Raw genomic sequence first — 72,089 nt, forward strand, 5'->3', positions numbered from 1 at the left:
TGTCATCATTTCTAGATAAAGTCATATAATCATGCTGAAGGCCAAAACATGCATGTACATAATATATACTATAACTTAATTTGAGAAAGACGTCTAGAGGATAAGACTACTCACACTTGATCAAAAGATGCAAACTATATATCCCTCACATCCGCCAATCAATCGAGTGACACTCATCGCTAGCAAGGTCCACGAGGTCTCAAATAAGGGGGTTAGGATCTGAAAATGTTTAAGTAATATAAAGTTAGTTATTTATCCAATTGGGATCTATTTGTGTAACATATGATGATCTATTAGGTTTAAAATTTCTTATTTTGTTTTTATTAAATAATTTGATCTATATCATATATTTAATTATAATAATATTAATATGTTATTATTCTAATTATAGATTTATTTATAAAATCATAGTTTGCTAATTATATATATTAAGTATATAATAGTCAATCTCTTTTGATGAAAAACAAAACGTAAAAGAGCTATATGTACAATAATATAATTTAAAATACAAGCACCTATATTATATAATATTATATAATTATACTCTAATTATTTTGTCACTACTACCCTTACTAAACAAATTAAGAGTTGCATATAAAATAATCTTTACTTAATCATGTAATATAAACATTAAGTAAGCCTAATATTATATTACATACATAATAATGTATAATAAGTTGTACGTATATATATATACCTAATTATAAAGACATATATTAATCTAATAAAAATATATGAAGTTAAAAATATATTTATGTACAAATATTTATAATTATAATTAACTAAAATTACACTAATTACACTTATCTAATAATCATATTACTAAATATATCTATTCTTGAAAAATTAAACTAAAAATCTAATTTAGATTAACTAAATAACATAATGATTTAGACATGTCTTTTATTGCTAGAGAAGGTAAAATGAAGAGAAGAAGAAGAAGAAGAAGGAAGAGAGGGAGGCTCACCTCGGTGGTAGCGGCGGCGGTGGCGATGGTGACGACGGCGACAGCGGCAAGCTGGCGTCGATAAGAGAAGGAGAGAAAGAGAGAGCTCGAGAGAGAGAAGTGGTTGAGAGAGCTCGAGAGTTGTGATTGAGAGAGAGAGGCGGTGAAGGGGGTGCGGCGGCGGTAGGCCGATGTTGACGAGAGAGAGAGAGAGAGAGACCGAAAGAGAGGGAGAGAGAGAGGCAGTGAAGGAGGGGGAAGGGCGGCGACTACGACAGTGGTGGGGCTCGCCGCAGCCAGCTATCCCAGCCCGATTGGCCGGGCCAGCGGTTGTGGGCGCATGTGGCGCCCTCAACATGGGCCCACAAGTTGCATGGCACGAGCTCATGCCATGCAACACCAATTTTTTTTTATTTTTTATTTTATATATTTTTTTATTTCTTTCTTTTTGTCTCTTTTTTTATATTTAATTTATACATTATTATTATTTATTTATTTCTGGTTATTATTATTATTATTATTATTATTTTTTTTTTTTTGAGTTATTACAACAATACTCCAATTAACTAAATGCAAAGCTTTAGCTTGCTTAGATTTCTCCCAGAGAAAGTTTTTAGACCGCATGGTACTATCATCAATAAACTAATCGGCATAACAACATTACGCAATTTGAAAGTAGGAATACCACTAATAGTAGAATTTATGAGCACAACTCTTCCTCTTCCAAGAGATAAATTATCTCGACGCAACCCAACAAGCCTACTGCCAACTTTTGGCAGTAGTATCTTCCTTAGTCTGTAACTCTGAACCTCTTAGGAGAGAGCTCCACCCCCAAATATCTGAATATTTAAACACATTTTCATATCTCTAACTAAATCAGAATTACACCAAGAAGGTAAATAAAAAGTAGACTTATCTCTATTTATCTTCTGATTAGTAAGGCTATTATATATCTCAAATGCCTCATTAATGCACTCACAATTTTTCTTAGTAGCTTTAGTGACAACAATAACATCATCGGCTTACATAAGATGACAGATTTTAAGATCTTTATCGACATTAAAATCATCTAACTTACTCTGCAGAATTCTATCATTAAGAAGATTAGATAAAATTTGCAAAATTAAAATGAACAGATAAAGCGACAAAGAATCCCTTCCCTAATACCAGACTTACCCTTGATCCATTTAGAAGTTGAGTCATTAATAATAAAGATCATTCTTGTTTGCTTCAAGAGAATGGGTTATCTCTTGAGCAAGTAAGATGTTATCCTCAATATGTCTCCCTACCATAAAGACAAATTGCTCAGGAGACATGAGCTGCGACAACATATGTTTTATACTGTTAGCAAGCAATTTAGCAAGAAACATATAAGCCACATTACATAAAGATATAGCTCTATAATCCAAAACTCTAGTAGGATTTGATATTTTAGGAATCAAAGTAATGTAAGTATGGTTCCATGTTGCTGGGAGGCTACCAGCAATCTGAAATGGCCGCAAAGCTCTACACATCTCCAACCCCATATAGTCCTAGTACTTACAATAAAACTCAACATGAAAACCATCAAGGCCAAGGGTTTAGCTAAAGGCATACTCTACAGTGTACCACCTTAAATAATAAATAACAATATCATTTTTTTTAATCAAAACAATTATTAAAAATGTTTATACAATTTAACCTAAGAATAATTAATTTGGGCTAAAATAAGCCCAAATCAATTGGGCTGGGCTGCTGGCCCGACCCAATCCAAAAGAAATCAACTAAATCGGATTGGGCCGAGGCCCAGCCGAATTAATTGAATTGGGCTCGGGCTAACCCGCAGCCCACCAACTTAAGTGATTTGGTTCGGGTTTGTGGATCCGAAATCCAAACCCGAACCGAACCCGACTTAAAAGGAAAAGGTGGTTGGCTCGGGTGAAACCCGAGCCCAGCCAACCCTTTTCTCCCCCCCTCGCGACCGACGCGAGAAGATGGCTGAGGGAGAGGGTGACCGCCGGCGACCTCTCGCCGGCGACCCCTTCACGACCACCTTCAACCTCTCCTCTCCCTCTCACCCTTCCTCTGTCGTCCTCACGAGGTGGAGGAAGACTTAGCACCGATGGCCGACGCGAAATCCAGCGCCGATCAGAGCCACGAGGGCCTCGTAGAAGACATCTCCGACACCTGGCTTGAAGCACGAAGCCTCCGGTGACGATGCGGTTGCGACTCGAAGCCGCCGGCCGGCCAGATTTGCCGACGAGGCCGAATTCCGCAAATTAGGTATTTCGGATTTACCTATTTAATCTTTAATTAAATTAGAGGGGTGGAAGAGGGCTTACGGGGGAGTCGTGTGGTGGTCTCTGCTGGCTCCGGCGATGCTCCGGCTAGCCGATTCCACGGTGACGACTCCGTCGGTGAAGGAGGAAGAAAAGAGGGAGAGAGAGAGAGAGAAAAGAGGGCTTCGGGTTCCAGAGAGAGAGGATTAGGGCTAAATATAGATTAGGAGAGGATTAAATCTAATCCACTTCGGATTAGATGAAATCCCCCCCAAATCAGCTGCGTGCTGGAGAGGGAGAGGGGAGGGGCTGCACGTGCAGAGCATGTGCACCCACCTCTATTTTGTTTTTTGGTTTTGACAACTATTCCCAACAAAAAGAAATTTCGTCCTCGAAATTAAGATTAGTGTAATATAAGAATAAGGTAATACCGTAATAGTCGCTATGAAGATTGAGGAAATAGCTCCGGATGCTTTTCCCTCATCTCATCTTCACGTTCCCAAGTTGCTTCTTCCGGCTTATGGTTTTGCCATAAAATCTTCACGAATGAAATTACCCTATTGCGAAGAGTTCTTTGCTGAGTCTCTAGAATTTCCACAGGTTGCTCCTCATAAGATAGATTTTCTCGGATCTCCAAAGGCTCGAAGTCGATCACATGATCTGCACTGGGCACATACTTTCTCAACATAGATACATGGAAGACATTATGCACTTTAGATAACCTAGGTGGTAGTGCTATCTGGTATGCCACCTCTCCAATGCGCCCTAACACCTCAAAAGGTCCAATAAAGCGAGGACTTAACTTGCCTTTCTTACCAAACCTGATCAATCCTTTCCAAGGTGACACCTTTAGGAAAACCATGTCACCCACCTGAAACTCAAGGTTTCTTCTCCGGTTATCAGCATAGCTCTTTTGACGGCTTTGAGCTGCAAGAAGCTTTTCCTTGATTTTAACAATTTTCTGCGTGGCATCTTGTACCATATCAGGTCCCAATAACTGTTTTTCACCAACCTCAAACCAACAAAGTGGAGATCTACATTTTCTACCATACAACGCCTCGTAAGGTGCTAACCCCAAACTCGAATGGTAGCTATTATTATATGAGAACTCCATGAGTGGAAGATGATCATCCCAATTTCCTTTCCATTCCAAAGAACATGCTCGCAACATATCCTCAAGGGTTTGAATAGTCCTTTCGGATTGTCCATCGGTTTGCGGGTGATATCTTTGAACCGAATCTCAATCGTGTGCCCATAGCTGAATGAAGGCTCCGCCAGAATTTAGAAACAAAACGAGGATCTCGATCAGATACGATAGACAAAGGTGTGCCATGGAGTCGAATAATCTCTCTAATATAAAGCTGTGCAAGACGATCTAAAGAGTAAGTCATACGAATGGCCAAAAAGTGAGCAGACTTAGTAAGTCTGTCCACGATCACCCAAATTGCATCATGATTCGATCTAGTGCGGGGGAGTCCCGAGACAAAGTCCATAGTCACATCCTCCCACTTCCATTCCGTTAAAGGCAAAGGCTGTAACATCCCTGCAGGCTTTTGGTGCTCAACCTTGACTTGCTGACAATTGAGACATCTGGCCACAAAGTTTGCTATGTCCTTTTTCATGCCATTCCACCAGAAGTTTTCTCGCAAATCTCTATACATTTTTGTACTGCCTGGGTGGATACTGAATCCTGAACTATGAGCCTCTAACATAATTTCATTCTTTAACTCCTCACTAGCTGGGACGCAGATTCGATTATGGTACTTGACTAGTCCTTCATCTGATCTCGAATAGCCAGGAACTTCTCCCTTTTCTAATCCTTCCAAGATCTTCTTGAGGTTGGCATCCTCTAATTGAGTAGCCTGGATGCGATCTAAAAGTGTAGGTTTGACCACTAGCCGGTTGCAAATAGCTACTCTCTCTGGGTTTGATGTTACTTCAATCTTCAGGCGTCTAAATTTTTCAATAATACACTGCTGACAAGTAAGTGCTGATAAGTGCCCCTCTGATGATTTCCTGCTCAAAGCATCGGCTACCACATTTGCCTTCCCAGGATGGTAATTAATACTAAGATCATAATCCTTGATTAACTCTAGCCACCTGCGCTGCCTCAAATTAAGTTCTTTCTGAGTGAAAATATACTTGAGGCTTTTGTGATCAGTGAAAATTTCACAAGATTCTCCATAGAGATAGTGACGCCAAATCTTTAGTGCAAAAACCACTGCAGCCAACTCGAGATCATGAGTAGGATAATTCTTCTCATGAATCTTAAGTTGTCTAGATGCATAAGCTATTACCTTTCCATGCTGCATCAAAACACAATCGAGACCCTGTCGGGATGCATCACTGTAAATCACAAAATTGCCACCCTCTGACGGAAGTGAAAGGATAGGAGCTGAAATCAATCTCTGCTTGAGCACTTGGAAACTATTTTCACAATCAATTGACCACTCAAATTTCACCCCCTTTTTGGTGAGGTGAGTAAGTGGCAAGGCAATCCGTGAAAATCCCTCCACAAATCTTCTATAGTAGCCTGCCAATCCAAGGAAACTGCGTACTTCAGATACTGTAGTAGGCCTTGGCCATTTGCTAACAGCCTCGATCTTCTTTTGATCCACCTTGATTCCATCCTTGCTGATTATATGTCCTAAGAATGCAACCTCATCCAACCAAAACTCACACTTCTTAAACTTGGCATAAAGTTTCTCCTCACGAAGAGTTTGAAGTATTGTCCTCAGATGTTCCTCATGCTTTTCTTTGCTCTTGGAATAGATCAAAATATCATCAATGAATATCACAACAAACTAGTCTAAGAAGGTTTTGAAGATCCGGTTCATTAAGTCCATAAAAGCTGCAGGTGCATTTGTAAGACCGAAAGGCATCACTAAAAACTCATAATGGCCATAGCGAGTCCTAAATGCTGTCTTTGCAATATCTTCATTGTTGATCTTTAATTGGTGATAACCAGACCTCAAGTCGATTTTTGAGAAGACCTGAGAGCCTTGCAGTTGGTCAAAAAGATCATCAATCCGGGGTAATGGATACCTGTTTTTCACAGTGACTTTATTTAATTCCCGATAATCAATGCAAAGACGCATCGATCCATCTTTCTTCTTTACAAATAAAACTGGTGCTCCCCAAGGTGATACACTCGGACGAATAAAACCCAAATCCAGCAACTCTTGAAGTTGGGTCTGCAACTCTCTAAGTTCTGCTGGTGCCATCCTATAGGGTGCTTTTGATATTGGTTCAGTGCCAGGGAGCAGATCTATTGTGAGGTCTATTTCTCTATCGGGTGGAAGACCAGGTAGATCTTCAGGAAAAACATCTGGAAATTCACTTACCACTTGAAGTTCATGAATCTCCTGCTCTGCACGCTCCATGCCCACTACTGATGCTAAAAAGCCTGGGCATCCTTTCTTCATAAATCGATTTGCTTGAAGTGCTGAGATAATGCTGGTCGTAGGAATCTTTCGCTCACCCTGGAAGAAAAATTCTGGCTTCTCCGGAATAGAAAATGTAACCCTTTTTATTCTACAATCCACTATAGCATGATGTGCAGATAACCAATCCATACCCAGTATAACATCAAAATCATGCATGTCTAGACAAATAAGATCTCCTGGGAAGTTTCGACTGCCTATCTCTACTAAACAAGATCTGCAGATAAGATTTAAAAGTATAGTCCTCCCTATGGGTGTAGTCACTGCTAAACATGATTCCATAATCTCAGGTGCAAAAGGTAATAAGGAAAGAAAATCAGGTGAACCAAAAGAATGAGAGGCTCCAGAGTCAAAAAGGACTTTTGCTGGTATGGAAGAAATAGATAATGTACCTTGCACTACGGATGGTGAGTGCTCAGCTTCTTCCTGGGTCAAGGTATAAATTCTTCCTTTATTCTCTGGCCTCGCTCCTGGGTTTCCGCTACTTGCTGGAGGCCTATTATTCGCTGTGCCAAACTGGGACGGTCGATGTTGTTGATCCTGCTGAGAAGTCGGACGCCATCCCCTACGTGGTGCTCTGCAATCTCTCGCTAAGTGGCCCGGTCTCCCACAGTTGTAGCAGCTTCGTGGTACTCCATTGCACCCAACACTAGACGAATGTGAGCGTCCACACCTCGTACAATTTTTAGGCTGACTCTGTTTGGGACCTCCCCCAGAAGGGTTTGGTCCACTCCCGACCCTCAAGGGCTGTCCAAACGACTGACCACCTCCTCTGTTTTGCTCCTGGAACCTCCTCGGCTTATTCTGCGGATGCTGCTGTTCTCGTTCTTGGCGAAGCTCCCCAATGTTTCTTTCGGCAAGGAGTGCCTTAGACACCATTTCTGGAAGTGTCTGACACTGAAATAATGATATCCTATCTCTGATGGCTGGCCGCAACTTACCCTCGAAGAAGCTAACTTTCTCTTCCTCGCTCGCTGCTATATGTGGAACGAAACGCAACAGCTCGGTGAACCTCGCCTCAAAGTCCACCACAGACATGCCTCCTGTCTCGGCTCAAAGAATTCATCATGCTTCTTTTTCTTTAAAGCCCGAGGGTAGTACTTCTCGAAGAAAATCTTCTTAAAATTTCCCCAAGTCAGCTCCTTCTCTCGTCCAATGAACTGGCGCTCAATCATCTGCCACCAATGCTCTGCCCGATCCTCAAACATATAGGTCGTCAAAGCAACCTTTTGATCCTCTGAACAATCCAATACTCGCAATATCTTCTCGATTCGCAGCAGCCATGCCTCTGCTTCGATTGGATCAGTAGTCCCTCTAAAGGCAGGCGGAGATGCCTTTAAAAATTTTTCAAACACTGTACCCCTATCTAGACTAAGGGGCCTTGACTCTGATGGAGCCGGAGTCTGCGATGACTGTCCTCCAACGGCCTGAAGAAGGGTCTGTAGCACCGATACCACAGTATGAGTAGCAGGAACTGGGGCAGGAGTGGGGATCTGGGCAGGGGTAGGAGCGGTCTCCGATCCCAAACTAGGAATAGCAGTAGGTGCAAGAGCTGGCGCTTGAGTAGGAGCCGGCTCTTGCTCCCTACTCCGGTCAGGAGATAAACTCTGGGCCGCAGCTCCCTGTCGACGACGTCGCGTATACATATTGTCCCTTCAAGATTTATAATGAGATAAGAATAATTTTACTGAATATAATAAAAAATTTCATAACGAACCTGAGCTGATGCCACCGGACCTCCACACAAACTCTAAGGGTGATTTAGGATAACACAAATTTTAGGCTCTGATACCAACATTGTCACGACCCAAATTAGGAATCATGACCGGCCATGCATCTCAATATGCTTGAGATGCACGAAGCCTTAACAATACTCTCTACGTATACGATGATAAGATAAATAATTAAAATGAGAAATTGCTTATTAAAAAAATATATATATATACTTTATTACTAAAATGCAATAAAAAAAAACAATGTTAATGTTTTTAAGTCTCTGAACTAAAAGAAACTAAAATAAAACTTCTATATCTAAAGCACAAAATCTAAAAGAGCGGAAAGGTAAATGGGTGGATCCTAAGTGGAGGTGGAATCCGGGTACATCACGCTCAGGCGCCCCGCTGACTATTACCTGAAATAAATAAACAAATACAAAAAAACAATAGAACTCGTGAGCCAACAACTATAGCTCAGTGAGTGGAATCCACTCGAACCAAATAAATTTTTACTGCATATTAATGCTGAGTAAATTAAACAAAAAGTAACAATATCATAATATGCAATATGCATGCTCTCTAAATAATAACAAGATAACAATAGAGAAATGTCACAATTTGTAACCTTGCATGTTTTCCACATATCAACATCATTTTGATATTTAAAATGTCATATGTCTCAATGGGTTTAAACCCTGTGGATCCACATCAACTAGAAGTCACCTCGAGATGACACTCGGGACTTTTCTTCGTAGCTGATCCGGTTAGGGTCATCAGAGGGTATCACCCTGTGATCAACACACTCTGTCTTTTCCTCTAGCCGTTGAGAGAAGTTAGAGTCACCTAGGAAATTTTCTCATTTTTCCTAGGGCTGTTCCCTAACCCCGCCAGAGTCACCTAAGAAAGTCACCACAGTGATCTAATTTAGGACTTTCCCCTGGACTTCCAAATAGACTTGAGTCACCACGGAAAAACCGGGACTGTTATCTAAGTCATATCAATACTAGTCTCATTTTCTTTTCAAAATTCTCAATATTAGCACGAAGTATGGTGATGCATTGAATATAATAATTAAATGCACACAGAAAATAAAGCAATTAAATTTTTACACATGAGGGTGAAATAAATAATTTGCGCGCAGAAGATTTACATGGTCTGGCAAAAATACAAAATACAATAAAATAAACACGTGAGTGAACCCACTCACCTGAGTCTAGGCAAGACAACCAAAATCTCAAATCTCTAGCCCACGTACTAAAAATCACCACCTTAAATAATAAATAACAATATCATTTTTTTTAATCAAAACAATTATTAAAAATATTTATACAATTTAACCTAAGAATAATTAATTTGGGCTAAAATAAGCCCAAATCAATTGGGCTGGGCTGCTGGCCCGACCCAATCCAAAAGAAATCAACTAAATCGGATTGGGCCGAGGCCCAGCCGAATTAATTGAATTGGGCTCGGGCTAACCCATGACCCACCAACTTAAGTGGTTCGGTTCGGGTTTGTGGATCCGAAATCCAAACCCGAACCGAACCCGACTTAAAAGGAAAAGGTGGTTGGCTCGGGTGAAACCCGAGCCCAGCCAACCCTTTTCTCCCCCCCTCGCGACCGACGCGAGAAGATGGCTGAGGGAGAGGGTGACCGCCGGCGACCCCTTCACGACCACCTTCAACCTCTCCTCTCCCTCTCACCCTTCCTCTGTCGTCCTCACGAGGTGGAGGAAGACTCAGCACCGATGGCCGATGCGAAATCCGGCGCCGATCGAGCCACGAGGGCCTCGTAGAAGACATCTCCAACACCTGGCTTGAAGCACGAAGCCTCCGGTGACGATGCGGTTGCGACTCGAAGCCGCCGGCCGGCCAGATTTGCCGACGAGGCCGAATTCCGCAAATTAGGTATTTCGGATTTACCTATTTAATCTTTAATTAAATTAGAGGGGTGGAAGAGGGCTTACGGGGGAGTCGTGTGGTGGTCTCTGCTGGCTCCGGCGATGCTCCGGCTAGCCGATTCCACGGTGACGACTCCGTCGGTGAAGGAGGAAGAAAAGAGGGAGAGAGAGAGAGAGAGAGAGAGAGAAAAGAGGGCTTCGGGTTCCAGAGAGAGGATTAGGGCTAAATATAGATTAGGAGAGGATTAAATCTAATCCACTTCGGATTAGATGAAATCCCCCCAAATCAGCTGCGTGCTGGAGAGGGAGAGGGGAGGGGCTGCACGTGTAGAGCACGTGCACCCACCTCTATTTTTTTTTGTTGGTTTTGACAACTATCCTTACTAAACAAATTAAGAGTTGCATATAAAATAATCTTTACTTAATCATGTAATGTAAACATTAAGTAAGCCTAATATTATATTACATACATAATAATGTATAATAAGTTGTACGTGTATATATATATACCTAATTATAAAGACATATATTAATCTAATAAAAATATATGAAGTTAAAAATATATTTATGTACAAATATTTATAATTATAATTAACTAAAATTACACTAATTACACTTATCTAATAATCATGTTACTAAATATCTCTATTCTTGAAAAATTAAACTAAAAATCTAATTTAGATTAACTAAATAACATAATGATTTAGACATGTCTTTTATTGCGAGAGAAGGTAAAATGAAGAGAAGAAGAAGAAGAAGAAGGAAGAGAGGGAGGCTCACCTCGGCGGTAGCGGCGGCGGCGAATGATGGTGAGACGACGGCGGCGACGGCGCAGTCAAGGCGTCGATAAGAGAAGGAGAGAAAGAGAGAGTTCGAGAGAGAGAAGTGGTTGAGAGAGCTCGAGAGTTGTGATTGAGAGAGAGAGGCGGTGAAGGGGGTGCGGCGGCGGTAGGCCGATGTTGACGAGAGAGAGAGAGAGAGACCGAAAGAGAGAGAGAGAGAGAGAGGCGGTGAAGGAGGGGAAGGGCGGCGACTACGACAGTGGTGGGGCTCGCCACAGCCAGCTATCCCAGCCCGATTGGCCGGGCCAGCGGTTGTGGGCGCATGTGGCGCCCTCAATGTGGGCCCACAAGTTGCATGGCACGAGCTCATGCCATGCAACACCAATTTTTTTATTTTATATTTTATATATTTTTTTATTTCTTTCTTTTTGTCTCTTTTTTTATATTTAATTTATACATTATTATTATTTATTTATTTCTGGTTATTATTATTATTATTTTTTTTTTTTGAGTTATTACAACAATACTCCAATTAACTAAATGCAAAGCTTTAGCTTGCTTAGATTTCTCCCAGAGAAAGTTTTTAGACCGCATGGTACTATCATCAATAAACTAATCGGCATAACAACATTACGCAATTTGAAAGTAGGAATAACACTAATAGTAGAATTTATGAGCACAACTCTTCCTCTTCCAAGAGATAAATTATCTCGACGCAACCCAACAAGCCTACTGCCAACTTTTGGCAGTAGTATCTTCCTTAGTCTGTAACTCTGAACCTCTTAGGAGAGAGCTCCACCCCCAAATATCTGAATATTTAAACACATTTTCATATCTCTAACTAAATCAGAATTACACCAAGAAGGTAAATAAAAAGTAGACTTATCTCTATTTATCTTCTGATTAGTAAGGCTATTATATATCTCAAATGCCTCATTAATGCACTCACAATTTTTCTTAGTAGCTTTAGTGACAACAATAACATCATCGGCTTACATAAGATGACAGATTTTAAGATCTTTATCGACATTAAAATCATCTAACTTACTCTGCAGAATTCTATCATTAAGAAGATTAGATAAAATTTGCAAAATTAAAATGAACAGATAAAGCGACAAAGAATCTCCTTCCCTAATACCAGACTTACCCTTGATCCATTTAGAAGTTGAGTCATTAATAATAAAGATCATTCTTGTTTGCTTCAAGAGAATGGGTTATCTCTTGAGCAAGTAAGATGTTATCCTCAATATGTCTCCCTACCATAAAGACAAATTGCTCAGGAGACATGAGCTGCGACAACATATGTTTTATACTGTTAGCAAGCAATTTAGCAAGAAACATATAAGCCACATTACATAAAGATATAGCTCTATAATCCAAAACTCTAGTAGGATTTGATATTTTAGGAATCAAAGTAATGTAAGTATGGTTCCATGTTGCTGGGAGGCTACCAGCAATCTGAAATGGCCGCAAAGCTCTACACATCTCCAACCCCATATAGTCCTAGTACTTACAATAAAACTCAACATGAAAACCATCAAGGCCAAGGGTTTAGCTAAAGGCATACTCTACAGTGTATCACTGATTTTCTTATCATACACAAGGCAAAAATATAGGGTAATTCAAGCCAGTGCATACCCACATCACTAACATCCACATGTTTCCAAAGATTTCATAAAATGTAATAAAAGCATTTTGAATAGCATGCATATTCTCACTACGCATATTCTCATCTAAAAGCAAAGATTTAATTTGATTTTGCCTTTTTCTAATCAGAGTGGTAGTGTGAAAATACTTGGTATTTCTATCTCCAGCATTACCTAGTTATCCCAGGATTTAACTTTCCATTGAGTTTCCAATTGTTTTATCAATGCTTCATGCTTGTTATACAAGGATCTTAATTCCAAATGACAAGTGGGGGGCAGCGGACCTCAAGGAATCCACAGCCTCAAGATCAGCTATATTCCTCTTAACCTCTTCAAGGGTATTTTCTAATCTACCTAGGTCTCTTTGGTTCCACATCTTAACCTTTCTTTGAACCTCGCCTAATTTGGACATGAATTCTTTAGAGATATCCATATTGCTAAAAGCATCCTTGACTTAATTCTCCACAGCAGGATAATCCAACCTAAGATGTTCAAATCTAAAAGGCTTCAGTCCCTTCATGAACCCTAGGACAAGGAATTAACAGTAAGGGAGCATGGTCTGAAGCAGTTTTTACAATGTGTTTAACCTTAGAGTTTGGAAAAATGTGCAATCAATTAGGATTTACAAGGACTCAATCAATCCTACACCAAACTCTACCCTCATGCTCACGGTTATTAGACCAAGTAAATGGAGGCCCAGAAAAACCTAGATCAACAAGGTTAGATTGGGAAATGAAATTAGCAAAGCATTTATTACCATGATCCTTAGTAAAAGGCTTGCCCCCTTTCTTGTCCTCCGGATTAATAATCACATTGAAATCTCTACCACACACCCACAGAATGTTCATGGATGCACTGTGGGAAAGCTCCTCCCAAAGAGAAAATCTAATAAAATGCACAGGGCTAGCATAAATACTTGAAATAAGCCATGAGGCCTAAGATTCCCTTAAGGTAACAATATTGTGAATAGCTTGATTCATGCTCCTGATCATAGTAATCATCATTTCCAATGTATTCCACAGCATAATTAGACCAACCAAAAGACCCTGTCTCCAAAAGGAAAATATAGAAATCCTATGATCTCTAATAAAATCAAAACAATAATTCAAGGTTGCACTTTTAAGAGCACCCCTACAATTCTAGAAATTGATACACATAATCAAGGAATTGGCAAAGAATTCCCCTCTGGCCTACAGGATGGCCTTTCAGTTGCCCAACGCAATTTCTTACCTACCAACCTAGATTTTGCACCTAAACCCTTCCTTCATTTAAGTAAACCACTTGAAGCCTCGAATGCCATCTGAAACTTCATCATTTTTCGATATCGACATGCATCTTTCGATATTTTAGCATTTTTAATTTCTTTCTCCTTCCCCAAGTCCTGACCTAGACCCGAGTTTGAGGAAGCAGACGACATAGTTGCAAACGCCCGCGAAGCCCTAGCTACCATGGCTTCATGTTGAGCCTCCAAAGTAACATTGCTTTCATTAGTAGTTGCAAATCAGGCTTCGACGGGATAAGATTTAAAACTTGTCCTCTAATAGTACATGGGCCTTTAGTTAATACCCTTACCGTGTCTTCCTCCGACGCTAGCCGAAAGAGGTAAAAACTATCTGTCAAGTCAGAGGCTCAAAAAGGTCCAAAAACTAGACAAATTTGGCTAAAATTCCCTAAAGAATTTCAATACCAAGGAACTTACCATGGAGTCCAAACTTCCATTCCTCCAACTTTTCACAAGCAACTCAAGATCGATCTCAACTAAGTCATCCTCCTCTTCCTTGCTTATCATTTTCAGGATGTGTCTTGGTATCTGATACGAACTGGCTTGAGCCGATTCGAATCAGTTTCTGGACATAAATTTATACGGAACTTTAAAGACGGTTTTCTGTAGATCTGGTCATTGGATCGATATGAATTTGGTAGGTTGTAGTCCTAGAAAAGATCTTTCTAATGAATCTAATTCTGCGCAGATTGAATGGTTAGATTGGAAGATATTTTTAGAAAAGTGGATAAAGGTCAGAGGGTCAGCTCTAATTACGAACTAGATCTAAAACTATTCGGAAGTAAAAAATTATAAAAATTTAAGTAGTGATATCCTCATGAGATAGGGTTCTAATGGATCTAGTTTTATATCAATCGGATGTCTAAATAAAAAGACATAATTAAAAATGTAGAGCAAGGTTAAAATGGTAAATGTCTAATGTTGTGGCAGTCATCGGAAGGTAGTAGACGGCCGAGGGTGGTGGTGGACGGCCATATAGTAGGGTGCTGCGGTAGAAAGGTAGTGGCTAAGATTTAAGTGCTTGGAAGGGTTCTATGGTTATGATATATAATGAAGATAAATACAATCTAATAGCTACAATAAAAATAGTAAATACGATAATAAGAAAATAACTAAACTCAATTAGTTCTCAATGCTTGGATACTTGGATGCTTAGATTAATAAATTAAAAAGCTTAACCCCTATATATAGAGGTCGGGTATAATAAGTTATACTCGAACTTAGCCTTAAAGACTTATGTGACTCAAATTAGGACTTACCTTATATGCTTACATGATTTAATTAAACTTGCCTTAATGGCGTACCTAACTTAATTGAATTTGTCTTAGTAACTTTTATAATTTAATTAGACTTGCCTTGAGGGCTTATATAAATATGAATCAATTAAAAGATAAATAGGCTTAATCCATCGAGCCCAATGTCATCATGATACGATCCAATCTGATTTGATTCTCATCAGTATAATGCGTGGAGGATATGACCTAAACTTGAGGTTCATCGGATTATTCCCCATAGCCACCTAAACCCAAGTTCTTAGTGGTACTCCTCCTTGTTGAACAAGCTGGATAATCTCACCTTTAGCCCTTCCACTCTTTGGATCCACCTCAACACCTTTCAGAGTATCATTTAGCTCCTTTACAGCAGTTAGATCTCTCGGCTTGCTACCTAGTTTAGTATCCAACACCCCTCTCCTCTTAGGGTCAAGGGGTTGAAGAGGGTAGGCTTTGGTGAAGTCGATGAATCAACTTCACCTATAAGGGTGACAGACGGAGTAAAGACAAACCGTAGGGTTCACCTAACCCTAGCAAAGCAGTAACTCAAAGCTCTTGCCTTTCATTTGTTCCTCTAACGTCTCATTGTTCTTTTAGTTCTTTTACTTATTTTTTTTTATCATTTATTTTCCTCCTCTTCTTATCATTATTAGTCTGCTCTTTGCATAAGTTGCAATTCAGCCATGATTTTGAAATCAATCCAGCAGTTCATCCCATCCCATGCTTTTCACATTAGTCTTGCGCTTGTGCTTGATCTTATCAATATTTATCCTTTACTACTATTTTAGAATTGAAATCAGATACTCCTATTTTTAGGATCTCAATCACTTGCTTGCAAACTCATAGGGCGCACTCTGATAAACAATAATATGTTAGACTCATTTTTTTATGCAGCGCAACATGCAATGCGTGTCGGATATGACATAAGGCATATAATATTGTTACCAAAAGAGACATAAAAGATAGATTTTTTATATCACTTTTTGTTGGATTGACACATAAAAGATTTTAATTATGATGATTATATAACTTGTTACAACTACTTTAATTTTCATGATGGGATATGTGTAAATCGATGCAAAAATATACATTTATATAAATAATAGTATTTCGCAATAATACAAAATAAGTTCATAATAAATATTACTGCGGAGAGTGAAGAAAGAGATGGTGGCGATAGAGAAGGAGAAGGAGAGGGAGAGAGAATGTGTTGAAAAATAATGAGGTAAGAGTGGATTATTATTATTATTATTATTATTAGGAAAAGTGTGCTTTCTAAAGAAAATAATACTTCAAACTTTTCTTATCCTACCTAGGGAAAATTTCTTATCCTACAAAAATAGGATTAGACAGGTTTACTCATTTACAATCTAAATCTAATTAGACTAAACTCAAACTCATCTAAAAGTCATGTTATCTTGTCAAGTTATTAGATCGAGTCAATTTTTATCGCCCCTAGTGATCGGCGACTATCTATCGAGGGTTCTTAAAAACTACAGATAACGAACAGTGCCTCTAGTAGTGTCTTGGGATCCCTACTTCTTCTCCACCCTCTGAGCTCTGAAGCCTATTAATGTCAATACAAATCTGGAAGTTACCCAAAACCTACATACTACAATACTTATGCATCTATGATCTAACCAAAGACAAACACTCATACACTATGCGAACACAACATACACTCATGTCATAGATAATTAGACTAATAAGTTAACTTAATTTGGGTGATTATCTCGTTGTGCTTCGTAGAACCAAAATTACAAATAAATTTTCATTAATGTGCATATAAAGGTAGCATCAAGTTCTAAAGTAAGTCCAAAAAATATTTACAAGAAAAGTACAAGAGACATGAAGTTATTAAGTCGACCCTAGATAATATTATGAAATTAGGTACGTCTTAATTAAATTAGGCTAGGCCATTGGTGATGAAAGTATCTGTTAATGTTATTAATAAGTTTGACTCCATCAATTAGTAGCTTGGTAAAAATGTTATTGTTAGTGCAATTATTTGTATAATCTAGATTATTTTATGTGGTTTAGACATTTTATTTATAGAAGATCCTATCATGTGAGAATAAATGAAAAAAAGAAGCCATGTATCAAACACTGATCAAAGCATTAACAATCAAAAGATGGTTGGAAAAAAAAACTCTATTTGAGAGCACATAGTCTTATTTTGAATGCTGAGGCAGAAAATACATAGTTCATATAAGACAATATGAGTAGCATTTTTTTTTATCATTTATGAGCCTCAAGGCCAAATATAGGCTGGATAAAGGGTCAACCTTCCCTAGATACAGAGACACTTCGGCCCCACTGAGCTTTTAGCTGCCCAGTCTAAGTTTCAAGCCGTATGCATAGCCGAACAATTGCTCCAAACTAAACGCCACCGAGACTTGCTCTAAATCGTTGCGTTGTCAAGCTATCCTCCAAGCTAACCGTACTGTCAAGTCATCAATTAAATCGAGCCAAGCTACCAAACCACCAACCACCAAATAATTTCTTCACAATATTATTTGGGATTAGAGTTGAACCCATGACCTCCTTAGTCTTGGGCAAGGTACCTACCTACTAGAGTTGGTTGGTACAATATGAGTAGCATTTGAATAGCATACAAAATGGGGTAAAACTTTCCAGGAGGGCTAATTTGTCAGGGGCAGTTGAGGAGGTTAAGAACACAACAAAGGATATTGAGGAGCCCTCATGTTGGCAGACTAGTTCTATATTTCTAAGTCAGACTAACAATGTTTATGTGTCTTTCAATCTAGAGTTTGTAATGGATCAAAGCTAGTAAATTTGATATACGGGCACAAGTCAACAACGACCAAAACAACTATAATAATAAGTCCAGATCACTTTATATATATATATATATATTTTTTTTTTTGCATCAATAAAGAGAGTTTTGTGAGATAGTGGATGAGGAGATAGGTCGACTACTGAGATGAAAATGGATTAGCGAAGGCTTCGACACAGGTTCAACTTGAAATTCAAATCGAACCTAAATTTAAGGCTCAAGCTTGATTCAGCTCATACTGAGCCGAACTTGAGCTGCTCAATTATTTTGATACCCCTAGCGGCAATGATCAGAACAACCATAAAAATAAGACGAGACAAGGAGATCACTTTATTTTTATTTAATTTTTTGTATCTACAAAACTTTCTTCTTGGTTTTCTCCAATTTCTCATAATATAATACACTAATATTAAATATTTTAGTAGTAATTGGTATACATTTTCTCCTCTATTTTACTAATTTTGTTTACATGGCTGTCATACATTGAACTGTTAAGGAGATACTTGCAAACAACTTCATCCTATACAATTACCCAAAAGCTTCTTGGAATTAAAAAAATAAAAATAAAAATGTGAATGAGAGTCATGCCATTTACTTTCACAACCATTTGTCCTTCATGAACTTGGCCTAAAAATTGCTGAAGAAGAGGTTATTTATTTAGGGGCATTTTTATCTCATTTTTTTTTAAAAAGGAAAATATTTATCAACAATTTTTATCTCATATTAAATGAGATATATTTAGCTGTAGTATAATATTAAATGACTTTTAACTATTTTTAATCTAAATCGTGTCTTAACTATGATTAGCTAAAGTTAATTAAAAAGAGGACAATAATTTGAATGTAATTATGATATTTTGAAAATTGTAACCGCAATTATGGTATTTTGAAAGATTTTAGGGGCAATTACATAAAAATCCAATACCTTTTTTAATGCTTGGCTAGTAGTCACGTGCAACAACATGCCAAGCAACCAAATTTCACTAAATTTCATTAATAAGCGTTACATATTTTACTAAATTTCATTAATAAATTCTTTATATATTACCAAACCCATCCTACCGAACTCGGATCTACAGGAGAATTTAAGATCTTTTTTTATTTTTTATTTTTATTTTTATTTTTAATTTTTAATTTTATTTTTATTTTTATTGTAAAATTTAGCATCCTACCATATTGTGTTAGAAATAGGCAAAACTTAACCTAAGAGGGATAATAACATATAATAGAGGTGAGTGAGAGCATGAGACATACTAATAACTTATGAAAGTGTATTAAGGACATTGTATTTATATAATTCATTTATATCATCAATATAATAATTATTGGTTAAGTGGACTAATTTGAATATATTTTTTTTCAAATTATATAAAAAAAATTATAGATCGTCTTTCTACAAATCCTCTGCAACTTTGTTTTTGAGAATCTTTAAATTTGATTTTTAATTTGGTTAAATATATTGAAAAAAAGTAAGGGTTGTACTTTAATCTATACCACAATAGGTTAAAGTGATATCAATAAAAAATATAAAGAGGGTGGAGTGTAAGAAAATTAATTAAAATGAGTCTATTAAACCGAGTCCAGTTAGTTAGTTAGATTTTTTTTTAATTTTTAAATAAGTGGATATATAAGTCTAATATAGGGAATTGAACCTGATCAGCTATGATTCTACTCTTATTAATATAAACGATCATAGAATAATTATCACATGGGAATGATATTGAGTTTGATTGTTTTTATTATCTCGTGTTTATTTTTTATCGTTCTTATCTTCATAAGAGCAGATCGTAACCCTATGTCCATTCAAAACTTTCAAACCCTATAACTACCATCCTTTATTATGAGCCACCATAGTCCACCACCACCCTTAGCTCTTTGCCACCCTTCGACAATCACCGCAACGTCGAATAATTACCAATTTGTCATTTCCTCAGTGCTTTAAATTTAACTTTTCACTCTCTCAAATTCACATGAAACCAAAGATAGTAGATCCATAACTCATGATGCTACCATTCATAAAAACTGCACAATTTTTTTTACGTCATATCAGCCTATATCTGATTCATAACACAAAAACACCTTGCATTTCTCTTTTATTATAGTTTATGCCTTATCTTATCAATATTTATTATTTGACTCGTGCATTACCTCAAAAACACACCAACTTGAGTTTTTATAACTGGAAGTAACCATATATACATTAATTTAACTTAACCATAAGTGAAAATGAATAACTTATCGCTCTACTCTTCCCCAGCCATCAGTTTTAGTAAACAAAATATTCTCCATTCCATGTAGGCTAAGTTTAACTTAGGGTATTTTTAGAGATTAATAAATCGTATAAAATATAATGAAAAAATAAAACACACAATGTTTTTGAGTAAATCCTCTAAATTATATTTGCCCCTTTACTTAATAATACTACAACACAGTGGGGCAGCTCGTGACCAATCCACCAGTTGAAAGAAAGAGTTTGCATAGTTGCATTGCATGCCAACAAAAGAAGCCAACACTCCTCCCAGGTTCCCTTGTCCATTCTTCCCACCAAACAAAACCTCCTCTTTTATTGTCTACATCCCTCTGACACCTCCAACGCTCCCACATCCTCTTAGCTTTATTAAAATCTCTCTCTCTCTCTCTCTCTCTCTCTCTCTCTCTCTCTCTCTCTCTCTCTCTCGTTATTAATTTATAACATGTGTCAAGTATCACAGCATGAGTAACAGTAAAGAGTAAATTCCAGAATCTAACTCACGTTCCTGGAAAATATTTGCTTCCGTAGTACATTGCCAACTAAGAGCATGATGAGATGAGAAGAGAAAGAGGAGAGAGAGTGTGAGATCTCAACTCCATGGGAGACAGAGACTATCCCACCTCCTGCTTATCTCTCTCCCTTCTCTTCCTCTGCTTATTCCTCCTCCTATTCCCTTCTCCTTCACTATCCGGTAAGGAATAATTCCCTCCCCCGAGCTATTATCTATCTATCTATCTATCTATCTATCTATCTATTTATCCCCCTTCCTATTTATCTGTCTCTCTCTCTCTCTACAGCGGATAACGCTCCGTTCGTGGGCGTCAACATCGGCACCGACTTATCCGGTCTCTTATCCCCGTCCGACCTCGTCGCGTTCCTTCGATCCCAACGAATCACCCACGTCCGCCTCTACGACGCCGACTCCGCCCTCCTCTCCGCGCTCTCCGGCACCGGCATCCGAGTCGTCGTCGGGGTACCCAACAACGAGCTCCTCGCCCTCGGCTCCTCCCAGTCCACCGCCGCTACGTGGGTCTCCCGCCGCCTCCTGCCCCACCTACCGTCCACCCTCATCTCCGCCGTTGCCGTCGGGGATGAGGTCTTCACGTCGACTCCGTCGTCTCTTCCCCTCCTCCTCCCCGCGCTCTCCTCACTCTCGTCCGCTCTCGCCTCGTCGAACCTCTCCTCCGGCATTAAGCTCTCCACCCCGCTCCCCTTTTCCATCATCCGCGACCCGTTTCCGCCTTCCCAGGCATTTTTCAACCAGAGCATGGTCGCAAATTTCGTCCTCCCTCTCTTGCGCTTTCTGTCCAACACCTCGTCGGCGTTAATGCTCAACCTTTATCCCTACTACTCCTTCATGCAATCCAACGGCGTCATCCCCCTCGACAACGCCCTTTTCAAACCCCTCCCCCCTTCTCTCGAAATGGTCGACCCCAACACTCTGCTCCACTACACCAATGTCCTCGACGCCATGATCGACGCCGCGCACTTCTCGATGCGCAACCTCAACATCTCCGACGTCCCGGTGCTCGTCACCGAGACCGGCTGGCCATCGTACGGCGACAACCGCACGGAGCCGTACGCGACCAAGGACAATGCCGACAGCTACAATTCCAATCTGATCAAGCATATCCTTGATAAGTCTGGCACGCCGCTCCACCCGGAGGTCACCTCCAGTGTGTTTATATACGAGCTTTTCAACGAGGACCTGCGGCCGGGGCCGGTGTCGGAGGCGAATTGGGGGTTGTTTTATGGGAACGGGACGCCAGCGTACTTATTACATGTGGCGGGCACCGGAGGGTTCTTAGCGAATGACACGACCAACCGGACTTACTGCGTGGCGGCGGACGGTGCGGATTTGAAGGCACTGCAGGCTGCGCTTGATTGGGCATGCGGACCGGGGCGCGCCAATTGCTCGGAGATACAGCCAGGAGAGAGCTGCTATGAGCCGAATGAGGTGCGGAGCCACGCGTCTTACGCATTCAATAACTACTACCAGATGGAAGGGAGGGGTGCAGGGTCTTGCTACTTCCAGGGAGTGGCCATGATCACCACCACCGACCCAAGTGAGTCTTTTGTTTCTGCTGCATTTGTCCAATTGTTAATTTTGTTATTGATGCCACATTAGTTCGAATACTATGTTAGGATCTTGGTAGATTGAGCAATGGCCGACTGGGACAGCTCTTGTTTTTATCTGGGTGTGGGGTCTTTGAATAATAATTCTTCTTTAGGGTGATATATGCCTGAGATTTGAAATTTTTGGCTAGCAGAGGGACAGAAGATAGGAGACTGAGCTGGATCTGGCTGTAAATTTTGTTTTTTACTCTGCCAAGATCTGAAGGACAAGAGTCATGGATAGAAGGCATTGGTTCAAATTTGAATTTTTCCTTGTGGAGAATCCTGGGGGTATTGGCCTTTTGAGGGTCTCTATCTTATGTCTCAAAGTTGCATAAGAAAGAGAGAATTGGTAGATATTGATTGATTACTTGTTAGTGGGTTTAACATTGGAGGATAGAATGACTAGGGAGAAGTGTAAGAGCAACTGCATACCTAACATCACAAAGGGACTAAACAAATCCAATAAGGTAATTAAGTATTGTATTTGGTGCAAGATGATCTTGTTGAATATCATAAATAGAAGAATACTATGGGCATCATCCATTAACTATGGTGTTTGAAATGGGCAAACTTCTTTGTCTGTGACATCATTCTCCTTAGCTGTCGTAGAAAAGAATATTGTTGTTATTTCCCATTACTGTGATGGTGGTTTATTTCCAGATCTTGAATAGTGTATAGGTTGTGACTTAGCTTTCATTAATGTATGGAACATGTGAAAATCCATTGGAAATGGCCACTAAAGAGTCTAAAAAGTCTGTCTATAAAGAATTCAGGCCTTCTAATGGAAGTTTGAGGCAGTCATAGTAGAGGAACATATAATTTGGGTGAAGGATCAATTTGAAGGTTAGGTAAGTTGACTTGCAATTTCTTCCATTAAATGATTTATATAACATGGGTTGGTAGCTGATATATTAGTTTAAACATCATCTTTGAACATTTTGGTGTCTTTGGTAGGTTAAATGCTATAGTTAGCTGGATAGACTGCTAATTGGTTGTTGTCCCTATTTGTTGATGAAATGCTCATTAGTAGATCTTTATTCCTCATAGAATTGTTCTCCTTGTTAGTCAATCTATACACTATCAGATGTATCGGGTCGTATTTGGTTCACAATTACTGCACGAGTTGCTATCTCTTATGTCCATTTTAGTATTCATAGTAATACAATTAACTCGTAGACCATTCTGATGCTATCTTGCTAATGTAAAGTATTCTTATTATAATACTGTAGTTAGTGAAAAAAAGAGCAGAAATTATGAAACCACAGTGTCCTCATTGTCTGATGTTTTTTCGTTCTGGATGTGTACCAGACTGCGGTATTTTGTGTGAAAGAAACCTTAATATTTTTGAGTCTCTCATCCCCAGTTAGGAATTAAACTAAATATTAAAATTGGTTCCTTTTTATAACCCTTTTTTTTCTGTTTCAAGAAAGTTCTGGTATAATGTAGCACGTTCCCTTTTGAGACAATCAGATGTTTTCATTTGGTGTTTTCTTCTGTTTTAATAGTCATGCTGTAACTGCAGCATTGTGATTAGTTTGTTTGCTCAACAAGATATCTTGCAAAATCCAGTGGCCTTATGCAGCTTAGAGATGCCATGACAACGAACGAATATACCGCTGCTTCTGCAGAGTTTTCAGTCTTTTCCTATCTTTTTTCCCCATTTCTATCAAATCCCTAATGTCTACGTCACTATAGCTTCAAGAGTGTATGCATTTTTATTATTATACTTTGCGACAAAAGATTAAGATAAAATTACAAGTAATTTTCCTATTTTAACTCTGAAACCTTATATATCCACATACTAGTGTACCAAGTTTGGAGTACAATTTTTTTCCTTGAACAACATAAAGAAAGTGTAGTCTTTTTCTTTATAACCTTTGCTGAAAAGGATATTGCTGCCTCTGCTTTAGTGATTCTATTGTTAGATTGCTCTTCTCTTACGAATTGCATCTTTTGTTCTAAGAGATAGGATGTCAATTAAGCATAGAAATACTTTCCATTTAAGACTACAAGTTGATGTCTGATTATCTCCAAAAGTACTTGTGTTTTAAGAGCTGATTGAATGATAAACATTCATTTATTAATATCCTAAATATCTTAATACAAGGTGAATGACTCAATTTGCACAAGTTAATCTTCATATTTTGGCTTTTGTTTTTATTTTTCTCTTTTGTTGCTCCTGTTTAAATTCAATCAATACTTTATATTAGAGGATTTGATGCTGAGAAATGTCTTGGGTTTGTGTTGCAGGTCATGGGTCCTGCATCTTCCCGGGAAGGTATATAGCTCACCTCCACACTCTATCCACTCTGAAACATCATATTGATTTGGCCATTTTAATATTTTTCTTGTGACAGATTCTCCTCACTACCTGAAAAATTGTTAGATCTTTTCCAGAAGATACAACTTTGTTCACCTTGGGATAAGGATTTTTCATATCTCCAGGAAAATCTATAGCTAGAAAAGTCATATCTCTTACCAAAGATTTATCAGTAATGCCATGATATATGTATGATGCATATATATGAAAGCTAGACTACAAATTTGATATTAAATCTTTTGAAAAAGCTTTAACACTTCCATAGCAATCGAATGCATCTCGAAAGTATTTTATTTCTCTTCCCATTAAGATTAGGTATTTACAATCTTGAGACACAATCAACAGCTATGTCTTAAAACATTTCCCAGATTTACACATTTATTATATAAATGTACTGCTCTCGTACTTGTGTGAGGTTGTTTCAACAAAAAGTCATCGGGTAGATGTAATGGTTCTAAGTTAATGGATGTATAACATTTAACAATCTCATACCTTAAAAGTGCCAATTATGTATGTTCATGGAATAAAATGCCACTATTAGAAATGTATATAGATCATCATCATCTTGTCGTACTTTGATTGCAACATTTGGAGCCACTATAATGTCTCAGTTGACGACTCACCTTATTTTTCGTGCTCATATGAAGCAAGATGTTTTGCTGGAAAATGTTGGTAACTCTAAAGTGATGAACCTTTATTTTAACTGTTACTATGCAGCAAGCAGGCGAGCAATGTCACATTGGCTGGCAAGAATGGCACTCAGAGCAGCATGGCTGAGGGATCCACCATACTTCGATTGCGAAAAGGAAGGGAAAGTGCCCTCCACATGCTTCCCATAGTCTTGAGCATTTTGGTGACAGTGGCCATGACCACTTCCAACTTTTGGACCTGACATTAGTAGAAAAGCAGAGCAACTAGAGGCCTAATAGAGCATTATTTCAGTCTCTTCGTTAGTTTTGTAAAAGCTCATCTCATGCTCTCAATTTCTTCTGTATTAAAATTCTTTTTTTCCTTAATAAAATGTTCAATTTTCTTCTTAAGTTTCTGTGATATAACATTGAATGAAATACTTATTGACAGACTTTATCTCCTCTTTGGGAGAATGAAGTATTCTTTCTTATCGACTATCTGGTTAGGAGTCTGTTTGGTTTTTTTTTTTGAGAGAACTGAAGTAATTAGGATGCCACAAATTCTCACTCTCTCTCAAATAATTCTCTTGATTACTATCTTTGCAGCTAAAGCATCCAGTTGCCAAATCTTCCAAACCTTCCTCTTCTACTGTCATTCAAATAAATTTATGAGGTCTTCAGATGATACTGTTGGGATTCAATTTATTATTATCACACAAAAAATAATTATTCTTATTGGTAAATATATCCACTCTTCCTTTCAACCCATTCTTTTTCCAGATTCTATCACTCCTTACATTTACACATGGTGAAAAAATTTAGAGTTACTGTAAATGCCTGATTGAAAGTTTCAATTCATCAAATAATCTATTTTGGACTGCCAATATTAGTCTTTGTTAGAACACAAGCAGCATCTCAATTTCTTTGAGTTCTAACAACACACACACACACACACACACACACACACATATATATATATATATATATATATATATATATATATATATATATAGAGAGAGAGAGAGAGAGAGAGAGAGAGAGAGAGAGAGAGAGAGAGAGAGAGAGAGAGATCCATTACTTGGTGCATATGGTCAAGAGCAATCCAAAGTGATCACTGGGCAGAACTGGAGCCATCTTTCCATACTTGTTCTCGGCATAAAGGCCAGCTATTGCATCCAATCCTATCATTTCAACACTGACCATTCTAAAATCCCTCAGTTTGCACATGAACCTATCCAACCTCTTCTGCAGTTTCCTGTGCCCTTTCAGCATAGGATTAGCTCTGGTGTCAAAAGTCCATCCATCTTCACCACTACCACCCTTAAGCTCTGTCCATGCATCCACCCACCCATCCAGCAGAGGGAAACGTCCATCAGACTCATCATCCCAGTTCATGTCGCCGCCGAAGACGACGTTCCTCGCAATGTCGAGAAGCTTGATGGCCTCCTCAGCCTGAGCCGTGCGTTCCTCTTTGTGCATCTCAGGAAACGCCGGGCTCTTCATATGGATGTTAGCGACGAGGAACTCCTTGGTTAACCCAGGGGGTTCTATCTTCGCTATAATGATTTCTTTGCCAGTGGCCTTCCTAAATTGCTTGCAGTTCAGAAATTCTGCAGGTAGCTTGCTCAGCTACAATGAAGTAATTAAAGTAGCATTTCTTAATTGCTATTGAGCTGAATGTAATTGTATTAACCATCTACAATGAAGTAATAAACACTGTATGTTAGGAATAATCCATGAATATTCTCTTAAAATTAACCAGAATAACATTTTTAAAAGAATTAAGTAACCGGCCAAAACTGAGACTGAAATGTTTCCTTTTTCTAAAACTTCAAACCTTTGTAACAAGGATAATGAAATTTGTCAAGTTTTCAATGATGGTATGTTAAAAAAGAACCTATATGTACTGTCTTAAATGTATTTGAGATATAATGCATTCAACGATTGCCAAAATTCTGTTTGAATGCAAAATTACCTCCCATGAAAACAAGTGGCTGAAAAAAATTTCGAAATATACGGTCTAGTAATAAAATATTAAAAATAATTTATATATAATTCCTGTATCTAGTGTATATAATATTTAGCATAATAAACTAAAATTGCGAAATAATATATTTAGAATAATCATATAATTACTCAATAAATATTTTCAAGTATGAGAAGAGAAGCTGCGCAATAAAACTAACTTGCTTTTTAAAATAATGAGCACTTCAACATGGTGGATGTTGAACTGCTTAAAAGTATACCAGCATTGGAAAATATTTCTTGGTTTCAGCCTCATCTGGTGAAACTGAGCAATTATACAATTTCCCCCATTTGAAGCTCCGGAATATCTCGTAGATTTCTGGCGTAATCTCCTGCAGTGGAAATCATCAATTTGCAATGTGCCATTGAACAACATAGACAGATATTTTTTTTTAAGCGAACATCAAAGATGGCAACATAAATCTCATGCCTGAAAGAAGACAACATCTGGTGAATGCTTCAGAATGAGGCTACTAATAGATTTCATCCGTGCGTGGATTTCGATATCTTCAGGCCAGACATTATAACTCATAATTTTTATCATTCTTGGCAACGTATATTGTTTAGTGTTTCCTGACATAGAGAGCGGATTAATCAAACAGTTCTAAGTATTTGCATATTAAGGGTGGCAAATAGGTCGAGTTAGTCAGATTCAAGTAAATAAGTTAGAAACAAATATAAACACATCAAGCTTAGTAAATAAGTCAGAATTTCTAAATAGAAATACGACTCATTTATTTAACGGGTTAGTCGTAAATGGTTCCAATGCAACAAGTTATTTAAATTTATATAAATTATTTGTTCATATACAGGTTTATTCAAGTTATAAATAGATTCTTTTGTCTTATAAACTAGTTCCTTTTTATAAACGATATTTGGTGATATACGGGTTATTTGGGTCATAATCGAATTATCGTATCATAAACATATTATTGTGTCATAAACATGTCGGTAGGTCGGGTCATAAACAAGTTAAATGAGTTGAGGTAATAAACGCGAACACAACCTAATTATATATCGAGTTAGACGGATTGACTTTTTTATGGCCCGAACCTAACGAGACTAAATCTAAACCTAGTTAAAAGTTGATCTAAACATGTTGGATGATTTGCTAAAGTTAATTTTTGCCACCACAAACTGTTATGGGGAAAAAGAATAAGGATGTAATGATACGAACCGTATCAGATCGGATCACATCAAAGGGAGATTAGGCTCAATGGATTGAATCTAATTATCTTATTTGGTTATTTGGTTTAGTTAGAGTCTTAGTAAGTTAGGATTTTATTTAATTAGCTAAATTTAACTCTGCGCAGTTTTGGGAAAATATTCGCAGAATATTCTACATATATCCAAATAATATCAAACTAGTTGGATAAGGTCTTCAACCTCCAGATCTACAACTTTTATGTTATAACTTCTCCAAATTCGGAATCTATCAGTGACAAAATGAAAGCTTAAAGTTAATCCAAGAAGATAAGGAAGACTGGTTTAGTTGGTTTGTTAGGGTTTTAACTTAATTGTTGATTTGTTAGGATTTTTTAGAGTTGTTTAATTTAGTTGATGAGTCCTAGGGTGAGATATATATGGAGGAAATCATAATTGAGTATGAAGAAGAATGCTATTGGATTATTGATATCAATTGGTATCAAAGCTTATCAAAGTGCTATTAGAGTTTATCAATTGGTATCAGAGCCTATCAATTTGGTATCAGAGCTTAATAATTGTTATCAGAGCTTAACATGCAAATGTTTTAACAAAAATTAGAGCACCAAACTTGATAAGATCAATTCTGATAGGATATAGTTCTATTACTAATAGATGTAATCATTGGGTGGTTGGGCTGAGTTCGAGCTAGGCTTTTTGGGACAATCAGGCTTAATATTTGTTCACGACCCGATCCACTAATCACTCGGGCTGGGGTTGGGTATGTAGCTTAATATTTGTTCACTGCCCACTAACCCATTAGATATATTGCTTGGGTTGGGTATAATGGGTCTAAAATAATAGGTTAGATACAAATAATATTATACGTAACACCTAGAAAAAAAAAGGGAAGATGCGGGCCACGTGCCTGCTCATCCTCCTCCTCCCCTTTGTTTGACCTTGGCCTAAGAAAGGGGTGCTTTGTCAGGCCAGGGCGTGGGGAGGGCAGACTAGCCCTCCCCCTCCCCTCCTTGCACACACCACTGTCGGCGTGCGCCGAGGGGGGGTGGCCTCGGGCAGAGGGATGCTACCTCTCTCTTTTTCTCTCCCCCTTCCTCCTTATTTATCCCCCTCTTAGAGCTCAGGCATCGGTTACTTCTCTTCCACCCTTCTCCCTCCCACTCCGTTTGTCGTCATGATCATCGCCGATGTGGCCGAGCCGGTGTAGTCCTCATCTTCGTCGGTAAGTCCTCGCCCTCCTCATCTTTTCCTCTCCAATGCGGTGACAACGTGGCACTTCGAGCTGCGCATCGTCATCGCCCCTCCTTCCTTGGTAGGGCAGCGGCGGGTGGCCATCGACCCGGTCCCCTAGTCGGGTGGTGGCATGGGGGCAGTTGTACCTCCCCTTTTGGCTCGGGCTAGGCTATACCCAGTCCAAGTGCTAAAGGCACACTCGGGGGGTGCCTGCCTCGGGTTGGCTCCCACTAGCTCGAGCACGGTAGGCGCTTTCGAGCATGCCCGTCTCTGGTTGGGATCGACCAACTCGGGCGTGCACAACGCGGCACTTTGGGTTGCGCATCATCATCACCCCTCCTTCCCCGGTAGGGCGGCGGCGGGTGGTCGTCGGCCCGGTCCCCTAGTCGGGTGGTGGCATGGGGATGATGGTACCTCCCCTTCTGGCTCAGGCTAGGCTATACCCACTCCGAGTGCTATAGGCACACCCGGGGCGTGCCTGCCTCGGGTTGGCTCCCACCAGCTCGAGCGTGGCAGGCGCTCTCAAGCATGCCTGCCTCTAGTTGGTATCGACCAGCCCGAGCGCGTTGCACCCACCTCGGGCTTGGCTCGGCCAGCCCGGGTGCGCCTGAGTGCTGGGTCGGGCCGAGCCTGGCCTAGGCTGGGGCCTCGCTAGCCTGAGCGTTGGGCAATGGGTTGGGCCTAGCTATCTCAAGCAGTAGCGTGGGCCTGGCCAGCCCGAGTGCTGGGCTGCGGGCTGGGCCTAGCTAGCCCTGGTCAACCCTTAGCTGCGGGCTGGGCTTGGCCTAGCCTGACATGCTTCCTCTAACCTCTTTCTTTCTTGGGCTTCGCCTCACATTTTGGGGCAAGGTAGGGATTGAACTGATTTTCTTTCCCCTTTATCTTAACCCACATCATTTAATACTCTTTATCCCTATTTTCTGTCCCTAGTAAACCCTTTTAAAAAATTTTGTGCTAACTTAGTGATCCTGTCGCAGAGCACCCTATGACCAGCGCTTAGTCCGGGGCCGGCCGTGATTAAGTGGGGACTACTCTTCGCTAGGGACTTTTTAGCAAATCTAGGCAAGTGGTCTATCCACTCTTGATTCCTTATTTGATGTGATAGCATGAGCATATATGACCTACTAATCTTGGTATTTTAGCAAAAACCTATCTAATTAGTATGTTGCCTGACATAATTTGTTATTAATTTTAATGTGATGTGCTGCTACTATTCTGTTATGCTAAATTTAATTACCATGTCATGACACTTGTACACGTGCACGACCCGAAAGGGAATGATTATACATCTTGATAGTACCCGACACCTCCCCAGCTAGGATTAGGGAAGGGGGATATTTTATAGTATATATATGTAGGGCCTATGCCTGAGGTCTCAATCTGTGGATCCCAGATAATTAGGCAGCCGTATTGCCGGGCGATGGGCGATTTACTATCGATCGATGAGAATCAACCTCCCTTAAGGGTGTTTAAACTACAAAGTAAGGGTAGGATGACATAGACGTATTGGTACCTGATGACGCAGGGTAAAGGCGTCTGTGAGTGACGGCTCACGAGATTTCTGCACTATGGTGTGATGATGTGGAGCTGCGGGCTCAGAGGGTTGTATCGATGTGCGATATCGACCTCGGTGTGGGCTTACAATTGGGGTCCTTAGTCTGCTGGGGCAGACGACCGATCATGCTATTCGTCGAGTTATGGTCAAATGATTTTACCGATAGGGTCTACCCTCCCTTGAGGGCCTATGTTAGGAGTCGTACCATGCTTAAAAAATGGATAATTAGCTGTAATCCTATTGGACCATGCTTGCCAGTTAGTGACATGTGTACTCCATGTTAAGATGTATATTGCCTTATATAGCGCACTTTCTTGTATCTTGTGTTGAGTCGGGTGTGATATTATTGTTGATGACTGATTAAGGATAATACCACTTGTTGAGCGTTAGGCTCATTTCGTGTTGACATTGGATGCAGATTGACTTATACCCTAGCGGAAGGTCTGGCAATAGCTAGCTAGTAGGGTGATAGGCTTTTTAAATTTTATGTTTTATTCTGAACTTATATTCAGGGATTCGTGTCCCCATTTTGTAGCTACTTTGATCATGTACCCTTTTGTTAGGGATGCTTACTCCTTTATATTATAGTATGGATGGATTTGCTGTGGCTTGCAGGCCCTTCTCTGTTTTCGCTTATTTTATTTGGATTCCTTGTTTGATGACGTGTTGATGAGCTTGTAATTCCCCATGTGACTCTCATGTGAGGGATAAGCCTGTGAGTGCCACGTGGCGGTATTGGGGTGTTACAACATGGTATTAGAGCTAAGTTTTCAAAACAAAAAAAAGAAGAAAAAGTAGTCCAACAAATCCATCTGAGATACAATACCTTCAAAAAGATATATATATATATATATATATATATATACACAAAAAGATAAATAATAACGATAATAAAGTAGAAGTTGTCAAGACTTATATGTTTTCCTTCTAGGTTTTAATGAGTTGTCAATTCACGAATCCAAGATGCCACCCTGTCATTGTCGTACTGCCGTCTCTGAGGGCGCGTCAGCCCCAATTGGGAACCTCGATACAGAGGCAACAACGGTCGGCATAGAGAAATTTGTAGAGAGATTGATCGAGGAGGTTCCTCGTGTTCACGTAGCCTCCTCATGAACTAATGAGGCTCCCAGCCACCCCGAGAGTAGCAGAGGAGGGACATCCCTAAACCACTTCATGCAGTTGAACCCCCCCAGTTTTTAGTGGCACCACTAAGCCATTGGAGGCTAATAGATGGTTAAGGGATGTCAAGGAGATTCTGGATACCCTAGAGTGCCCTGATCGGTAGTGTGTTTCCTTCGCTACCTTCCTTCTTCGCAGCATTGCTGAGTGGTGGTGGCAGGTGACAGAGAGGCTGATTCGGCCGACACCCGGGACGGAGGTTATCACTTGGACCATATTTTCGGAGGCATTCAACCAGAAATATTTTCCTATGGCAGTGAAGAACAAGCTGCGGAGGGATTTCAATGATTTGAAGCAAGGAACCATGACGGTGGCTTAGTATGAGGCGATCTTCAATGCCCTATCTCATTTCACCACTTATCTGGGTTCCTAATGATGGGGTCGGGCTGAGCGCTTCCGCGAGGGCTTGGGTCTTGGTATTAGGGAGCGATTATCTGTTTTGGGGCCCCTTTCCTTCGCCATGACTGTTGAGCGGGCCTTGGTTGTAGAAGCTAATATTTTAGAGCGGAAGGCCTTGACCAAGATTACGGGAGCAATCTGGATGTCGTCATGGCCAGGGGTGGGATGGTCGCTGCTCTAGTTTGAGCTCCAGGCCGGGTGGCTCCTAGTAAAGACTTGTTTACCATCCGTACCAAGTAGGCAGTTCTACCACGGATCAGCTCCTCCTAGTACGAGCTCCGATAGTTCGGGGCGCATCAGTCGAGCCCTCTCTCAGGCTAGCGTTGGTGGTCCCGTGCGGAGCACCTAGGCTGCCACAAGGACCGAGATCATACCCAGACCTTCTGAGACGCGGGGGTCTTACAATTCTGGCCATGAGGGTCACATGTCTAGAGATTTCTCTCATCCTCGTCGTCCCGCTCAGTGTTTCCTATGTGGCCAATAGGTCTATCTTCACGACCACTGCCCAACACGATTTACCCCCTCTTCCCCACCCGCTGCTGTTTCGGTGCCCGAAGCCTCTCGAGCTTCTTTCCTGGGTGGTCGGGGTCGTCAATTTGCTAGAGTCGGCCCATCACACCGAGGTAGAGGCCCACGCATCAGTCGGTATTTGCTATGACATAGATGGACGCTTTGGGTTCTAATGAGGTGGCTACAAGTACTATGACCTTATTTTCTCGGCCTGCTAAGGTCCTGTTTGACCCGAGGGCCACACATTCATTCATTTCTTACATTTCTGTCTCATGTTGACCGTCCTACTGAGTTTCTCGATGAGCCTCTCCTGATATCCACCTCCTTGGGGGACGCATCTGAGATTGGCCATGTCCTCCATGCTTGTGTCATTGGCTTCGGTGAGTGGGACTTCTTGGTGGATCTGCTGCCCTTGGAAATGCAAGATTTTGACATTATTCTAGGGACAGATTGGCTATTATCCTACCATGCTAGCATCAACTTCTTCCGAAAGGAAGTTGTGCTACAGTTGAGCTGGGGTGCGGTTTGTCAGATTCGCAAGTTTTGCCCAGGTCTCTTGGCTCGCATCTGTTCCACACTCCATACCCAACAATTGGTGCCGGGCTACTACTCCGACCCTTTCTCCTTGGACCTAGCTCCATCTGGCGGGCCCTTCTATCTTACGGATGTGGTTGTGGCCCGTGAGTTCCTGGACGTCTTCCCTGAAGACATTGTAGGGCTGCCCCCTGATCACGGAGTCGGGTTCTCTATTATTCTAGTTCCCGGCGTAGGGCCTGTGTCAAAGGCGCCCTATCGAATGGCACCTTTGGAGATGGCAGAGCTTCGAAGACAAAATGACAATCTCCTCCACAAAGGATTTATTCGCCCTAGTGTATCTCCATAGGGCGCGCCAATCTTGTTCGTTAAGAAGAAGGACGGTACCCTATGCTTATGCATCGATTATCGGGAGTTGACCTTTTTGATCAACTCCACGGTGCCAGGGTCTTCTCAAAGATTGACCTACGGACAGGTTATCACCAGCTCATAATTAGGGAGGAGGATATTCCGAAGATGGCATTTCGCTCTCGGCATGGTCACTATGCATTTTTGGTCATGCCTTTTGGGTTGACTAATGCGCCAGCCGTTTTCATGGATTTAATGAACCGGGTGTTTCACCCGTTCGTAGATATGTTTGTGGTGGTGTTTATTGATGACATTCTGGTTTATTCTTCCAGCGAGCAGGAGCACGAGCAGCTTCTCCGGTTAGTGCTGCAGACCTTGAGGGAGGAACGTCTTTTTGCCAAATTCTCTAAATGTGAGTTTTGGTTGGAGGAGGTGGTCTTTCTGGGCCATGTTATGTCAGGAGATGGCATCCGGGTTGACCAATCGAAGATCTCAGCGGTGTTGAAATGGAAGCGACCGACTAGTGCCCCTGAACTTCGGAGTTTTCTAGGGCTTGCCGGTATTACAGATGCTTTGTGGAGGGATTTTCAAAAGTCGCCTCCCTTCTTTCTAGGTTGACCCGCAAAAACTAACAGTTTATGTGGAACTCAGATTGTGAAGAGGGCTTTATGGAGTTGAAACATCGACTGACGACAACCTCTATCCTCACGGTACCTCGGAGTGGGGCTGCATTCTAGGTGTACTATGACACATCCATTTGCGGCTTAGGATGCTTACTGATGCAACAAGGGAGGGTGATAGCTTATGCCTCACGTCAACTGAAGGACTATGAGAAGAACTACCCCACTCATGACGTGGAGTTAGCCACAATTATTTTTGCTCTCAAAATTTGGCGACACCATCTTTATGGGGAGAAGTGCGAAATCTTTTTTGATCATAAGAGCCTCAAGTATTTATTCACTTAGAAAGATTTAAACCTTTGTCAGCTGCGATGGCTAGAGCTAGTCAACGATTATGATTGCACCATCAACTACCACCCGGGAAAAGCTAACGTTGTGGCAGATGCATTGAGTAGGAAGTCCTCGGGCAATCTCGTCTTTGTGCTTACTGAGCAACCGGTTCTTTTGAGGGATTTGCAACGTCTGGATACTCCAATACTAGCTCAAAAGGGAGGGAGGAGACTCCTTGCCTAACCGCCAAACCCACTCTTCCGGATGGGATTAAGGCGGCCCAGGGGGACGATTCCACCTTTCCCCAAATTATATAGCAAGTGCTGAGCGGTAGGAGGAACAAATTTAGTTTGGACCCAACAGGAGTTTTGAGGTTCACGGAAAGATTATGTGTACCCGAGTTGGGGGGATTACGGGAAGAAATTTTGGTAGAAGCCTGTCAGTCTACTTACGCCGGTATCATAGCATGAGGGGTTATGTGCACGATCCTTCCCATATTCTCCAGTATGAGCCCGTCCGCCTCTAGAAGGATTTGAGCTATAAAGAGTAGCCGGTACAGATTGTTGACACAGGGGTGAAGACACTAAGAGCTACTAAGAGTAGCCGGTGGCCTCTAGTAGAGGGTCGCTGCCTTTCTCTCTCCCCCCCTTCCTCCCTATTTATCCCCCTCTTAGAGCTCGGGCATCGGTTACTTCTCTTCCACTCCGTCCGTCGTCGTGATTATCACTGACGTGGCTGGGCCGGTGTAGTCCTCGTCTTCATCGGTAAGTCCTCTCCCTCCACATCTTTTCCTTTCCAATGTGGTGACAACGCAGCGCTTTAGGCTGCTCGTCGTCACCGCCCCTCCTTCCCCAGCAGGGCAGCGACGGGTGGCCGTCGGCCTGGTCCCCTAGTGGTGGTGGCAAGGGGGGAGGGGAGGTGGTACTAGCCCAAGCACTGGGTTGTTGGTTGGGCCTGGCTAGCTTGAGTGCTGGGCTACGGACCGAGCCTGGCCAGCCTGGGCTCGACCCTTGGCTACGGGCTGGGCTTGGCCCAGCCTGACATGCTACCTCTAGCCTTTTCTTCTTGGGCTTTGCGTCACATTTTGGGGTAGGATAGGGATTGAAACGGTTTTCTTTTTTCTTTCCCCTTTATCTTAACCCGCAGTTTTTAATACTCTTTATCCCTATTTTTTGTCCCTAGTAATAAACCCTTTTTAAGATTTTGGTGCTGACTCAGTGATTCTATTGTAGAGCACCCTATGACCAGCATTCAGCCTGAGGCCGGCTGTGATTAGGTGGGGACTACTCTTCGCCAGGGACTTTTTAGCGAATCTAGGCAAGTGGTCTATCCACTATTGATTCCTTATTTCATGTGATAGCTATTACGATCTGACCATATGGGTTAAGTCGAGTTAAGTTGAGTCGAGTCTAGTTTAGTCATGTGAGCTATTAAGATAAGTCAAAATAAGTTATGACAGCCCTTAATGCAAGTCTAGATAAGGCGAGTCCGAATAAGTCACGACAGCCCTTAAAGCAAGTCAAATTAAGTCAAGTAAGCCTTTAAGGCAAGTCCTAATTCGAGTCGTGTTAACCTTTAAGGCTAAGTCCGAGTAGGACTCATTATACCCCACCTCTATATATAGAGGGCCAGGGCTTTTTTGTTATAGAGCAAGAATCTAGTAATCGAAGAATCCAAGTATCCAAGTATTGAGAATTAATTAAATTTAGTTATTTTCTTATTACCGTATTTACCGTTTTATCGTAGCCATTAGATCGCCATTACCTTTCTAGGAGTAGATCATATCCGTAGAACCTCTAAAGCTTCTAAACTCCAGCCACACCTTCCTCCAGCAGCCACCCTATAATACGGCCATCCACTACCACCCTTGGCCGTCCGCCACCCTCCAACGACCGCCACAACATTAGATATTTGTTACGATCACGCCTCTGGCTATGGAGCTCTGATACCAGCTTGATACGATCTCGCCTTTTTGGTGAAGGGTCGATCTCTTCCAATTCTTGATCTGGACTAGATATGGCATGGAACTTTGAAATAAGATCCCGAAATATGCCGCCGTCGGATTGATGTGAAACTTTGATATGTGGTAGCCCCAGAAAAGAGCTTTCCAACAAATCTAGTTGCAGGCGAATCGGATGTGGGGATCGCGAGATATCGTCTGATTTGTGGACAAAGCTCAGATGGTCTATTTTGGATCCGTGGATGGAGGCATGTGATCCTAGGTAATGGTGCTTGAAGGTGGACCGGCGTTAATGTGGTGGCACCAGTGAAAAGTGATGGTGGAAGGGTTGTGGTTGATGGAAGGATTAGGGTAAGTGTGAGATAGATTGGACGAAGGGGGAGAAGAGGGCCACCCCTAAGGGACTAGGGTGATTAGCCGGACGAGGGAGGTTAGAAGCGGCGTCGCCGGGGTTTAAGAGAACGGGAGCGAAGAAGACGAAGGAGGCAAGACAAAACTCAATCTCAATAATCAATAATCAATTTAGTTGCCTACCACATCCTTTTATAGGCTAACCAACAACTCAAATTAACCCTAAAAACATAATTTTCGTCGACCGCGTTCGAACTCGCCCGACCGCGTTCGAACGCACCGAGTTCACTCTTCTGGATTTGCGAATGCGATGCAGGCGTTCGAACGCGCGATCGAACGCGCCTGTCGGTATTTGCGAACACGATGCAGGCGTTCACAGTGCGTTCGAACGCACAGTACATTCTCTTCACCACGTTCACAACCCCGTTCACAAACCGCGTTCGAACTCACTCCACCCGCGTTCGAACGCGACTTACAAAAAATTTATTTTAATGGAAATTAAACACTAAAACATGAAATAAAAACACTCCTAAAGTGAATCCATGCTCGAGACGATGTCGGTGAAGTCTGAATCGTATCAATCCACCACGCTTCCGCAACCTTGTCCTCAAGGTTTGAAGTTTGGAAAGCGATCCATGATATCTGACTCTAGCTCCCGGTGTAGACTCGTCGCAGGTTTGCCCAGCCACTCAATTAGCACTTTAGTCTCTAATCTGGTCCCATGGCGTCTTCTCCTGCGGCCTAATACTCGGACCGGTTCAGTGGGGCCATCCTCCTCCATTAGTTCGGGTAAGGCCGAACCCACCACATGGTTAGGCCCGATTTGGGCCTTCAATGCTGATACATGGAAGACCGGATGTATCCTGGTTCCTTCAGGTAGGTCCAACGGTAAGCTACTGGACCGATTCGTTGTAGCACTCGGTACGGACCGTAGTACTTGTAACCCAACTTTTGGTTCAATATTGGTCTCAATGTGGATTGCCGATAAGGTTGAGCTCGAACGAACACCAATTGATCCACCTCAAATTCTCGCTCACGTCGGCCTTTGTCATGAGTTTGCTTCATGCGGTTTTGGGCTTTGGCTAGGTGAGTATTGAGCAGTCTCAATGTTTCTTCTCGATCAGCAAGCTCCAAGTCAAGCTCGGTCCTATCCGCCGCCGCGAGTCTATCATAGGCACGCAAGACAGGGGGAGTGCGCCCATAAACCGCCTCAAAGGGGGTCATGCCGATGCTAGAGTGATGAGCAGTATTGTATGACCACTCAGCCCATGGAAGGAATTTGACCCAATCCTTTGGTCGTTCCGCCACAAAGCATCGCAAGTATTGCTCCAGTCCGCGATTCACCACCTCAGTTTGGCCATCCGTCTCCGGGGTGATAAGCTGAACTCAGGTTGATTTGAGTCCCTTGCAATCTGAAGAACTCGGACCAAAACTCACTGATGAAGATGCGATCCCGGTCTGACAAGATCGTCCTAGGCATCCCATGCAAGCGTGCCACTTCCCGAACAAAAATTTCAGCAACCCTTTTTGCTGAAAACGGGTGAGACAATGTTATGAAATGAGCATATTTGCTTAGTCTATCCACACAACAAACACCACCGATTGTCCCCGAACCTCCGGCAGCCCCTCGATGAAGTCCATGGAGATATCCTCCCAAATATGCTCTAGTATAGGTAGTGGTTGTAGCAGCCCGCTAGGCTTGAGTGCCTCCGATTTGACTCGTTGGCAGATTTGACATTCACGCACATACTTCTTCACGTCCATCTTCATCGCTGTCCATGTACAGTTTTGGGCCAGCCGCTTGTAGGTACATAATACCCCTTCATGCCCTGCTATAGGAGTATCATGGAAGTGTGCCATCAATAGTCTCCGTAGCTCTTCGTTCCGGGGTACCTTGATTCACTCGCACTCTAGTACTAACCCATCGCGCTCCTCGTGCTCGGGGTGGCTTGAGGGGTTCTCTCTCAACTCCTCCATGAGTTGGACCAGCTCACTATCCTCTGCACTAGCTCTCCGCAGATCTGAGAAGAAAGGAAAGGTGGGCGCCGAGAAAGAGGCGAGCTCCCTTGCGACCCCTTCATTTGGAAGTTCAAGCAGCGGTTGGCTTCCATCTAGCAGCACTCTCTTGTCATTTTTCCAAAACGTCAATGTGAGGCTTGTAAAATCAAATGTCACGGGCCCCAAGCTTCGAAGCCATTGGGTCCCCAAAACAATATCGGCACCTTGCAAGGCCAACGGATAAAGATCCAATGTGAAAGTTTGGCCTTGCACCTTCAATTCTGCACCTCCACAAATAGAATCTGCTCGCAATGTGGTGCCATCTCCGATCATCACATCGAACCCTTCCGTGGGTTCCGACTCGAGCCCAATCTTCCTAAGGAGCCTCTTGTCAATGAAGTTGTGGGTGGACCCGGTGTCAATCAAGATTCTCACCGTGGTTTTCTTGACTACCCCGTTCACCCGCAAGGTCTTTGGCGCAGCTGTCCCCGAATAGGCGTGGAGGGAGATTTCGGCTATCATATCCTCCACGGGTTGCTCCTCAGCTTCTTCTCCTTGATGTCCAGCCACATCTGCACCTTCAGCTGCAAACTCGTCCTCCGCTTCCTCCAATCCAGCGATTAGCATCACCGATCCCATCGGTTTAGCATAGCGATGCCCGGGTACAAACTTCTCATCACAACGGAAGCATAGGCCGTTGGCTCTTCTTTCTTCTACTTGGGCTGGTGTGAGTGCTCGTCCCGGACCTCTAGGTGCATACTTCACATCTTGGAATGGCTTCAAGGGTGCTCGAGGAGGTACCACTGTAGCAGCAACCCTTGGTACTCCGATAGTATTTCCCGCCGCTATGTTTGGTTGAGCTTGATTGCGGCTTCCTTGGCTCATCCAACTCTGTTTCAAGTGTATCTTCATGGCCCTATGTTTGTCTTCCATAAGCACCGCATCTTCGAAGGCCTCCTTTAAGGTTCTAGGCCTTAAAGCCCTCACATCGGCTTGTATGTCACCCCGCAGCCCGGAGATGAAAGTGCTGCGAAGTTGCTGATCCGTCCATGGTGGATGACATCGGCTACTAATCCTCTCAAATTCTTCTTGGTATGACCCAACCGTGGTCTTTTGCACCGTCTTTGAGAGGAGAGCATCAAAGTCTTCATATCCCGATGCTCCAAATCGCCGAGTGATAACGGCGCAAAATTCAGCCCAAGTTTCGATAGCCTCAGTGGCATTGGCTGCTCGAAACCAATGAAGCGCCGCATCCTCAAGATGGAAGCTCGCAAGCATCACCTTGTACTCTTCCGTCGTTCCTTGGTATGCAAAGAATTGCTCCGCCCTATACAACCAATCGATCAGGTTGCCACCTTTGAACTTGGGGAATTCGAGACGCACAACTTGTCCACAGATGCCATTGTCTCATTCTGGATCATGTCCTTGTCTAACCGGGGGAGGATGCACCATGAAGGGTTGATGATCCCTCCTTCGGTTTTGATTAACTTGCCGTGGTTCCGGATTGTATTGACCCGCCCACAGATCTTGATCTCCAAGGCGGTCTCCATAGTGGTTCACCCGTCGGATGGGTTCACCTACAACTGGACCTGGTGTAACCATCCTTGCTTGCCTCTGCCCATAGGGTGGTGGTAGCAGCGGCTCTTGTGGTTGCAAAGGTTGAACCGGTGGCGGTGGGTTCAAGGGGGTGGACTCGCGTCGTGGGGTCGATGGTGCTTTCCCGTTCGCCATTGCTTCCCTTGTCGCCCGTAGTTCCCGCATCATCTCCATCACCATCTGGTTGTTAATGGCCATTTGCTCTGAAAGAGACCCCAACACGACTTGAACGCTAGGTTCTTCCGTATTCTGATTAGATCGGGCGGTTCCACGGGTGGAAGTCCCTACAATCGTTTCTCCCTCCTCTATTGGGAGAATCTCTTCTTCATCATCTCGCCGTGCAGCCATGGATCTGGTTGTCGTCATTGGAAGTGCTTGTCTGAGGAATGGTGGCTCTGATACCAGCTTGTTACGATCACGCCTTTGGCTATGGAGCTCTGATACCAGCTTGATACGATCTCGCCTTTTTGGTGAAGGGTCGATCTCTTCCAATTCTTGATCTAGACTAGATCTGGCACGGAACTTTGAAATAAGATCCCGAAATATGCCGCCATCGGATCGACGTTTGATATGTTGTAGCCCCAGAAAAGAGCTTTCCAACAAATCTAGTTTTAGGCGAATCAGATGTGGGGATCTCGAGATATCGTCCGATTTGTGGACAAAGGTCAGATGGTTTGTTTTGGATCCGTGGATGGAGGCACGTGATCCTAGGTAATTGTGGTTGAAGGTGGACCGGCGTTAATGTGGTGGCACCGTGAAAAGTGATGGTGGAAGGGTTGTGGTTGATGGAAGGATTAGGGCAAGTGTGGGATAGATTGGACGAAGGGGGAGAAGAGGGCCACCCCTAAGGGACTAGGGTGATTAGCTGGACGAGGGAGGTTAGAAGCAGCGTCGCCAGGGATTGAGAGAACGGGAGCGAAGAAGACGAAGGAGGCAAGGCAAAACTCAATCTCAATAACCAATAATCAATTTGGTTGCCTACCACATCCTTTTATAGGCTAACCAACAACTCAAATTAACCCTAAAAACATAATTTTCGTCGACCGCGTTCGAACTCGCCCGACTGCGTTCGAACGCACCGAGTTCGCTCTTCTAGATTTGCGAACGCGATACAGGCGTTTGAACGCGCGATCGAACACGCCTGTCGGTATTTGCGAACGCGATGCAGGCGTTCACAGTGCATTCGAACGCACAGTACATTCTCTTTACCACGTTCACAACCCCGTTCACAAACCGCGTTCGAACTCACTCCACCCGCGTTCGAACGCGACTTACAGAAAACTTATTTTAATGGAAATTAAACACTAAAACATGAAATAAAAACACTCCTAAAGTGAATCAATGCTTGAGACGACGTCAGTGAAGTCCGAATCGTATCAGTCTTCACCGCTGTCCATGTACAGTTTTGGGCTAGCCGCTTGTAGGTACGTAATACCCCTTCATGCCCTGCTATAGGAGTATCATGGAAGTGTGCCATCAATAGTCTCCGTAGCTCTTCGTTCCGGGGTACCTTGATTCGCCCGCACTCTAGTACTAACCCATCGCGCTCCTCGTGCTCGGGGTGGCTTGAGGGGTTCTCTCTCAACTCCTCCATGAGTTGGACCAGCTCACTATCCTCTGCACTAGCTCTCCGCAGATCTGAGAAGAAAGGAAAGGTGGGCGCCGAGAAAGAGGCGAGCTCCCTTGCGACCCCTTCATTTGGAAGTTCAAGCAGCGGTTGGCTTCCATCTAGCAGCACTCTCTTGTCATTTTTCCAAAACGTCAATGTGAGGCTTGTAAAATCAAATGTCACGGGCCCCAAGCTTCGAAGCCATTGGGTCCCCAAAACAATATCGGCACCTTGCAAGGCCAACGGATAAAGATCCAATGTGAAAGTTTGGCCTTGCACCTTCAATTCTGCACCTCCACAAATAGAATCTGCTCGCAATGTGGTGTCATCTCCAATCATCACATCGAACCCTTCCGTGGGTTCCGACTCTATTGGGAGAATCTCTTCTTCATCATCTCGCCGTGCAACCATGGATCTGGTTGTCGTCATTGGAAGCGCTTATCTGAGGAACGGTGGCTCTGATACCAGCTTGTTACGATCACGCCTCTGGCTATGGAGCTCTGATACCAGCTTGATACGATCTCGCCTTTTTGGTGAAGGGTCGATCTCTTCCAATTCTTGATCTGGACTAGATCTGGCACGGAAATTTGAAATAAGATCCCGAAATATGCCGTTGTCGGATTGAGTGAAACTTTGATATGTTGTAGCCCCAGAAAAGAGCTTTCCAACAAATCTAGTTGCAGGCGAATCGGATGTGGGGATCTTGAGATATCGTCCGATTTGTGGACAAAGCTCAGATGGTCTGTTTTGGATCCGTGGATGGAGGCACGTGATCCTAGGTAATGGTAGTTGAAGGTGGACTGGCGTTAATGTGGTGGCACTAGTGAAAAGTGATGGTGGAAGGGTTTTGGTTGATGGAAGGATTAGGGCAAGTGTGGGGATAGATTGGACGAAGGGGGAGAAGAGGGCCACCCCTAAGGGACTAGGGTGATTAGCCGGACAAGGGAGGTTAGAAGCGGCGTCGCCGGGGTTTGAGAGAACGGGAGCGAAGAAGACGAAGGAGGCAAGGCAAAACTCAATCTCAATAATCAATAATCAATTTGGTTGCCTACCACATCCTTTTATAGGCTAACCAACAACTCAAATTAACCCTAAAAACATAATTTTCGTCGACCGCGTTCGAACTCGCCCGACCGCGTTCGAACGCACCGAGTTCGCTCTTCTGGATTTGTGAACGTGATGCAGGCGTTCGAACGCGTGATCGAACACACCTGTCGGTATTTGCAAACGCGATGCAGGCTTTCACAGTGCGTTCGAACGCACCGCGTTCGAACGCACAGTACATTCTCTTCACCACGTTCACAACCCCGTTCACAAACCGCGTTCGAACTCACTCCACCCGTGTTCGAACGCGACTTACAGAAAACTTATTTTAATAGAAATTAATCACGAAAACATGAAATAAAAACACTCCTAAAGTGAATCCATGCTCGAGACGATGTCAGTGAAGTCCGAATCGTATCAATATTTACTTGTTCTACCCTCTCGACCTATCTCCACTATTTTAATTTTATCTTTTTATCCTAACCTCTGATTTAGGTGAAATCAGAGCCATTAGAACCCTAACTCATGAGGCTACCTAATTTTCATAACTTTCTTATGTCCAGAGAAGTCCAGATTTGGTTCATAACATTAGTATCAGAGCTGACGTTCCTTGGAAAATGGTTAACACTTGATCCAAGACCAACGAGGAGGGATCAACCATGGAGGACCACAATCTCATCTCCGTTCTTGTGAGAGTTTCTTCAGCGTCCCCTCCAACGCTAGCAATTGTCGATGACGAGCCACCGACATGGGCAAAAGCTTTTTTTAAAGCATTTTCGATCAAGTTGAAGGAGAATGCAAAGGAGATCCAAACCGCCCTTAAGAACTCATTTCAGGCCTTGACAAAGGTCCTACTAGCCACCCTCCACCGACCTGTGCCGCCAACGCCGCCGGCCAACATGGAATCTGGCCACCCACGGCAAGAAAACCTAAGTCATGAGGGAGGGGATGAGCTGGCCAAAACTATGGCCTCGACCCCTCCTCCAATCGTGGTGGAGGTTTCTCCACCACTGCAGATCCTCACAGCTACCGCAGCGACGCCGGAGCAGCCGATAGAGATTGTCCCCCAAGTCGCCTTCCCTATCCACATTGGGAGCTAGGACCGAAAACCCTAGCCTCCCACCGGCGGCCATCCGGTTGTTCCCGGTCCCCGCTGCCTCATCCGATCCCTTCCATGGGACCCCCGCACTTGAGCCAAACTGGTGGCAGTCATAATAGAAGGCCGAAAGAGCGTTGTCGATGACCCTCCTCGCTGTAGCAAAACTACGATAGGTGGCCGCGTGTCCAGCATTCCAACAACCACCCGATGGCCACGGTCAGCCTCCTTGGGCCGACTGCCACCTAATGGTGGCCACTACAGCCGTCGGAGACCACCACATGGTCGAACCCGACGGCCATGCTCGCGACATTATTACCCGAGCGAGGCCACGTTGGGGTGGCCTCTATAGGCCTCACCACCATCTCGGCTCCACGACAGTGGGACTACGGCCACCAACCACAGCCGCCGAGGACTGGCGGACCCGCCAGCAAGGCACCACGGCCGCCGCTACAGCCACCCGAGCCCAAGCTCGATACTTGGCTTCCACCGCTGCTCACTACCAATTTGCCGCTGTGAGGACCAGCCAGGGGCCAACTGCTGGTGACCCACGATTGAACCCAGCCGTTGTTGCCCCCCATGCAGACCACAGCAGCATCCCTATGCTGAAATCTAATTTTAACCCTAGGGTTAGGTTTTTAGATATTGAGTGGGAGAGATAAAGTGCACGTATCTCGAGGCATGTTAAATTTTTTGCAATCTGATTGGATCAACTTGCTCAAACCAGTTGGGAGGCCATGAGCACAACTTGGAGCTTGAGGAAAACTGGTGGAATGAATCGGTGGGCCCGCGCTATCGGATTGAGTCATATCTATATGCAGATCCGTGGGCCTACGAGCACAACATAAATCAGAAGATCCAGCTCGCGTACTAGTCACCTTGAGAATAAGGTGTCAAAAGCGTGATGGATTGTTACGATCCGACCACATGGGTTAAGTCGAGTCAAGTCGAGTCGAATCTGGTTTAGTCATGTGAGCCATTAAGGCAAGTCGAAATAAGTCATGATAATCCTTAACGCAAGTCTAGATAAGACGAGTCTATATAAGTCACGACAACCCTTAAGACAAGTCTAATTAAGTCAAGTAAGCCTTTAAGGCGAGTCCTAATTTGAGTAGCGTTAGCCTTTAGAGCTAAGTCCAAGTATGACTTATTGTACCCTACCTCTATATATAGAGGGGTAGGGCTTCTTTGTTATAGAGCAAGAATTCAATAATCGAAGAATCCAAGTATCCAAGCATTGAGAATTAATTGAGTTTAGTTATTTTCTTATTACCGTATTTACGGTTTTATCGTAGCCGTTAGATCGATTGAGTTTAGTTATTTTCTTATTACCGTATTTACGGTTTTATCGTAGCCGTTAGATCGTCATTATCTTTCTAGGAGTAGATCATATCTAGGTATTTTAGAAATGTTTTAGAAATGTTGCACATGGTAATTTGTTTTGGACTCTTTGTTTGATGACTACATGTTGATGAGTTTAATAGGCTTATATGAAGACATTTTAATTATCTTTCATAGGAACATATTTATATATTGATATATAGTTTATTAAATATTCAATGTGGGACTAAAAATATTATAGAAATATGCATGCATTATGGGTTGGGCCATAGATGAGAGTAGTGAATCGGGCTTTTAGGTTGGGCTGGTCGGGCAATGCTTAGCCTATGCCGTCGTCCATTACCATATTGGGCTTGGGTCGGGCTGGGCCTAAATCAGGCTCGGTACAGTGACCTTGCTCCGAAGGGAAAGCTGAGCTAGCTGCATTCCTAGCTACTTAGTACCCTTCTTTCACTTAAAGCTATCTAAGACATTTAGGAGCTGTGTAACTGCTCTTAGCCTGATTAAAATCGGGCGGGTTCATGTCGAATTTGAGCGGGTCGGACCTAATAATCATGTCTAATTACTACCTTATTAGCTATGAGAGGGATGGAAATTGGACACTTCGTATCCTAGCAATTCTTTTCCTTCAAAACCTATGGTTTTAATTTGTGTGGATAAACCTATGGTTTTTAATACATTGGCAAACGAGAAGCTATAGATCTTATCTAGAAGGATTGTATACATAATAAAGGGTATTTCCATCTTTTAACAATATAATTCGATGAAGGATATAAACAACTTTAAGCTGTTATTAACTTAATTTGGAAGAAAATTTACCAAAACTTTGCAAAGAAGTACTCCGTCCATTACTGCACGACGACGACGATGACGGAATCACGGCGTCGAGCATTCTCTCGTCGATGTTGTCACTCCTTTCCGATGACGATGACGATGACGTGGCGAGTCTCCTTGAACGGAGGGCCCGAATAGCCGTCCCTGTGACCCAGAGCCAGAAGACCCATTCCGGCGCCAGGATTGCCGTCGACCCAGTGACCAAGAGCCAGAAGAGCCATCCCATCTCTCTCAGACTTCTCTACTACTACTCGTTACTTGATGCTCTCCTACTTTCCTCTTGCTTTTCTTAATGGAGTTCTCATGGTGATATATATATAGTTTAAAAGCTATCCAAAGAATATTTCACCCGGTATCATGGTACACAAAGAATATAGGTATATTACGAAAGAATGGCACTTTAGTTATTAGGAATATTTTTATTAAAAACTAATTATAAAAGTGGTTCTCAAATAATCAAAAAAATTTAGTGACAATAAAAATATTTTTAATAATATATAATAATAATTATGATATTTTAAAATTTCCAGTGACAATTATAAATAAAAAACCAAAATCTTTAAAAGATAGTTCAAGTCTAATCAAATCGATGGGGCTTGGATTCATTCATACAATATACAATATGAGCCGCAATATTCTATAGTCTTAGTGATAGTTAGCTTCAAATTTGGAGCCCATAAAAAAAATTGAAGCTCACTTTTATTTTTTTAAAGTTTTTTTTTTAAATTCCAACTTTTTCCAATAAATATTTTATTTAATTATTTTAAATATTAAATTATTTTTGCATTAATTTAAATTTTAAAAATTTTATTATTTATAAAATAAATATTTTTATTATTATTTAAAATCGATGTGTCCTAAAGTATAATTACTCAAAATTATTTTCCAATGTAAATACTAAATGTTAAAATACATCAAACATGAAATACATCAAATCTGTAGCTATGGAGATGACTTACTAAAATATTAAATATTTATTATTTTTATTATTAAATATTAATTATTGCTTATTTTGTGTAATGTAATTTTAATATTTTTAGTTAATGACTTGTAATGCTTATTTCGATATTTATTTTATGTAGTATAATTTCGATGTGTTTAATTAAAAAATTAGTAATTTAAAATTACTTCTAAAACTATTAGATATTAGTCTTATTTTAAATATCTCGATGAGAGTTTTCTAACCATATGTTTTTTTTATTAAAAAATAATAATACTAAGATGACCTATTAAATATATATATATATATATTATTTTAATAAATATGGAACTCAGTGCATTAGAGTGCACCTGGCTTTTAGCTCCATATTGGCTCCAAATATGGAGCAGCGGTTGGAGATACTCTTAAAGACTTTGAGCTATTGCCTAAATTTTTGAGGATATCGGATGATGCTGAGTATGTTTAGATTAGTGACATTATTTATTAGAAAGAGAAGTATAAGTTAAGTCTTTCAGATATTTTTGAAATAACTTGTATTTATCGTTTTACTTGATATTAGTGATAGTATTGAGAGATAATCTTTTGAGTATGTTTGAGATCAGAGTATATATTCAGTAAATTGGAGATAATTTACTTAAATAGGTTGTATCATATTATCATAGGTGATTATGGCATTACGATGTGTATTGTGGTAGTTAGTAGGAAAAGTGATAAAATTGAGATAACTTGTGGTATTTTGGAGTAGAATATGATTTACTTAATAGATGACAACACTTTTTATATTGTAGAATGAATGTACGCTTCTTTGCATACCAGTGGTATTATTGATGTTTATAGACATGATATAATTACCTGACTCACTTAGATCTAGAAATTTAAATTTTGTAAGTGAATTACTTGTGGTTGTCTAATGTTAGGAGTTAATGAGTAAACTAATAAGTGAAGTATAAGTTATAAATCTGAAAAAGTGAGATGGCTCAGTAGTTGATTTGATTAGAAGGTACTAGAACTAGATTTGTAGATTTCCTTACAATACCAGTGTGATTTGTAGATTTCCTTTCTTTCTTTCTTCCTTTTTCTCCTTCTTCCTCAGCTCCTTCTCTGTCCTTCTACACAGTGTTGGGACAGTGCTGGGCCGGGCCCAGCACTGATGGCAGATGTAATTAATTTATTAATTAATTAGTTTATTTATGTTATTTATTTAGGTATTTTTCTTCTTAATTAATGCAAATAGATTATTTAGACATTAACTATTTTAATAATATTATATATCCTTCAATATAATTTTATTAATGATAATTTTTATAATTAATGATTAATTAGGTATAAATATAGGTAATACTTATATTTATTTATTTATTTACATATCTATTAGATTAATAGATAGATTTGTAAATTATAATTATTAGATTTATATTCTAATATCCTCATCATATATATTTTAAGTATTTCTATTAATTTTATAATTATTCTGCAATAAATAAAATACTAGGTTTATTTAGTTATTTATTTATTATTTTATTGAGTAAAGACTGCGTTGTCCCTAATTAATCAAGATAGTGTATGAATTATAAAATTAATTAAAATTAGACCACCTCTATACTTATTTAGCCTTTTATTTTATTTTATAATTATATATTTAGAAATACTCTTATATAAAAGGAAACAGGCCTCTTCTCCTTATATTATAACTAACATTTTATAATAATAAAGAATTATAATATTTGAATCGTATCTATATTATAGACCTAGTTATGTAATCAAAAATAAAGAAGAGTGATTCTAAATCTAATAAACCTTTATATTTTAACTGAATTAATTCTAATTAGATAAACGGCTAACATCATACTACTTAAATATTTCAGATCTCAAACCCCCGTGGACCTTGCTAGCGATGAGTGTCACTTGGTTACCTGACGGACGTGAGAGATGCGTGGATCTTCTGATCAGACGGTGAGTAGTCTTATCCCTTAGATGCCTTTCTCAAATTAGGTTATATTATATATTTGTGTATATGCATGTTTTGGCCTCCAGCATGATTATATGATTTTATCTAGAGATGATTATAGTCGAGCATATTTTATCATGCATTCGATTATATTGATTTGGAATATGAGTACATTGGTGATATATATAGAGATGATCAGAGATGATTCTACTGTTATGATTGTTTACCGAGTTGATCTGTAGCATGAGTATGCATGTAATAGATTAGCACGAGTATGCATGTAATAGATTAGCACGAGTATGCATGTGTTGACGATACAGTTGGAGACTACATTGCATCATTTTCTCTTGATTCCTATTCCACCTAAATTCATGTTATGCATTGACTTGTTATCGTACTGGATATATGCATTTGCTCTGTCATTTAGAAGGAAAGCATGAAATGTGATTGATAGGATAGTTGATAGAAAGCGTGAGGATACCCGAGTGGGCGCGAGGGTTAGGACGCGCTTGGTGGATGATTGATCGCTTGACATAGTCGCGATCCTGTTGGCCTTACGTCTGAGGTCGTTAGTATGTGTGCGCAGCAGACATTCGGACACATGCCGTTCGCTAGGGCATATGTGGCGAGTTATCCTCACGAGGTTTCTATCAACTATGTGGGTGCCCGGTCCGGATGGATGTTGATACCCTAGCGGGTGGCGGGGTATGGTTATATTAGAGATACTCTTGCGGGTGGCGGAGTATGCTCTGAGCCTTTGGACATGATATTGAGACCGGGTACCGGGTATTGACTGTGCACAGTGGTTTAGTATGTCGATATTATACTGAGATGTCGGTGATGATTATGATGTTGAGAAATGCATATGATTTCATTATCATTTGATTACCTGATTATCGAGTGGTCAATATTTATCATATATGATTGCATTTGATATCATAACGTGGTCATGGTCGGCATGCATCATGTGTCATATTTGAGAGAGAGTTATGATGATAGTATGATACGGAGATTTGTTTACTCATGGTCGAGGATTATATACTTTTATCAGTTATGACATGTTATCTACTTTTTATTTATATATTATTGAGGATACATTCATATATTCATTCATGGCATGATACTCTTTCTGATTCATATTATCCAGTATATGATTTACTCTCTGTTTGGCATCACTGATTCGGGGTAAGGTCTATTCACTGAGCCTTTTGCTCATGACTCTCTTTATTTTTTTTCTAATCCCCTCAGATATGTGGTACGTGATAACGACTTGAGAAGATATTCTAGAGCAATGATGAGGTAAGCTATAGATGCGAGATGGTATAGATGATAGTTTATATAGAAATTAAGTTGTACCAGTATCTGATACTTGTATTCTTTTGTATTAGACGATGATTTGTATAATACAGGTCGAATCATAGTGTACTCTTGTATTAGTTATTTTAGTTGTATCTTGATGGTTTGTTGTGGCCTGTGTGGGTCCTGCCAGATTATGTAGCGGTCTAGTGTATATTATTGTGGACTTTTATATTTATATGTTAACAGGTTTATTTGGTTAAGAGTATGATTTATTTGGTGATGGATTATGTGATCATGGATAGATTAGCATGTTTTATTTGATGATGTCATAATTATATGTGCACAGGAGAGTATCTGGGTGTGACGGGCCCCGCCCGACCTGTCGCGTGCGCCGCGCGTGCCGTGTGGGCGCGTGGGCGTGCACGTGCCGGGCGGGGGCGTTACATATAAAGTGACAAATTTAAAATTTATGTTCAGAAAGAAATAAATTATAAAAAGATACATAATAAAGCATCACTCCTTTATCTTAACATGGAGCAATTCCATCTTGGTGCTGTTTTCCAACTTTTCAAGATTCGTTTGTACAGGAATCAAAAAAAGAAGTATAAAGATCATTTACTTAGTCCAGAAGTTTTCTATTGGTTTTGGAGTTCTTAATTTCCAAGATTAGGTAATACCTAAAACTAGGAACACTAATACAACACGAGCTTTCTTTAACTATTTGAGTACTATCTAATTATAGTAAGTCATAGTCATAATTATTATAATTAAATCGAACATTTAATTGGATCCGAATTAGGTCAGTGTGCTATTGTTCAACTAGTAGGTCACTCGGTCTAATAACTGATTTAATATAAAAATATTTTTGAAATATAAATAATATGTAAGTAGTTCTAAATAATTTTAAATATTTAAAACAAAATATAATTATATATCTCGTGTTATTCGCTATCTTTGATAACAATATATGCAGTAATATATTTTAAAAAAAAATTATTTTCAATAGAACTTGCTGATTAAGATAGCGACTTTATTAACTGTCTTTTTTGAAAGTGATTTGCTTAAAGAGATCTATATGAACATCTGGTAAAAACTATATAGTAGTTTGATAAATTGTTTAAAAACTATAGTGGAATGATAATAAATTTGGGGAAGAATAGCAAAAAGATATAATTTCAAATATGGGGGAATAAAGTTGTAAAAGGAGTTATACCAGGTTCACTTAATCCACTTTCAAGAGAAAAAGGGGATAGTGATATCAACCAGCAGCTAGAACTGAGTCCATCTTTATCCAGATGGAAATCATGGGATGAATACTTGGATACTAAGTCTCTTTTGCAGTGATTATAACTTGGATAATAAAATGGTCAGCATCATGGAACAAAAGCTAAAGTCACCCCAATTAATAGTGGATTATTATGTGCCTTTCCCTGAGTAATATTGGCAATAAAAGACTAGTGAACCAATGCTTGAAAGCTAAAAAAAAATTGGAAGTTAGTTTTCTAAATGTTCAATGATTTTAATTTATTGATATTAATGGTTGAAACACCAAATGCTACGTTGAGAAGTTGAGAGTTTGACTCAATGGATGTAATAGGCAGATTTGTTGCTCTCTCCTCCTTCCCGTTTGTTTTCCTTTTCTTCATTGCTTGTTTATGTTCTTAGATTTATAGGTCTTCTTCTCAAATAGGGTTTTCATATGCTCCGTTAAAATCACTGGACTCCATCAATAATGAGCCTATATTCCTGTTTGAATTTGCTCCTAGCTTGAATGCTCAATCTTTCAAGACTCATGCTATTCTATCTATAGTGTTGCTAGTTGGCTAAGCAAAAGGCTTATTTCTAGAGCCCCTATTTTATCTCCTCTCTTATTATTGTGCTCGAGTGCTTCTTTTGATATTTGATTTTAATATTGTTCGGACTATAGTAAAACCAAGTGTGGGACTTGTTATTAGGGGTGTAAACAAGCCGAGCCTGAGCGAGCCTGCTCTGGCTTAGGCTCGACTCAAAATTAATTTCGAGCCTTAGAATTAGGCTCAGGCATGGCTCAGCTTAACTCAAGTCGATCACGAGTCGAGCTAGAGCCTAAAATGAGCCTATCATCAATCCGAGTCGGATCAAGCCAGATTGAGCCCAAGCTGAGCCAAAGAAGAAGAAGAAAGAGGAGGAGGAGGAGGCAGGGCACCGCAGGTCTGCGGCTGCTTGCTGCTGCCGAAGAAGGAGGAAGAGGGGTGGGGCACTACGGGCCCGCGACTACTTGCCGTTACCGAAGGAGGAGGGGTGGGGCACCGCCGGTCAGCGACTACTTAACGCTGCCGAAGAAGGAGGGGCGGGGCACCGCGGGTTCGCGACTGCTTGACACTGCCGAAGGAGGGGCGGGGCACCGCAAGTCTACGACTGTTTACCGTTGCCAAAGGAGGGGCGGGGCACCGCAAGTCTGCAACGGTTTACCGTTGCCAAAGGAGGAGGGAAAAAGAAGAAGAAGAAGAAGAAGAAGAAGAAAGCTACTGTCGAATAAGAAGAAGGATGAAGAGAAGGAGGAGGAGGAGAAGGAGGTGCACCATGGCAGAGGACGAGGCCGCACCGACGCACCTTAGCGGAGGACGAGACGGGGATTTATATCGAGCCTATCGAGCCGAGCCTGAGTGAGCCGGCTCTAGCTTAGGCTCGACTCGATATTAATTGCGAGCTGATTTTAGTGGCTCGGGCAAGACTTAGCTTTGACTGAGCCGAGCCGAGCTCGAGCCAAGCCTCGTAATATATCTCATATAGTTAATTATATTACTTTAGGCCTCATTTGGTTTGAATTCAGGAAAGGTCCCTAAACTTGGTCAGGAACTCTTACCTTAGTTTAGTAATCAAACACCAAATTAACTTTCTTTCCCCTAATCAAATTCAATCCCCAATAAACAAATAAATAATACATAAATTCTATTTTTTTTTTAATTTTTTTTTAACATGACTTAAATTTATCAATAATATATCTAATCAATGTTATCTCTTTTTTCTCTTCTCCACTCTCTTTCGGAATCTCTTTCTATCACCATCCCACCAAACCTATCCTACATTTCTTGTACGAATGAATTTTTAAAAGTAAAAAAAGTGCCACGATGTTATGTTTATAGTAAGATAAGTGGTGGAGCCACTAAAAGTGTAGGTCAAAGTCAATAAACACACTTTAAAATGACTAATACCCTTGTTTTGAGGTCAACACTGTAAAATATTTATTAATAATTTTTATCAAACAACAAATAAGCTTTTTTTTTTTTTTAATTTGTGTACTCCAATATTAGGTTATTTAATATTTATAAATCTAACTCTATAATTTAGCAAATATTTACAAAATATACAATACTGTTAAATCTACTAGCTAAACTTAACCAAACATCTACGTCAAATTAACTACGCTAAGAATATTACAAAAATGTGTTATACTTAGCTAATCTATACTTACTCAACTTAATCCAAATAAATTTAATCTAACCCAATCTATACTAAGTACATTTTAGTAATTTAAAAATAAATTATTTTTAATTAGTAGAATATTTTTATGGTGTTATTAAATCTAATTCGGGGTGTTCTTTCTTAAATCATAAAATTTAATTTATAAATAATAAAAATATATGATGCAAACCACAATTTCTCCCAAAGGGAGGGTGTTATATTCAAACTTTTTTCTTTTCTTATCCTCCAATTGTATAAAAAAACCCATAAGAATCTTAGAAAGTCCTAAAGGGAGTGATCTGTATGCATCTCACCGTGAGAACTCCACCCAAACGAGAGAAAGAAAGCTAACTAGCTACGAGAGCAAGTAACTAGTAGTGATAGCAGTTGCAGAAGAGAAGCCTCAAAGAGATGGGATGGCCGTTGCTGATCGCCGCTGCAGGGGCGGCCATTATCGCCCTCCGTGCATGGACGAACCTCGCCGCCAGAAAGGAAGAAGACGAGCCCCAGTCGCCGGGGAGACGTCCAGTTGGTCAATTTCCTCCCACCTTAATTAATTCCTCCTAGCTTGATATTTGCATATATCTCTATATATGTGTCTCTTAAACTTCTTACTTTCTAAGTGGATAATATAGTTCTTATCCATTATGATTTAATCAAAATCATTAGTATTCTTAGGGATGAATCTATTTAGATTCCTCGTAATTTTTATTTGTACACAATAAACCTCCTAAAATATCTTCAGAAAGTTCTTTTTTTCATCCATAAGTTTTCATGTGTTTACACTTTTTTTAAGAAAAAAAAAGAAAAAGAAAGTTTATTATTATATGTATACATATTTTTAGTTAAGCGTATTTATGGCTTTTCGTTTGCAAATGTGAAACTTAAAATGGTATATATATATTTAAATTAATTGGTTACATACAGTCAAGGAGATCTCAATCATGCAGTGCTTAGTTTAATTTTTTAAGTCTAATTAAATTTAAGGAATAATTTTATTTTCACTGCCTGAACTATTATTATTTTCTATCAATAATTCATAACTTTTTCTTATATATATAATGATCTCCTAAACTTTTATTTCTAATATATAATGACCCCCTAATAGAAAGGGTTAAATGAGGTATTTCTGATAGTTCAAGAGGTAATTATATACTAAAATAAATATTTATGGGAATAATAGTTCAGGAGGTGAAAAAAAAACTATCCCTAAATTTAACTAAAACTTGAATTATTAATTTTAATTTGGGCGAAGCTTGAATTAGAGTGAGCTTACCTTAAAATAAGCTTAAATATAAAATAATCTTAATACCCTTAAATTAGCATGTTTAGGTTAAGATAAATATAATTGGAGAACTATATTTTAAAGTCATAGGAGGGATATTTTATTTTTAAAACTAATGAAATATTCTCCACTCTATTAATTTCTAATACCGTAAAATTAACTCGGGATATTTTTGAGTAGTTTTAGGAAAAATTCACTAGTCAAATAATAAATATCCAAATGAAAAAGTATAAACGATATTAAAAATAAAACAATTGTTTGATTAATTCACTCTCTATCTCAGAAAAACTGATCAACATATATTGCCAGGAATTATAAAAATTATGAGTTACAATGTTTGGTGTAAAGAAATTGAAATCCACAGTCGGATGGAATCGATCAGCAGGCTTATACTGAAGCATTTTCCACATATTATCTTTTTTCAGGTATAATATTTGCATTGCCATCTTTGATATTTGCCAAAAGTCAGTCTTATGTTGTTCAATATATATATATCACATTGCAACTTGATGATTTCTATCTTGTACTGCAGGAGATTACACCAGAAATCTATAAGATATTCCGATGCTGTGAGTGGTGGGATTCGTATAAATGCTCAATTTCACCAAATGAGGCGACGAAAAAGAAATATTTTCCAATGCTGGTATAGTTTTTAGCAATTCAGTATCCAGTACTATGTTGAATTGCTACTTGATCTCAAAAATACTTTTAAGAAATTTTGGCAATTGTTTGAATGCAGTCAAATACATTACATATAGGTTCTTTTTTAACGTATCATCATTGAAAATATTTTCCAAGGTTTGAAGAAGTTTTAGAAAAAAGAAACATTTCAGTCTCAGTTTCAGCCGGTTACTGAACTCTTTTAAAAACGATATTCTGGTTGATTTTAAGAGAATATTCATGGATTATTCCTAACATACAGTGTTTATTACTTCATTGTAGTGGTTAATACAAATACATTCAGCTCAATAGCAATTAAGAAATGCTACTTTAATTACTTCATTGTAGCTGAGCAAGCTACCTGCAAAATTTCTGGACTGCAAGCAATTTACGAAGGCCATCGGCAAAGAGATCATTATAGCGAAGATAGGCCTTGGGTTGCCAAAGGACTTGTTCGTTGCCAGCATCCATCTGAAGAGCCCAGAGTATCCTGAGATGCACAGAGAGGAACGCACGGCTCAGGCGGAGAAGGCCATCGCCCATCTCGACTCTGCGACGAACATCGTCTTCGGGGGCGACATGAACTGGGATGATGGGTCTGATGGACGTTTCCCTCTGCTGGATGGGTGGGTGGATGCTTGGACAGAGCTTAAGGGTGATAGTGGTGAAGATGGATGGACTTTTGACACCAGAGCTAATCCTATGCTGAAAGGGTACAGGAGACTGCAGAAGAGGTTGGATAGGTTCATGTGCAAACTGAGAGATTTTAGTTTGGACAGTGTCGAGATGATTGGATTGGATCCAATACCTGACCTTTACGCCGTGAACAAATATGGGAAGATGGCTCCAGTTCTCCCCAGTGATCACTTTGGATTGCTCTTGACCATTTGCCTCAACTAATGGGTCTCTCTCCCTCTCATAATATATATATATATATATATATATATATTATTTTTATTGGAATTTGTGGAATGTTTAAACTCAAAGTAATTGAAATGCTGCTTAATTGTGTTAAGTATAAGAGGGGTATTGGCAATCCAAAATAGACTACTTAATGAATTGGAAGTTTCAATCAGGCATGGAAATTTGCATTTTTTAATAAATTTATGGTTTACATTCTATACTTTAACTATTTATAAATTGAATCTTATATTTTAGTAAATATGCCTAGAAAACATCCTTGTGTTAAATCTGTTAACTAAAATTAATCAAACATTTAGATTAAATTATCTATACTAAAGAAAAGAAAGAGGACAATTGGATATTTAACGACTTCTTAGAGTGGTTAAGGTGGTGAACGAGTAGATAGATCGATCATGTTGACTACCCTATAAACTCGATGGTGCTCCAATGTAAAAGGTTGATTTAAAATTATTCTAGGATTAGGATTTATTTCACGAGTCGTATAAATAAAGATGCAATTAACTAGTCTAATTTTTCAAACATATAGAACTATGGTTTGGACTGATACACAAATGGAGCTAGATTGTACCGTGTGTTTAAAAGTGAATACTTGATGTGTAAAGACCTTTATAAAAAAGAAAAATAAAAGGAAAATAAAAAACTACTAATCCCTTCGCACCTAAGCTAAGCTACACATCTTATTGTACGAACGAATCCAAGAAAGTATTATTTTAATTTAGACTTGGATATCCAAATTAAGGTTACTTTGTAGGACAAGTGGAGGAGCCACAAGGATATATAATATACCTCGTTTGCTTTTGAGTTATGAGAGTGTTCTGAACTCGGTTGGGGATCTCTAACCAAATTCAGTTAACTAAATTATTATTTTTATTTTGCAGGAAAATTTGTATATAATAGCTTATTTTTTTAATTAATTATAATTTATACCTTATATTTTTACTATTTAGTGAATATATGAAGAAAACATCTTGAGATAGATCTGAAAAAATATTCCATTAAATAGAGATATTTTATTTATAAAATAACTAAAATGCCCTACTTAGTTGAGAGAATTTTTATAATTATTTTAGTCTAGTTAATTTAATTCAGAGGTTTGATTAAGTTTAACTAACAGATTTAACACCAGTATATTTTCTGCACATATTCGTCAAATTATAGAGCTCGATTTGTAAATAGTGAAAATATAAGGTATAAATCATAGTTTCATTAAATTTCTCTATTTTTTATTTTATTTCTAACCAAGTTCACTCTCTAATAAATCAAGACTAAGAAATGAAACAAACTAATTAAGTTAAGGACACTAAGGAAATGATGTTTAATGCATCTTCTAATTAATATTCCTCTCTAAATAAAATTATAAATTTTGTTTATAATGTTAGGTCACTTTATAAAAAAGACAATATTTAACATAGTAAATAGGTGAATTAATCATCAAGCTGGATCGACAATGGAATAATGCTATTATAGTTTAATGAGATCATATGGTATGCTTGTTTTTGGATTTGAATCCTAGAGAGATTGGTTTAATTGAGATATCTTTAAGTTCTCACTTCTCTTAAAAATATAAAAAAAATTATCAAGCTGTGTTAATTTGGCTATATAATCGAAAGAAGAATCGACCTACTTGTGTTAAAAACTGACTGATCCAGTAATTTAGCCAATAAATCATGCAACTTAGAAGAATTTTTGTAAATCAACAAAATTGCACATTTTTCTAAATCTACCAAGTTGCCTTTAATCTCTTATTATTCTAGTGTTTCTGCCAGTTTTTTAGCCCTAAAGTCAAAATATTTCTTTAAAAAATTGAAGTATAATTAAAATATTTTTAATATAAATCCTATTATTTGATGAGGATTATTTTAAAAAGGATAAAAAATAGCACATATAGAATTATATTTCTCTTTTAGATACTTTTCACATATTATTATTATTATATATCACCATGAATTCCATCAAAACCAATTAAGAAAGCCTTGGATTAAATCAAAGGTTATTTATCGTAATTTTTTTAAATTTTATATTACATTCAAAATAATTATACATTTTTATTCTAGAAATTATTATTATTAAAATAAAAAATTATTTTAAGTAACTTATTATAAAATTACCTTTTTTTATAAATTGCCTTTCTAACACTAATTTTGAGCCTTTTTATTGGGCTCAGCTCGTGCCGAGCCTAAGCCGGGCCTTATCGAGCCCGAGCCTGAAATGAGCCTATTATTAAGCCTCATTCAAGCCGAGCTGGCTCGAGCTGGATCGAGCCAATTCAAGCCTATTGCCGGCAGATGGAGGAGGACAATGCGGCGGGTGCTTGGAGAAGGAGGGCGAGGCAAAGCTTAAAGGACGGGTGCTGACTGCTGAAGGAGAAGGAGGCGACGAGCGGCGACAGCTCGAGGAGATGAGCATAGGTGCTGAAGTTCCGAACTGCCGACTATCGAAGGAGGAGGCAGTGGCAGCTCAAGGAGACGAGCACGGGTACCGACTGCCGACGGAGTATGAGGCAGCGGCACTCGAGGAGACTGCGGCTTGGCTTCTTCACGAAAGAGGAGGCAGAGGAGGAGGCGGCGACAGCTTGAGGAAACGAGCAAGGTTGCCAACTGCTGAAGGAGTAGGAGGCGGGGAAGGATGTCGGGTAGGAACATGGGATTGGGAATTTAGGATATTAGATTCGGGGATTAGGGTTTATGACTTATGGATTTTATACCGAGCCTATCTAGTCTAGCCTGAGCGAGCCGACACCAGCTCAAGCCCGGCTCAATATTAATATCGAGCCTCTTTTAGCGAGCCGAGCTGAGCCTGAGCTGAGCCCGAGCCGCTCATCAAGCTTGACACCCCTACTAATCCCTTCTCATCAATCCTATCCTACAAACTTCTACGAACGAATTTATCTTGAAAAGAAAAAAAAGGCCATTAATATAATTTTCAGAGTAGTAAGATAATCAATAGACAAATTTTAAATGACTAAACTGCCCTTTTTTTAATTTAGAGTGTAAAATATTTATTAATAATTTTTATTTTACATCAAATAAGCTATTTATTTTCTTTGTATACTATGATATAGTCAAATATTGAATAGCTTTTAAACTTTTTTAAAACAAATTATAATGGAATAATATATTTTCAAATCAAAGAGCACAATTTTTTTATGACAATTTTGTAAAATACTCTTAAGAATCTTAAAAAGTTCAAACGGAGTAATTTATTGAATTAATTTGTGATTAATTTTTATTTCTATAAGTCCAAGAGTCAAGTAAACAAAAGTTCTTATAAGCCGAAAGGTCATACATGAAGTCATACAAAAACTTCCAAGATTTATGAATCTTAAGTCACTAGCAACTCTAAGAGTCATTTATGTATATATAAATAGGGTGGACAATGAGATCTATGGGATAAGTCTTTGGTAACATCATCTATTTTTTTTTTCAAAGATCTACTTAATATTATCATTCTTATACCTTTTTCTTAACGTACATATCACCATGAGAACTCCAATCAAACCAAGAGAAAGCAAGGAGAGCAAGTAACTAGTAGCAGAAGAAGGGAAGCCTCAAAGAGATGGGAAGCAATGGTGGAGTAGAGCAAGTATTGCAGACTTCTTCGATCAACAATAGTGCTCACCTCTCCAGCTGTTACCAGAAACAACCTTCTATTCTCGCTCCACTATTGGATGGATATCGCCAACATCAGTTGGAATTGAAATGCAACTCTTCTCAAACTAGGTGTATATCTCGTTGAATTTTCTTCGAGGAAACAAATGTGGAACGTTGCCATAAAGGGCTACTATCCAGTGATTGGAGGCTCCTACATCTTGAAGCCTTGGTATCTTAAGAGTGGTAATGCAATGAAACCTGAACTGCAATATTGCTTTTGGATCCTTCTTACAAATGTTCTTTTTTTTGTTATAATGAGACATCAGTTAGAAAAATAGTTGGCCCTTTTGGTTGTGTGAAAGTCTTCAACTCTATAAAATTATGGGATAGAAATCCATCATACATCAGTGCAATTATTTCTTATTCATCTCTCCAAGATATTCCTGAGAAGGTATTAGCGTCCTTTGTTAGTATACGTTTTCTATTGATATAACCATTCAAGGATAGGTTAAGGGCTCTATAAAGCCTGAACTTCTCTGGACGGGTGATGTCGCTACTGATTGGTCTGTTTGGAGAAAGGAGACTTATGAAAATCTCAAACATTCCAATCCTATCAAGGATAATGCCTTGTTGGTTATACAGGAGAAGATTGAAGCACAACAAGGTATTTCTATTTCCCTCAAGTAGCATGGGGACAAATCCCACCACTTTCACCTGATGTTGCTGCGCTGCTGCTACCGTTGCTTATCTCAAATACATTTTATTTAGAAAGGTTAAGTTCATATTCCAGGCCACTTTTTCTTGTTAAAGATATTACATATAGGTACCATTTTAATATATCATCATTGAAAACTTGACAAATTTCATTATCCTTGTTACCAAGGTTTGAAGAAGTTTTAGAAAAAAGAAACATTTCAGTCTCAGTTTCAGCCGGTTACTGAACTCTTTTAAAAACGATATTCTGGTTGATTTTAAGAGAATATTCATGGATTATTCCTAACATACAGTGTTTATTACTTCATTGTAGTGGTTAATACAAATACATTCAGCTCAATAGCAATTAAGAAATGCTACTTTAATTACTTCATTGTAGCTGAGCAAGCTACCTGCAGAATTTCTGAACTGCAAGCAATTTAGGAAGGCCACTGGCAAAGAAATCATTATAGCGAAGATAAAACCCCCTGGGTTGCCCAAGGACTTGTTCGTCGCCAACATCCATCTGAAGAGCCCAGCGTTTCCTGAGATGCACAAAGAGGAACGCACGGCTCAGGCGGAGAAGGCCGTCGCCCATCTCGACACTGAGACGAATAACGTCATCTTCGGCGGCGACAATGAACTGGGATGATGAGTCTGATGGACGTTTCCCTTTGCTGGATGGGTGGGTGGATGCTTGGACAGAGCTTAAGGGTGGTAGTGGTGAAGATGGATGGACTTTTGACACCAGAGCTAATCCTATGCTGAAAGGGCACAGGAGACTGCAGAAGAGGTTGGATAGGTTCATGTGCAAACTGAGAGAATTTAGATTGGTCAGTGTGGACATGATTGAATTGGATGAAATACCTGGCCTTTACGTCGAGAATAGCTATGGGAAGAGGAATCCAGTTCTGCCCAGTGATCACTTTGGATTGCTCTTGACCATTTGCCCCAAGTAATGGATCTCTCTCCCTCTGTCTCTATATGCGTCAATGCGTTTGTGAGAGAGTTTGATTGCATCACTGTACTTTATATATATTATGGTTAATTTTACTTGAGTGTGTGGGATGTTTAAACTCAAAGTAATTGAGATGCTGCTTAATTGTGTTCTAAGTAGGAGTATTGGCAGTTTAAAATAGATTACTTAACGAATTGGAAGTTTCAATCTGGCATTTATAGAAGGGAAATTTGTATTTTTGATAAATTTGCGGTTTATACCCTATACGAGGCTTATATTTTATAAATATGCGCAGAAAATATCCTAACATTAGATATGTTAAGTAAAGTTAATCAAACATCTATATTAAGTTATCTATATTAAAAAAGAGTGCTGGCCCTCTTAGAAGGCTGAAGATGGTCCTAAGGCACGAGGAACGCTAGATGTTTAGCAACTCCCTTAGAGTTGTTAAGGTGGTGAATGGGTAGATAGATCACGTTGACTAGCCTATAACCCTAATGGTCCTCGAATGTAAAAGATTGATTTATAATTATTCTAAAACTAGGATTAGGATCTTGACTAGCCTATAAACCTAATGGTGCTCGAATGTAAAAAGGTTGATTTATAATTATTCTAATTTTAGGATCTGTTTCATAAGTCGTGTAAACAACGATGCAATTAACTAGTCTAGATTTTTAAACTTATAAAATTATAGTTTGGATTGAGCTAGATTGTACCAATGAATCTTGAAAAGTAATAAAAGAAAATATCTCCGTTTGAACCAAGAAAGTATTACTTTAATTTAGACTTGGATATCCCTATTATACTTTGTAGGATAAGTGGCCGAGCTGCTGGGATATACTTTGAGTTTATGGAGGGATCCATAGCTAAATTAAGTAACTAAATATATATTTTTTATTTTTAAAATATATATATATAACACAATATTTTTTTTACGAAATTATAGTTCATATTCTACATTTTTACTATTTATAAATCGAGCTATTTAATTTAGTAAATATGTGTAGAAAATATTTTGGATTAGATTTGAACTAATACTATGAGAATATTCTACTAAGTAGAGATATTTTATTTCTAAAATAATTAAAATGCCTTTAGTCGATTATTAAAATATCTTGCTCGGTCTCACCAAACGAGGCCACAACCAGGAAATATTTTCCAATGCTGGTATACTTTTTAGCATTTCAGTATCCACTACTATGTTGACTTGCTACTTGATCTCTAAAATACTTTTCAGTCACTTCTTTTCATGTGAGGTAATTTTGCATTCAAAGAAATTAATTTTAGTAATCGGTGAATGAACTCCAGTGTATGATACTTTGCAAAACCATAGTAGCAGTTGTGTTATTTTAAAAATTAAACTTGCCAATCAACTAGGTCAGTATCAAGTATTCTTGATATGCAACATGATATATTCAGCTCGGTAGCTCTACAATCTTATCTGTTTACAAATGAACGAATACTCTCTTACTTCACTGTACGTAGCTGAGCAAGCTACCTGCAGAATTTCTGGAATGCAAGCAGCTTAAGAAGTTCATTGGAGGCAAGATACACATTGGGTTGCAGAAGGACTTGCATGTTGCTACCATCCATCTGAAGGCCATCAGGCTTCCTCAGACGCATAGAGAGGAACGAACCACTCAAGCAGAGAAGGCCATCGAGCATCTCAACTCTGCTAGGAAAGTCATCTTCGGCGGCGACATGAACTGGGATGATGAGTCTGATGGACGTTTCCCTTTGCTGGACGGGTGGGTGGATGCACGGACAGAGCTAAAGGGTGGTAGTGGTGAAGATGGATGGACTTTTGACACTACAGCTAATCCTATGCTGCAAGGGAGGAAGCCATTATTGCAGAAGAGGTTGGATAGGTTCATGTGCAAACTGAGAGATTTTAGATTGGTCAGCGTGGAGATGATTGGATTGGATGCAATACCTGAAGTGGGCTCCAGTTTTGCCCAGTGATCACTTTGGATTGTTCTTGACCATTTGCCTCTAGTAATGGATCTCTCTCCCTCTCTCTATATGTATGCTATGCCGGTATCAGAGTGTTATGATCCGACCACGTGAGTTAAGTCAGTCGAGTCAAGTTGAGTCAAATTAAGTTAGTTAGCTAGATTTATTTATTATTTTTAAATTTAAATAAAGTGGATAATTTGTAGGTTAGTCTGATCTACTATGACTTTACTCCTATAAATAGAGTGATTATGAGTTAATTATTATTGTGGAATGAGATATGAGTTTAGTTATTTTATTATCTTAATTTTTATTATAGTCATTTGTTATGACCCAGCTTCCTAAATCTTTCTATTTCTGCATTACTATTCCTACACTTGATCTATTTGAGTCATGTAATTTCTATTTTACTAGTGTTTGAGTCACTTGAGTCATGGACCACTTAGCTAGATGGTCATGTGTAGCCACTATATAAAGTGTGGTGAGCACCCAAATCAATTTTTCGTAGCTCTCTCTCTCTCTCTCTTATCACCCTCCTCTAGCAACTAGCGGTGCCCACAGACCGAGCCTACTAGCTGCAACTCTCCCCCATCCTCGGCTAACTTTTCCCTCTTCTCCATTACTTACTCCTTAGTCTTTAGCTACTCTCTCACTTCACCCTTAGTACCACCTCAACTCCCTAACCTAGCTCATCCCTCACCTCGGCCACAACCTCCTCAATAGAGCTATAGTTTTCCTCTCTCATAGTAGTCTCTCATAGTAGACCCGCCACCCCATCCCAACCGTCCTCAATTGCCACTGCTATCACTACAACTATAGCCTCATTCCACCGAGCTCTCCTAGAACCCAGCCTCCCATCTTCCAAGCCACACCTCCTCAAGCTCAATCCACCAATTGAGCCTACCAGCATCGAGCTCATCCGCACATCTCCACTAGCAGTAATAACATCGTTCGATCGTCTTTATCTTCGTAGGAGTAGATTGTAACCCTAGATTCAACTTCAAACATCCAAACCTTAGCCACCACCTTCCTTCATAAGCCATCCTATTTATGACAGTCCATCACCACCCTTGGCCATCTGCTACCCACCAAGCGAAGGAGATACACGATTTAAATAATGGAAGATCCAATATTTCACAATTGTATCTAGAATAACTAGAAAAGTGGAAACAAGATTAGATATAATTTGATCTTTATGAGCTAATCCAAAATTGTTGTAGAACGAACCTATTATGAGTTCCCAACCATGGGTCAAGTGAAATCCAATCCATAAATCAATAAAATGATCGCCGCAATATCAAATATTTATTGATATGCCTCATTAGATATGACATTCCTCCACTATTTTATTTTTATCTTTTTATCCCGACTACCAATTTATGTGAAACTAAAACTATTAGATCTCTCTATATCGTAACATTAGTATTGGAATCGATATTTCTCAGATGAGAGTTAATAGGCGATCCAAGATGAATGAGGAGGAGCAACTATGGAGGACTAGGAACTATCTCCATTCCTATAGGCGTTTCTTTAACTCTATCTCCAATAGCCACCACCGACGATGAACCACCCGCGTGGGCAAGGGCGTTGGTTGAGTCTGTGGAATCATCAAAAGAGGCCTCTAAGAGGATAAAGAAGGCAATCCAAGCGTTGATGATCATTCTCTTAGTCCAGCACAGCCACCTCGCACCAGCAGCATTATTGGCCAAAATGATAACTAGCCACCACGGCTAGAGGAGTCCACCCATAAGGGAGGTGGAGGAGAGTCCCAAACTATGGCCGAAACTCCTCCAACCATGGTGGAGACCCTCCCACCACCACAGACCGCTGCAACAATAACACTGATGCGGCCAACCTAGGAGGGTTTCAAGTCAACTTGCCCACTCACAATGGAAGCTAGGACCCAAAACCCTATTTTTCCACTGACAACAATCCAAACCCAACCAGCCCCAACCATCACGTTCGACACCTTCCTCAAACCACCCACATCCGAGCCATGGATGGCATTCATGCCAATACCAATTGGAAGGCCACCGTCGACAACTTCATTGACTATAGCCAAACTATGCTTATGGGCTCGGGTCGGCATTCTAGTGACCATCAGCAGCTTCCTCGGGCCAACTGCCATCCTGTGGTGGCTGTCGGAGACCTCTACATGGCCGAACCCGACAGCCACGTTAGTGATGATATCGCTCGAGCCAAACCACGTCGATGTGGCTTTGCCAAGGGTCTACGCCACCTCTACTCCACCGCCATGGCCACCAACCGTAGCCACTGGAGGCTAGTGGCGACACGCCATGGCTGCCGTTGCAGCAACCCGAGCCCGAGCTTACTTATCAGCTTCCACCGCCACGAGAATCCATCAGACGCCGACTGCCACTAGCCAACAAGCTTTCCCAACCGACGGCCCATGCTGCTCACAACATGCCCATAGGCCAAAAAATATTTTCAGCCCTAGGTTTAGGGTTTTGGCTATTTAGTGGATGAGATAAACTACATATATCTCGAGGCATGCTGAATTTCCGCGATCCAGCTCGACACGTCGGGTGATCCAGTTGGGAACCCATAAGCGTGTTTCAAGCCCAAGTACGAACTCGAGGATGACTAGTGGAACAACCCGATGGATCTGCATTAGCTAACTAAACTAAATATGTATGAAGACCAGTGGACCCACGAGCACAACATGAGCAAGAAGATCTAGTTCGCATTTTAGTCATCTTGAGGACAAGGTGCCGGAAGCATAGTGAATTGTTATGACTCGATCATGTGGGTTAAGTCAGTCGAGTCATTTGAATTAAGTCAAGTTAGTTATTTAGATTTGTTTATTATTTTTAAATTCACATAAAGAGGATAATCCACATGTGGGTCTGATCCACTGTGACTGTACTCCTATAAATAGTAGTGGTTATGGGTTAATTATAATAGTGAAATGAGAAGTGAGTTTAGTTATTTTATTATCTCGTCTTTATATTTTATTATAGTCATTAAATCATCTTTACTTTTGTAAGAGTAGATTGTAACTGATCCATCTTCAAGCACCTAAACCATAGCCACCACCTTCCTCTATGAGCCACCCTACTCTACAACCATCCACCATCGCCCTTGACCATTCGCCACTCTTTAACGATGGCCGCAACGTTAGATATTAACCGATTTGCCTCATTCTGACTTTCCTCCACTTTTTTATTTTTGTTTCTTAATTTTGACCTCCGATTTAAATAAACCAAAATTTTTACATTCGTAACTCGTGAGGCTACACTACAAAAATTTCTTATGTCTAGATCTAGCTTGTAACAAAAGGAGCTTCATTGCATCACTGTTCATGTTCACAGTAGTTGGTGCATTCTCTTTCTCATTGTCTTTATCGGATGCATTTGCAGGGATAAAGACAAGGAATTTCATATTTCTCATCAATGTTATCATCTTAAACAATATTTGTAGATTCCATAATAGTAGAAGTATCAAAATTGAATACTCTATATGATATATTATTATCCGATACCCTAAGATTATGCCCTCGCTACTCCTAAAGTTAAATTTAGTTAAGTGTTCGCGATCACGCAAAATATAATATTTACTATCAAAAACTCGAAAATATTTAACATTAAATTTCTTACCTTTCCATAGTTCATATGTCATCATTTTCGTACATAATCTAAAGTAGACACAATTAATCACATGTATCACAGTATTTATTGTTTCAACCCAAAACCTTTGAGTCACATTTTTAGCATGCAACATCACCCTCGTCATTTTCTACACAACTTTGTTCTTCCTCTCCACAGTACTGTTCTATTGTGGAGTTATGGGTGCTGAAAATTCATGCTTAATGGCAAGAGAGTTACAAAACATAGAATAATTTTTATTTTCAAATTCTCTACTATGGTTAGATTGAATCCTATTAATAGTAGTATATTTTTTGTTTTGCAACCTCAAGCATAGGTATTTAAAAACTGCAAAATTTTTGGATTTTTCACACAAGAAGGCAACCCAAGAAAATATGGAGTAATCATCAACCATTAAAAATATGTACCATTTACTTCCTAAAGTTTTAGTTTTTGTGGGTCCCATAAGATCAATATGAACTAGTAGTAGAACTCGATCAGTGGTAGCAACATTCATCTTTTTATGTGAGATCCTTATTTGTTTCCCGATTTGGCATGGAACACACATACTTTTCAACTTTTCTTTCATCTTAGGTATTCCTTTTATAGCTTCATGTTTGGATAAATTGAATAGTTTCTTGTGATTGACATGTCCAAGTTGTTGATGCCAAAGATTTGTAATTCCTAAGGTAGCACGGTTATATTTCAAATTATTTGAAGTTCCAACTACATAACAGTCATTAGATGTTCTAGATTTGCAATATATAATATTACCTTCATAATCTAGAATTGTATAATCATTTGAGAGAATTTTACCTCATAATTATTATCATAGAACTGACCAATACTTAGGAGATTCATTTTCAACCCTTCAACGTACAAATATTTTTAAGAATAGGTACACCTGGAGTACTTACCTTTTCTTTCCCAATTGCCTTAGTTGAATTTCTTTCACTAAAAGTCACAACTCCCCCTTCATAGTCGTCAAGCTTATATGGATTTATCACTTGACATATGTTTTGAACAACCACTATCTAAATACCACATATTAGAGTTTAGAGCTTTCAAGGTAGTACACAACATAACATTTCAAATCATTTTTTTAAACCAAAATAAACTTTGTTTTCATACCATAAATGAAATCACTCTTAGGTTTTTGTAAGCGTTTGCAATTTGGTTTAATATGCCCTAGAATGCCACAATGATAACATGTGGGTATAAAACTCTTTGTTCTTTCCTTTCCTTGAGGAGTGTGACTCATATTTACCTTTTTCACTTTTGAAGTCTCACCATAATGTTGATTCAGTTTTGACTTTGAGACATTTATCTTTTCGTTTGGAGGTTCAGCTGATGATTTCAAGTTATCTCCATTCTGAATACCTATAGAAATAAAAACAGTCTTATTATTACTTGAATCATTAGTGTATCCAAGTTCATACCTACCTTTTTCAGAAATTTGAGCTTTAGAATCTCATCCAGTTTGTTTTTCCTTTTAAGAAAGATCACATCCATCAATAATCACTCTTGTTCAAACTCAGCAATCTTTGTATTTTCTTTTGCTTCGTTCAGTTGTTGTATGATAATTTTGACCTACTCAAGTTCCACTTTGTATTTCTCCTCAACCTGGATTCTTCCAACTTCAATTACCTTGAGTCTTTGGAGTAGTCTTAGATTACTTTTCTTCAATTGAATGACTCTAGGTACAATTCATTGTATACTTTTTGTATCTCAAAATCTTTTTCTGCTTTAGGTACTAACAATTGTTACTTATCTATACTATCAAAATCAACAATAGAGTCCGTGCGAGAGAGAGAGGCAATAAAAGCGACATAGTTCTCTTGTGCAAAAATCTAGAACATTCATAGCCACGTATTTTACTATCTTAGACTTTTGTTTTTCTGTTTGAAGTTATTATTACCCACCCCAACATTAGAACTCATAGGATTTTTCTTTTTTTTGCAAAATTCTTGTTTTTCTCAAAATTCTCATCAATGTACTTGTTTAGCTTCTTCAAAATTTTAGTAAAGTTTTTAACAAACATACCTATCATCTCAGGATCTATTTCACTTTCAGTATCTGTCTCCTCTAAATCTTCTCTACTAGTGGTTAAAGCCAACACTTTGGACTTCTTAGATTTAGAGAGATTTGATTCAAAAGTTTGTAGATTTTCTACCAATTTTTTAACCTTCATAATATTAATGTCTTTACTTTTCTCAACGACTGTGACTTTAGCTTGAAACCTATCAAGGAGAGACCTAAGAATCTCGTGTACAATTCTATGTTCATGTATTCTTTCTCCTAGGTTAAAATTAGAATTGACAATATCATTGAGTTTTTTATTAACTAATCAAATGTCTCATTCTCTTCCTTGCGAAGTGAAAAAATTGAAACTTATGTGAATACTTAGATATGCTTTTATACTAATTGAAAAACGTAAAAAACGCCCTAGGAGATGAGATTTGTCACACGCTATCAATAATAATATGCAGAAAATAAAGTGTGACAAAGACGATCACAAACACAAATTTTTTTTACATGGAATAACTTAAAATCGAGTAAAAAACTACGGATACAAACTTGGGTTAAAACCAATCACTAAAACCTGTAGCAGTTAACAAGAAGCTTACAGATCACCCACTGATCCCCATGACTCAATATGTACCAATGTTGTTTGCTAGACCACGCGACACATTGCTTCTTGTGATAGGTTTCCAAACCTCAGTGACCCTCGAGATTGATCCTTCCTTCCATCTCAATGACTCGAGACGTAGTTTTTCAAGATCGAATGTAGATGAGTTGAGATGAGAACAATTCAGCACGTCCCGTATAAAACTAAGAATTGATCTTCAATAGCCTCCAAAAGGTGATCTCCAGATTAATACTAGATGGTCCTCAATCTTAGGGTTAGACTAAACCCTTTTATATTCTTAGAGATAAGATAAATATTTCTTAGAGATAAAGTATATATTTCTTAGAGATAAGATAAATATCTCTTAGAGATAAAACCAAATCTAAGTCAAATCAGGTTTCACATAACTCTAAAAATTGTAAATTCCATCGGTGTGTTTGAATGCGGTCTAATTGTGTTCGAACGTGATGATTTGAAGTGTGAACATGCTGTGAACGACCAAATATGAACCTCTGTTATTTGTGAACCCCTGCGGGTTGTGTCCGAATGGCCAAAACAAACTCTCTGTATGTGTAAACACCTACATGGTGCGTTCGAATGCGGCCCGAGTGCGTTCGAATGCCCTATTCAAACGACAGACTAAACAGCTGAATGCAGAGTGGCTATTCTTGTGCCATTAAGTACAATTTCATACTTCTTCAACCATCATGACAACGTTTAAGCACTTTAATCGATTCTAAAGTCATTTCAAATATTTTGATTTCAAAATGAATCTTCCACTTTAATATTTTTTATCAAATATCTCATATCTTATACATATGCTCATACATAAAATCTAGACACATTACATAAATATAAATTATGTTTTGAAATATAATTTGCCAATTACATAAGTACAAGTAAACCTAACATGAAGAATTTCAAAACTTCGTGTCATTCTCTGAAGCTTTAAAAGCTTAAATGCAGTGCCTCCTTCATGTGTAGTTTCTAAGATAACCTAAGCATCTCTAGCAATTTTACATGCAGAAATTCTTCAAAATTCATCTAAAGAAACACAACTATAAAAAGCATTTATTATTTT

The 72,089-nt window shown here is 39.7% G+C and overlaps 4 protein-coding genes across 4 annotated transcripts; 3 read left to right on the forward strand and 1 right to left on the reverse strand.

Moving 5' to 3' along the window:
• The first annotated feature begins 20,640 nt into the window (after positions 1-20,640).
• On the forward strand, positions 20,641-25,765 carry LOC140796503 (glucan endo-1,3-beta-glucosidase 1-like). Its single transcript, XM_073149548.1, has 4 exons — positions 20,641-20,978; positions 21,085-22,353; positions 24,656-24,683; positions 25,443-25,765. The coding sequence occupies exons 1-4, from the start codon at positions 20,885-20,887 to the stop codon at positions 25,615-25,617; spliced, it is 1,566 nt and encodes a 521-aa protein (XP_073005649.1). The 5' UTR covers positions 20,641-20,884; the 3' UTR covers positions 25,618-25,765.
• Positions 25,766-26,195: 430 nt separating this feature from the next.
• On the reverse strand, positions 26,196-47,372 carry LOC140796680 (uncharacterized). Its single transcript, XM_073149754.1, has 4 exons — positions 47,066-47,372; positions 27,810-27,952; positions 27,601-27,711; positions 26,196-26,983 (listed from the first exon to the last, which is right to left on the reverse strand). Exons 1-4 carry the CDS (start codon positions 47,304-47,306, stop codon positions 26,429-26,431), a joined length of 1,050 nt encoding a protein of 349 aa, XP_073005855.1. The 5' UTR covers positions 47,307-47,372; the 3' UTR covers positions 26,196-26,428.
• Positions 47,373-54,974: 7,602 nt separating this feature from the next.
• On the forward strand, positions 54,975-57,677 carry LOC140796519 (uncharacterized). The gene is made up of 4 exons (XM_073149564.1): positions 54,975-55,243; positions 56,306-56,421; positions 56,529-56,639; positions 57,005-57,677. Exons 1-4 carry the CDS (start codon positions 55,123-55,125, stop codon positions 57,554-57,556), a joined length of 900 nt encoding a protein of 299 aa, XP_073005665.1. The 5' UTR covers positions 54,975-55,122; the 3' UTR covers positions 57,557-57,677.
• A 6,441-nt stretch (positions 57,678-64,118) lies between these two features.
• On the forward strand, positions 64,119-64,783 carry LOC140795996 (uncharacterized). The gene is made up of 2 exons (XM_073148833.1): positions 64,119-64,130; positions 64,307-64,783. Exons 1-2 carry the CDS (start codon positions 64,119-64,121, stop codon positions 64,781-64,783), a joined length of 489 nt encoding a protein of 162 aa, XP_073004934.1.
• Positions 64,784-72,089: the final 7,306 nt, after the last annotated feature.

Source organism: Typha latifolia, chromosome 10 (assembly GCF_019914945.1).
Source record: "Typha latifolia isolate L0001 chromosome 10, TyphaL0001v2, whole genome shotgun sequence".
NCBI classification, from domain to species: Eukaryota; Viridiplantae; Streptophyta; class Magnoliopsida; order Poales; family Typhaceae; genus Typha; species Typha latifolia.

What these genes read in the sequence shown, in the direction of transcription:
- LOC140796503 (XM_073149548.1), top strand. Translation starts at nt 20,885, where the DNA reads ATGGGAGACAGAGACTATCCCACCTCCTGCTTATCTCTCTCCCTTCTC. An exon ending in CCCTTCTCCTTCACTATCCG is followed by an intron (nt 20,979 to 21,084) that starts GTAAGGAATAAT and finishes CTCTCTCTACAG; the next exon opens with CGGATAACGCTCCGTTCGTG. An exon ending in GATCACCACCACCGACCCAA is followed by an intron (nt 22,354 to 24,655) that starts GTGAGTCTTTTG and finishes TTTGTGTTGCAG; the next exon opens with GTCATGGGTCCTGCATCTTC.
- LOC140796680 (XM_073149754.1), bottom strand. Translation starts at nt 47,306, where the DNA reads ATGGGATGGCTCTTCTGGCTCTTGGTCACTGGGTCGACGGCAATCCTG. An exon ending in TACTTCTTTGCAAAGTTTTG is followed by an intron (nt 27,953 to 47,065) that starts GTAAATTTTCTT and finishes TCTCTATGTCAG; the next exon opens with GAAACACTAAACAATATACG. An exon ending in AGAAATATTTTCCAATGCTG is followed by an intron (nt 26,984 to 27,600) that starts GTATACTTTTAA and finishes ACTTCATTGTAG; the next exon opens with CTGAGCAAGCTACCTGCAGA.
- LOC140796519 (XM_073149564.1), top strand. Translation starts at nt 55,123, where the DNA reads ATGGGATGGCCGTTGCTGATCGCCGCTGCAGGGGCGGCCATTATCGCC. An exon ending in CACATATTATCTTTTTTCAG is followed by an intron (nt 56,422 to 56,528) that starts GTATAATATTTG and finishes CTTGTACTGCAG; the next exon opens with GAGATTACACCAGAAATCTA. An exon ending in AGAAATATTTTCCAATGCTG is followed by an intron (nt 56,640 to 57,004) that starts GTATAGTTTTTA and finishes ACTTCATTGTAG; the next exon opens with CTGAGCAAGCTACCTGCAAA.